This window comes from Rhododendron vialii, chromosome 7a, assembly GCF_030253575.1.
Source record: "Rhododendron vialii isolate Sample 1 chromosome 7a, ASM3025357v1".
Taxonomy (NCBI): Eukaryota; Viridiplantae; Streptophyta; class Magnoliopsida; order Ericales; family Ericaceae; genus Rhododendron; species Rhododendron vialii.
The window spans coordinates 33919746-33980693 of record NC_080563.1 but is presented as its reverse complement, the minus strand read 5'-3'; the positions used below and the strand labels follow the sequence as shown (position 1 = coordinate 33980693).

General features: G+C 37.5%; 5 protein-coding genes and 1 pseudogene across 16 annotated transcripts in view; 5 read left to right on the top strand and 1 right to left on the bottom strand.

Annotated features, from left to right (window-relative positions):
* Positions 1 to 8444: 8444 nt before the first annotated feature.
* LOC131334682 (uncharacterized) lies at positions 8445 to 12612 on the bottom strand. The gene is made up of 3 exons (XM_058369837.1): positions 12329 to 12612; positions 12104 to 12194; positions 8445 to 8855 (listed from the first exon to the last, which is right to left on the bottom strand). Exons 1-3 carry the CDS (start codon positions 12402 to 12404, stop codon positions 8720 to 8722), a joined length of 303 nt encoding a protein of 100 aa, XP_058225820.1. The 5' UTR covers positions 12405 to 12612; the 3' UTR covers positions 8445 to 8719.
* Positions 12613 to 13760: 1148 nt separating this feature from the next.
* LOC131334678 (serine/arginine-rich splicing factor SR30-like) lies at positions 13761 to 25385 on the top strand. 11 transcript variants are annotated; one of them, XM_058369822.1, is made up of 15 exons: positions 13761 to 13849; positions 15050 to 15140; positions 19226 to 19291; positions 19454 to 19528; positions 19656 to 19761; positions 20019 to 20065; positions 20475 to 20532; positions 21856 to 21905; positions 22050 to 22106; positions 22315 to 22415; positions 22496 to 22600; positions 24319 to 24352; positions 24746 to 24835; positions 24920 to 25009; positions 25147 to 25385. In XM_058369822.1, the coding sequence occupies exons 2-15, from the start codon at positions 15054 to 15056 to the stop codon at positions 25159 to 25161; spliced, it is 981 nt and encodes a 326-aa protein (XP_058225805.1). In that variant the 5' UTR covers positions 13761 to 13849; positions 15050 to 15053; the 3' UTR covers positions 25162 to 25385. The 11 variants fall into 11 exon arrangements, 9 of the variants coding, with proteins under 9 accessions (XP_058225805.1, XP_058225808.1, XP_058225811.1 ...); XM_058369824.1 differs by lacking the exon at positions 13761 to 13849 and adding an exon at positions 14165 to 14523; XR_009202237.1 differs by lacking the exons at positions 24746 to 24835; positions 25147 to 25385 and adding an exon at positions 23703 to 23791 and having other exon boundaries at positions 24920 to 25004.
* Positions 25386 to 28678: 3293 nt separating this feature from the next.
* On the top strand, positions 28679 to 30331 carry LOC131334677 (acetylajmalan esterase-like). The gene is made up of 5 exons (XM_058369820.1): positions 28679 to 28993; positions 29071 to 29280; positions 29363 to 29515; positions 29619 to 29888; positions 29994 to 30331. The coding sequence occupies exons 1-5, from the start codon at positions 28714 to 28716 to the stop codon at positions 30209 to 30211; spliced, it is 1131 nt and encodes a 376-aa protein (XP_058225803.1). The 5' UTR covers positions 28679 to 28713; the 3' UTR covers positions 30212 to 30331.
* Positions 30332 to 35055: 4724 nt separating this feature from the next.
* On the top strand, positions 35056 to 37160 carry LOC131333483 (acetylajmalan esterase-like). Its single transcript, XM_058368024.1, has 5 exons — positions 35056 to 35401; positions 35768 to 35965; positions 36068 to 36216; positions 36319 to 36592; positions 36689 to 37160. Exons 1-5 carry the CDS (start codon positions 35122 to 35124, stop codon positions 36901 to 36903), a joined length of 1116 nt encoding a protein of 371 aa, XP_058224007.1. The 5' UTR covers positions 35056 to 35121; the 3' UTR covers positions 36904 to 37160.
* A 1701-nt stretch (positions 37161 to 38861) lies between these two features.
* LOC131332937 (GDSL esterase/lipase At5g03980-like) lies at positions 38862 to 42000 on the top strand (annotated as a pseudogene).
* Positions 42001 to 53373: 11373 nt separating this feature from the next.
* The window catches only part of LOC131333121 (acetylajmalan esterase-like), a 24984-nt gene continuing 17409 nt past the window's right edge, over positions 53374 to 60948 (top strand). Inside the window, exons 1-5 of one of the 2 annotated variants that reach the window (XM_058367468.1) lie at positions 53374 to 53821; positions 53949 to 54149; positions 54282 to 54430; positions 54547 to 54823; positions 54978 to 55386. In XM_058367468.1, the coding sequence (XP_058223451.1) occupies positions 53542 to 53821; positions 53949 to 54149; positions 54282 to 54430; positions 54547 to 54823; positions 54978 to 55192 (1122 nt within the window). In that variant the 5' untranslated portion in view covers positions 53374 to 53541 and the 3' untranslated portion in view covers positions 55193 to 55386. Of the gene's footprint in view, positions 53822 to 53948; positions 54150 to 54281; positions 54431 to 54546; positions 54824 to 54977; positions 55387 to 60948 lie in introns of those variants that run through there. The other variant, XM_058367470.1, reaches the window with a different exon arrangement.

Here is a 60948-nt window from a genome sequence, read left to right as displayed (position 1 = left end):
AACGCTTTGATGGATGATTCTTTTAAGTGGCAGGGTGTCTTATGCTCTTTTTACTAGGTTAGGGTTCAAGCCCCACTAGTCCCATTACTTGTCGATCGATTAGTAGTAAAATGTGATTGAGAATAAATTCTTTACATCGCCGGAATAAATATTTGTTTTCTCCAAATCAATTATATCGCGCTACGTTGCAAAACAGTGGTCCAAATCAATAGAACATGGCGACGTGGCACAATATAATTGATTTGGAGGAAACAAATGTTTATACCGACGGTGTAAAGAATTTAATCTCAATGTGATTTGTCTTATCGAATTAATTGGGCCATCCTTTAACAAGGATATTGGGCTGGACATGGTTAAATTTGGTGAACTGTTCCCTATTACGATGGGTCATAAGCCAGCGGGTCTTGGGGTTGGAGGAAGCCCATGGACCGAGCCTCGATCTTTGTAGCCTTAGTTTCTTGTCAAAAAGATCGTTAAAATGAAGGGGTCTGTGTGAATTTTTTTTTTATAGATGAAGGGGTTAGAGTGCACGATTTTTAGGGGTAGAATCGTCATTTCTTTTTATTCCGCTAACAGAGTTAGTCAATTTTTAATTTTATTTAGTTGATGGGGTCTCTATGGGCGGTTTTAAACGTTAGGGGATCTCTGTGAAAAAAGACATAATTGAGGGAATTTCCGTATATTTTCACCATATTTTTTTGCATATATTTTTTTTGAGGGGGTTTCGTGTAATTTTTTTTTAAATTTAAAGGAAATTGATTGCTACACTCCTCTTTTTTCCACATACACTCCTTTTTTTTGTCTTTATTTGGTATGAATTTACTCTATTGCCCCTTAATGTGTGAAAAAGTGAACTTGTGAAAGGGTAAAAAGGTAAATTCATATGAATAAGGACAAAAAAGGGAGTGTATGTGGTAAAAAGGAGAGTATAGAAGTCAATTTCTAATTTAAATCGTACTCCCTATTGATCACATAAATCTAAGAGCGCCTTTTGAACGTTACAAACTTTTGTGCTAACCCAAAAATGAAATTTTGCGTCCGTCCTCAAAGCGAGTGAAAGGAACTGCAAAATCTTTCAAGGCATCCAAAGACCTCTTTATGATACTTCAATTAAGGACTCACAATTTTCCCTTGTAAAACCGTCCCCTCTAAACTCTTTGATCTGTAGAACTTGGAAAAATTTCACACGACGCATTTTCTATATCTAGTTACATAATTTTGATTTATTTGAAAGGTTTCCCTTGCATGACTTTTGTATTTATTGCTCCTTTTAAGGGAATTCGAATTCACATAAAAAAAATGAACCATCTATAACTAGATACACTCCGAAACATGGTTTTAAAAAGAGAAAATCTTCTTTACGAAGGTGCTGTAAACAAGTTACAGCACTTAATTGTGACCGTCCAAAAGTGTTTTGGACGGTCAAGATGTTAATGAAACTTTTCCGGGGAAGATTTAATTGTGACTGGTCATAATTGAAAATGAATCTTAACTATTGATTGCGCGAATAGACGGCTGAGATTGTGTCGGCCGCTCCGTGAACAGAACAAGTTACATGTTCACGGAGCCTCCATGAAAAAGACTCTCTCTTTTAAAAAACGGCCGTTACATAACGGATTTATGAAGGCCCGTTTCATGACTGCGGTCTCTGATTTCCGTCACACATTAATCGATACTCTCGATATCCGCAATCCTTACGCCGACCGCGACCGCGTTTTAAAACCATGCTCCGAAATGTCTTCTAACGGACAAGAGAGAGAATACAGAAAATAGAAATAATAGAAAATTCACGTGCTTGAATCTTATCCTGATCATCCCTGACGGATTCAATATTACATTTGACAGCAAACGTTGCGACCACATAACCCATCTCATTGCAACGCTTAACTTGTTTACAAACACTACATGCACCAAGCAAGCTCCACTTTGTCTCAGATTGACGACCTGTGGCTGTGGGAAACTACTTTCCGAGGCAATCTCCCCACATGGCCATTTGTGCTTGCGTCTCGAGCGTTTTAAACAGACAAACAACAAAAAGAATGGGTCCAGCAACGACTACAAAGAGAATCCATTGGTACCATTTGATGGGTGTTGATTTGGTTTCCGACCCGTTCGGACTCGGTGCGGGAGACGAAGCGCTCGAGCTTCCCACACGGCTCAGAGATTTTCCACCCGATTTTCCTCCTTTAAGCAATCGGAACCCTTCTCGCAACTTGCGTGAATAAAATGGCGCGAAACCCTCCTCCTTTCCGTCGCTACGAATTGTGTTGAGTGCTCTGTTTTCTTCGTCTGTAGGCGGAGCCGGACTTTCCTGGATCTCGGCGTCTTCATTGCCAGCATTAGAGAAGGCTTTTCTGTCCGCGTTTGTGAGTGTTAAGGAAATGAATCCCACATTGCTTGGGAGTGGAATGAGTGATCACTTAATAACATCTGGGACCTCTCCACTCATTGCCAATTGGTTTTGAGATGGATATAAAGTTTCCACATGGTATCAGAGCAGGGCCTATTCCACCCCATATTTTATAAAATTCACAATCCACACCCCGCGATGACAGACCTCAAACGCGGCTGCACGTGAGGGGGGATGTTAAGGAAATGAATCCCACATTGCTTAGGAGTGGAATGGATAATCACTTAATAACATCTGGAACCTCTCCACTCATTGCCAATTGATTTTAAGATGGATATAAAGTTTCCATAGTGAGGATTTGGAGAGAAATGAGGAGGGCAAGAAGGCAGAGTGTCGGTGAAACCATGGTTTTGGCCATGTTCTTTGTGTCTCTCGGACGAGAGAGACAGAGTTCTGCGGCGGTAATAGAAATGCGTGACTCTGTTTCTTGATGTATGAGAGCCTCAACGTTGTACAAGATCGGGGCAAACGAGAAGGTAGTAATAGGCCGCAGAGTCCTATAATTAGTCTTGTTCGACGACAGAATATTTACCATCCATACATTAAGTGCAAGTTGGCACAAGGTTGACTCACAAATGATGATTTCAGCTGTACATTCCAATTCTGTGCTTTGTAGACAGTTTTTACATGTTTTGAAACAACTTTTCTTGACGTGGTAGATATACAACTCACTAAAGGGCTAAAAATAGGTTGCGTTTTCCGCCCAAGAGAGAGAGTTTTCTGGCAAGGAGAGATACAACAGGCAGAGCCAGATCAGAATTGCGCGCCTAAACATGCCCATTTTGAGAAGGAAATGCTTGAAATTTGATTCATTTACCGAACATGGAAAATGTGCAGGTGCAGTTGTTTTCCATCCCTGAAATGGGAAATAACCGGAAATTCTATCTTCAACGTACACCTTTTGCGGTACAAACTCTCGTTTTTGCCCAAAAAGAAAGCTAGCTTATAGGGAAAAATGTTTTACTCAAAATGGACGCACCCACGGGCTTGATGTCCCGTGATAATTTTTTGGCCATCTTGTGAACTTGGGGTTTGTTTTCGATTGGTATGGCTTCTATTTCTCTTTCACTCTAATGATTATAGATGAATACCAGTCGCCCGTAGCCGTGTGCTCAACTCGACAGAACTTTGGTCAGAGGAAGCAAGAAACTTTCTTAATCTATTATATAGGTAAGTATTTGATGCATGTCATAGACATTGCTTCATTTCCTTGCAGTGATGAACTCGTGGAAAATAAAATAAGCAAGCAACGACTTGTCATGCTTGAAGTTTGAAGCACAATGGAAGCCTGTGTGCAGTATCGATTTCGTTATTCAAATTTGTGCTCAACTCAATGACATTTCCACCTTTCTTTGTCTCAAATTATGGACAAGAAATAAAACCGCCTTTGGTTTTCTTTTCTGCTGCACTTTTCTGTGTTCTCCTTTGGGTACAATATGTGATCTCAGTGCAAGACAGTCTCACTAGGCTGCTCGATATTGTCAATAGGAGAAGGGAATTGGTCATGACGTTAACTCAGGCATCATGTCCCATCTGTTTTGCGCTCTCGGTTCCTTTGGAGCCCCAGTTCCTTGTCAAAAAGACCGTTAAGATGAAGAAGTCTGTGAGGAAGTGTGGACGATTTTTAGGGGTAAAATTGTCATTTCTCCTTATTCCGCTAACAAAGTTAGTCAATTTTTAATTTCATATAGTTGAAGGGGTTTTTATGAGCAGTTTTAAACGTTAGAGGGTCTTTGTGAAAAAAAAGACACAGTTGAGAGGGTCTTCGTATACTTTCGCCTTTTTTTTTTATATTTAATTACACACACCTGTAAGATTTTGCCAATAAATTTAATAGCTTCCCTAAGATTGTATATGCATCTATAAAAAAAAAAACTAACACTAAGTTTTATATTTCACTTTTGAAAATGTATATGGATGCACTTGAATGTACATTCATCTCTAATAACATTTATATGACCACGTTTTTGAATTGCATATATTGTTTGAAAACATTACTATGACAATTTGTTTGACAATACTTTTGTAGTTAAATCGTATCGACAGAAATTAAGAATGCCTTTTGAATGTCACAAACTTTTGTGCAAATCCCAACGATGAAATTCTGCGTCCGTCCTCAAAGCAGGTGGGAGGAACTATAAAATCTTTCAAGGCATCCAAAGACCTCCCTATGATACTTCAATTAAGGGCTCACAATTTTCCCTTGTGAAACCGTCTCCTCTAAACTCTCTGATTTGTATCTCTTGGAAAATTTCACACGAAGTGTTTGCTATGTCTAGTTACATAATTTTGATTTATTTGGAAGGTATCCCTTCCGCGACTTTCGTATTTTTTGCTCTCCATCAAGGGAATTCGAATTCACATTAAAATAAAAAAATGAACCATCTTACAATCCGAAATATCTTACAATCCGAAATGTCTTGTTAAGGACAAGATCGAGAATACAGAAAATACTATAAATTGAAGAAAACTCATGTGCTTGAATCTTATCCTCATCCCTGACGGATCAATACATTTGACAGCAAACGTTGCGGCCGCATAACCCCTTCCATTGCGTCGCCCAACTTCTTAGCAGAACGGTACACCAAGCTCCGCTTTGTCTCGGATTGACGACCCTGCCTACTTCCCGAGGAAATTTCGCCACATGGCCAATTGCGCTTCCGTCTCAAGCATTTTGAACAGAGCAACGACATAAAGAATGGGTACAAGAAGGATTGCCATGGCAATCGCCGCAATCCAGTCATACCATTTCATGGATTCCGATTTGGTTTCTGAACCATTAGGACTTGGCGAGGGAGACGAAGTGCTCGAGCTTCCCACGCGGCTCAGAGATTTTCCTCCCGATTTTCCTCCTTTAAGCAACCGAAACCCTTCTCGCAACTTGCGTGAATAAAATGGCGCAAAACCTTCCTCCTTTTCGTCTCCACGAATCGTGTTGGGTGCTGCTCCGTTTCTTTCGTCTGTAGGCGGAGCCGGACTTTCCTGGACCTCAGTGTCTTCGTTACCTGCATTAGAGAAGGCTTTTCCGTCCGCATTTGCGAGAGTTTGAAGAGAAATGAGGAGGGCAAGGAGGCAGAGAGTTGGTGAAACCATGATTTTGGCCATGTTCTCTGTGTCTTGGACGAGAGAGACAGAGTTCTGGGACGGTAATAGAAATGCGTGACTCTGTTTCTTGATGTATGAGAGCCTTAACGTTGTACAAGATCAGGGCAACGAGAAGGTAGTTATAGGCCGTAGAGTTCTATAATTGGCTGTACTCGACGATTGAATATTTACCATCCATTCAGACAGTGCAAGTTGGCACAAGGTTGACTCCCAAATGATGATTTCAGCTGTACATTCCAATTCTGTGCTTTGTAGACAAATTTTTCACATGTTTTAAACCAACTTTTCTGGATGTGGAAGAGATACAACTCACTGAAGGGCTAAAAATGGGTTGCGTTTCCTGCCCGAGAGAGAGAGTTTTCTGGCCAAGGGAGATACAACAGGCAGAGCCAGATCAGAATTGCCTAAAGCATGCCCATTTTGAGATGGGAATGCATGAAATTCGATTCAATTTACAAAACATGGAAAAATGTGCTGGTGCATTTGTTTTCCATCCCTGAAAAAGGGAAATAGCCGGAAATTCTATCTTCAACGTACACCTTTTGCGGTACAAACTCTCATTTTTTGGTCAAAAAAAGAAAGCTAGCTTAGAGGGGAAAATGTTTTACTCAAAATGGACGCACCCATTCATGGGCTTGACGTCCCGTGGGAATATTTGGGCTGAAGTAAGCATATGTTCCGTTTGGGCCATCTTGTGAACTTGGGGTTTGTTTTCGATTGGTGAGGCTTTTCTCTCTCTCTCTCTCTCTCTCTCTCTCTCTCTCTCTCTCTCTCACTTGATGATCATAGATGTATACTACTGTTAGGCGGCTTGCGTTGCACGTAGCCGTGTGCTCAATTTGATAGAACTTTGGTCAGGGGAAGCTATTCTTAATCTATTATAGATAAGTATTGATGCATGTCATAGACGTTGCTTCATTTCCTTATAGTGATGAACTCGTGGAAAATAAAATAAGCAAGCAAGGACTTGCCATGCTTTGAAGCACAATTGAAACCTGCGTATAGTATCGATTTCCTTATTCAAATTTGTGCTCAACTCAATGACATTTACACCTTTCTTTGCCTCAAATTATGCACAAGAAATAAAACTGCCTTTGGTTTTCTTTTCTGTTGCACTTTAATTTCTGTGTTCTCTCTGGGTACAATATGTGATCTCAGTGCAGGACAGTCTCACTAAGTTGCTCAATATTGTTAATAGGAGAAGGAAATTGGTCAGGATGTTAACTAAGACATCATGTCCCATCTGTTTTGCACTCTCAGTTCCATTGTCCTAGACTCCTAGTAGCTTGCAAAAAATAACACAAAATCAAGAAACCGCGAATGAACATAACATGTAGCGTTCATATCTAAGTTCTATGTATCTCAAAATGAATACATCTTGAAATTGGAATTCTCGTCTTATAATCAATATTTCAAAAAATAAGTTGCATTTTCCGCCCAAGGGAGATAAAACACGCAGAACCAGATCGGAATTGCCTAAGCTAGCATGCCTATTTTGAGAGACCCATGCCAATACGAAGGCAAGTGAAGGCATGTAATTTGAATCTTTCATACTAGAAAAATATGCTGGTGCAGGTGCATTTGTTTTCCTCCTCTGAAATGCGAAACAACTACAGTTTCTATCTTCAATGTACACCTTATGTGGTACAAAACTCTCATTTTTGCTCAAAAAGTGAACGGTTTCTTCCTATATCATGTCATGCTAATTAAAGAGCCTAAATGTCTTGATTGAACAAGCTGTATCCGGTGCTAGGCACAAAATTGTATGAAGTCTTCATGACATATGCTGTATTAAATATTTCTTTACTAGATGCCCGGGCACCATCGATGATGTATGTGCAAATCTTGCTATGCAAAAGATGGGAAGAGGAAAATCTTCAATCGAGATTCATCCATAATGAAATCTAGAATGTGAAAGTAGAAAACAAGAGGAATAGAAATTTGGGGTGGCCTGTTTTTTTTTTTTTTTTTCCTGCTTGGCAGTTTCTCTAGGTAGTTAACCGGATAGTTTGGGATATAAAAGTGAGCGAACCTCAAAACTGACGCTCACACCAAAGAGGTGTTCCCTTTACAATAATGTGATATAACAAAACTTCCACTGAAATGGTTTTCCTCAAAATTTTTTTAATGCTTGTAGTATTTCGAACTTTTCTATACCATTTTCTTCTCACAAGTAACACTCATATTCTATACCATTTTCTTCTCACAAGTAACACTCATAATAAATTGTTAGTCCAGTGCTGACAATAAGCATATAAGAAGGCAAAAAAAATACGTATTTATGTGTACTTTCTACACATTTTAATACACATTCACACAATGTTCATTGTCAGCCTATTGAGTTGATTTTAAAATTTTTCTAATAAAAATTAGGAATTAGGAAAGATTAAAAATTAGGAATTAGGAAAGATTGCTATGTACGAGACTTTCGTGCACTACACATGCTGTCTGTACATTACCTCCAATACAAGAATTCAATTACTCTCGTAAATTGCAAAAAAAAAATGTATAATTCAAACGGAAGTGTTTTAATTGGTACGGAAAAATTCAAAAAACTGTACGCGAAAGCGTTCTGTTCATTGATTCTTTGATTAGAAAGAAAGATTCAATTACTCTCGTAAATTGCCAAAAAACTGTATAATTCAAACGGAAGTGTTTTAATTGGTACGGAAAATTTCAAAAAACTGTATGCGAAAGCGTTCTGTTCATTGATTCTTTGATTAGAAAGAAAGTTAACACGAGTACTTGTAGTAAACTATCAAAGAAGAACATAAGTAGTTGTATCGGTACACTAGTCGGACATATATCTGCATCCACACCCATATCCTCCGACAGCGAGGAAAACAGAAATCCATGTAACACTCAAGTTGTAGAAAAGAACAGGTATAGAGTTGCTTTTCAGCAACAGCTGCCTATCAAGAATCAGTAGTAACTTAAACCCTTATTTCTCTAATACAAAACTCGCTCGAGCTCATTGAATTCTTTCCTGTAAGCTAAACACAAAACTTGCCTATCTGGTAAGTTGTAAGCTTTCAGAAATGCAGATTACATTGATGATTGAACCCTATGGTAGAATAATTTTGAACCGAGTAATATGAAGGTGTATTTGACAGTCAACAGAAGCATATGCAGAAACATATCCACAACCAAAAATCAATAATGGGTCAAATAACTCCGATAGATATTTTGGACATCTAAAAATTCTCAATCCTTGTGGGAGTAGGCATCCATTGGGAGGAACTTTGCATAACGATCAGCCTTTGAGTCAGATTTTTGGTCATAGTACTCAACTGCTGCAGCTCCTGCTAATGCAGCCAACGTAAGAGCCTGTGCATGCAACCTGAATACATGTCAATGGTCAGAAGGGTTTGCAAGCAATATACAAGTTTCAGCAGAACAGAGGAGAAGGAACAGGAAGCAACGAAGTTGAAATCACCAAAAACAGACAACATGGAACTAAGCTTTATGTCCCATTCAACTAGGGTCGGCTATATGAAACGATTTTTCATCATTTTGCATTATCAACAGCTGTAGTAAAGTACGGTATTTTTTTCACCATGAAATCACATGATCAATTAAGCCCTTCCACTCCCATTGAAAGTAACAAGATTTCTTCTTTCACAGTTGCGTTTGCTGAGCTCAGTTACATCTAAATGTAATCAAACCACCCTCAGCCTATTCTCCCATAACTTATCTTCAACTGGTGTTAGCCCTACCAATTTACTAATATATTCATTTGTAACACTTTCTCTCCTAGTCTTACCATAGATCTCCACATTCCACCATAATATCTAAATTTCAAGTGCACTAGTCTTACTTGTGCGCAGTCTCTTACCTGCCGAACAATCATATCCATGTAACAAAGTTGGCCTTAGTCGCTCTACAAAAATTTCTTCAGATTTTTACATAAAAGTCGATTGCATAGTGAAGAAATCAGCAACATCCATCTAGTAAATTCATTTTGCATGAGGGCCTCCGGCAAATAGAGTTCTACACGTTTAGGATGTGTCCTGCTTTCTAATATTTGTCACTATATCTTCAGTTAACTAAAAAAATCTCCCTTGAAATTAATTTACTAGAAAGAAATACAAAACATAAGCAAGCATGACAAATCAACTTATATGCATAATGAAAGTCTCATTTATTGAAGGGAGTGGAAATTTCAATCGGTTGATGTAATCCCTAAATTTTCCTATGCTTAGAAGGTCAAAGAAATCAATGATCAAAGGGCGAGGCCATCTTGGTGTTATGGGTCATTTACATGAGCTGCTGTCTATTATTTCCAAGTACACAGTAAAAAGGGTCACAAAGGGATAACCAACAAAGGGCGAAAGATATGTTATGGGCTCAGAATGGCCCCCAAGGGCGGCGGCAGCCTGCTGTCCCAAGGCAAAATGCCACCTTCCTGAGCCCAAAAACTTGACCTGAATCATTCACCTAAAAGATCTCAACGCGTACTTTGGCCTTGCAAAATTCAAGTCGATCGAACATTGAACATTGATAACCTAGTGAATGAATCACTCTTTTTTTTTTGGCTTAATTTTTTGGACATTGATAACAACACTGTAAATAGATGATTCGTTCACTAGGTGATGTAGGACAAGAAGGGAGGTTTTTTCGTGTTGAATGTAAGAAATAGGGTTAGGTCTTAACAAAATACGGTTAACACAATCAAGATATGGCCGCGAACGGTACCTGTGAACAGTAAAAAGCTGATAATAACAGAAAAACAAGAAGAAAAGAGAAGTAAACAAGAAGAAAGCTCTAGAAATCACTCATAGTTATTGAGGCATAACATCCTCATACATAGACTACAGACTTCCTAATTCAAAAAAGGAAACTACTTTTACATTTTGTTTGCTTTGAAGTTTTGAGATATTTTTTTTGATGTAATGAGTGGAGAGGGATAGATAGAGAAACTAATTGAGAATCGTGTAGAGGGTAAATTTTTTGATGAAAACTTCAAAAAGAACAAAGTGTTACACTTTTACCTTCTAAAATAAAATCAATCTAATAACTTGACTCAGAAGACATCATGAAAGTACCCAATAAATAACTTGACTCAGAAGACGACTGATGGGCGACCCCTACCGCCCATGTCCATAAATTCTCCAAATTACCAAAATACCCCAATTCGTAAAATTGTTTGGTGGCATTCTTATCCAATAATAACATAAATAAGACTCTACTACAATTATTTTTTGACTATTCATGCTTGCTTAGGTCGCATCTTGGGATTATGTGAGTTTCCATATATTGCTGCTTCATTAAATTTACTTTTCCTTGAGCCTCTCACTTCTGCATCACTAGGTTATCAATGTTCGATCGACTTGAAATATTGCAAGGCCATTGTATGCGTTGAGATCTTTTAAGTGAACGATTCGGATCAAGTTTTTGGGGCTCAGGTGGGTGGCATTTTGCCCCGGGCAGCAGCCTGCCACCCTTCAAGGGGCAGCGGGCCCCCCGCTTTGGACTCGGCGTCCTGCTGTGCATTAAGCACAACAAGGCCTGCTATGAGTGAAAACTGTGCCGTTTAGCTTCACCAGTTCCTCCCCAGTTATCTAACGTTTGGATCCCTTATGTAATGAGACAAAACCTGATCACTCAAAGCTTTTGGTATTTAATGTTTGGTATTTTGTTTCACTCAGATAAACACTTCAAGCATTTAAGGCCTAAAATTCAAGACTTGCTGTTTCAAGACCTCATTTAACGAACTTGCAAGTTAGCCCAAGTGGATGGGTGCTTGTTCCACATTCATCTAGTGTGAGGTCAAACTCTTGTAATCACCGCTAATGCACAAACAATATTGTATGAAGTTCTTGGCTTTTCTAAAAAAAAGACCTCACTTAACAAAACACCTACAATCAAATTCAAACTTGATACAGACAAATAATACCACCAAGAAATAAATAACTACTACGCAATTAAGCAATTGAAGGATACATGGGATCACTTTTGGATGGAACTCGAAATTAAGCCTTCGTAGGATTTCAATTTATTGTGCGAATGATGATTTAAGTTTTTCTCTAAAACATTTATGTTGTGTGTGAGTGTATGATAGTTATTTTGAAGGAGGATTTGCAAAGTAGTTATTCATATCATACTGGTATAATATGTTCAGAACTAGTTTGAGACATTTATTGTGCACATAATATGTATCATAGCAATGTTACATATCTCTCTCTCTCTCTCTCTCAATCTATATCAAGCATTTTTTTGTGAAATTTCGAATAGGTCCATACCGTAACATGAACTGAATCATAAAGTATGAGAAATCTTGGGAGAGAATCCAATAGGTGAAATTTTCTGCATATTCTGAACAGAGCAATTGGTACTTTGTTACATTACAAATTAAATTCTCTTTGTCATAATGTATTGCAACATTAGTTATTCCAATCTCCAAAATTTCCAGTATTTACTTATATTTCCTATCGATTGGACCTTTGCCCCTACTAGCTTTCCTTGAGAAACTAAAAACAAAAACTGAAAATTGACACCGAAACATCAATGAAACAACACTAATCGAATACCAAAAGGAATTATATGCGAAACCCAATTTGGACAACTGACAAAAGTTAAGAGGCATACCTAGCGTGGATGAGTTTGACGCTGGTTTTCATGGCGGGTTGAGACCAATTGTAGGCAATTGAACCCGTTATACCGCTTAGCCACAAACACCCTATTTTCACATAACCACAAGCAAAATCAGATCCAAATCAACCCCTTAATCATACGACAAACATTTTCAGAGGCACCATCAATTGCAAATACACAGAAAATAAAGGAAAGGGATGATGGGGGTGAATTACTTACCGACGGCTCGAAGCTTGTGCTCGACGACCCATTCTCTGATGGATTCGAGGCTAGTCTTGGCTTTAGAATCAGCCATGTTTTTCGTCAAAGGAGAGAATCTAGAGAGAGAGAGAGAGAGAGAGAGAGAGAGAGAGAGAGAGAGATGTTGGGTGGGTTTACAAGGGAGAGGGTGGGCGGGGGGTTTTATACGAAGTTTGGTCGGCGTGGAATGGAAAATACAAAACCGGACTTTGCGACCACGGGAAAACGGTGGGCGCGCACGTTTTGAGCTCAACCTCAAAAGACAAGTAACATGAGAGAGGATATGTGACCCCTACTTGTTTCTGTTCCTCACAAACAACGTGGTCTTTTCAACAATATCAAAGGGTAAATTGTCTGCTGCACCAATGGACTCCTGTTTCAGTAAATATAATTCCTGGTCAGGATTTGAGTCCCGCCATGAATTTTTAGGTTATGAATAACTTCTGAAATTCCTTATGAACTACTTCCTCCGTTCCATTTTGTTTCGCCTGTTTCCTTTTTTGGACGTTCTAAAAAATTGTTTATATCTCACAATCTATAATATTTTATATATTCAATATTAGTATATGAAAGAAAATTGCTTATAGGTCACATGGTGCTCCATTGGCACGATGGGAAATACTTAAAAGCAGTTCATCGTTTGTATCTTGTAAGATTTTTCTGATTAAATTTTTCTTCGGTATTTTTGTACTTTTTGCAACTTTTTGTTGAGTTTTTCGTCGTTGTTTTTGGATTAATTAGTCGTCTCGACGAAAGGAACGAGAAAAGTATAAAAATATGGATCAATATTGAAAAAATTCATATGTGATAACACTTTAAACAAAAAAGACAACTGTTTGATTTTTTTTTTGGTCTTTAGTGAATTTTTTTTTTACTTTTTAAATTCCTCTTGTCGAGATATATAATTAATCTAAAAAATTGTGATGCCAATAAAAAAAAACTCAGGAAGAAAAAAACGAACAAAACATATAAAACCAAAAAGATAAAAAATTACAAGAACTCAGTTTAAGAAATAAATTTAAATACTAGCATGACAAAAGTGAGTGGAAATACATTAAAAAGTATAAAATGCGCATTGGCAACCTGTATTTTTCATCTTTTTCTCTTAACTTATCGACAGTCTAGTGGGCTCTAAGTAAAAAGACCCAAATATCAATAAAAGGCTAGATGTGAATTTTCTTGTCCAGAAATAGTTTCAATATATGCAAAATACGTGAAACCTATTTTTCCATTTAGTTTATTTCCGATTGGTTCGATTTTATCGGTTTTTCACTTTAATGAAAATGAAAGGAACAGAGGCCTCATGGGGGGCCGGGCCAATACTTATTGGGCTGGGCCTCTACGTGGGCCAAATATAGGGCTTTACCCATTTTATATGTATGGCTATATATAAAGAGCACGATAGAATACTGTCTCACGTACCAACAGAACGGAAGAGTCCCAAGCTTTTGAACTTTCTCGAAGCCTCTTGACAAACTCTCTTCTCTCTTCTCTACCTGGGTAAGCTATTTTGTTTTGTCATCACTGAAATCAATCACCATAATTTTTTTCCCGACTTAAATCTATATCAGCTCTTATTTTATCGACTTTCGTGGATTCTTCCCACGGATAATCGTCGCTGCGTTGAATTTCTGTGGTTTATTGGTGCGGATTTCGAATGGAGGGATTTGATGGTCACTTGTAACGAAATTCTACGAGGTTTAATTATTTGTATCTTGTGAAACTAATCTGGAGGAAAGAATTTAGAAGTGGACGGGATTTGGTTATATATATATATATATGTATATATATATTATTATTATTATTGGATCATAGTATGTTTGATAAAGAGGTTTCCGGGCCCGCTCATGCGTATTTTGACTAGTCCTGTGACAATAAACCCATTGTTCACTAGCGAGGCCCAACTTGATGTGAGAGCGAAATGCATTACTTTACACTGCGGCACTGCCTAAGGATTTCGAATCACTATTACATGGTTCTTCGTAAATTTTTAGCTCTCAAAACTTGATATTTAAATCAGTAGATAAACTCTCAAAACCTAAGTTTGAGCTATTCTGTGAAGCAATATCATTTGGTGTCTGTAACCGGACCAAAGAGAGACTGGAAACTTTGGTTTGAGATCATGGGGGTTTGCAAAGACAACAGGATTATGTTTGGGTTGTTTGACTCTGATGGTAAATTTTCACCTCTAATAGGTTTCTTAGCGCTTATGTTGTTTAGTTACATCTTTGAAATCATTATGGCATAGTTGGTTTTTCGATTGGACACTTGTATGGAAACTCTGTTTATTTTGAGTTCTTTAATGGGTAATTTTCAGCAGTTGATTTTGATAACAGTTTTTGGTCAATCAATGATATTCTGTGATGGTTCACTAGATATTTTTGGTATTGAGGCAGATTTTGTGTTATTACATCCCCAAGTTTTAATTTTTGAGCCAAATGTAGGGTTTACTCTTTTAATTTAATATTTGATGCTTGCTCTCTTTTTGTCATGCAGTCCAATGCCTATGAAGTTCTAACTGGAAAATGTTTATTTTTCGAGCATGTTCTGCTTTTTTCATACTGTAGATAGGCTGTTGGTGTATGTTCGTATCATATTTTTTGTCAATCCATCCGTATTCGTAGTACTTTAGATAGGCTGTTGGTGCATGTTCCTATCATGTTTTTTGTCAACATTCTAAATTTTTGTTATGGTTTCAAGGACAATGAGTCACCGTGCGAGCCGGATGCTCTATGTTGGCAATCTTCCTGGTGATATTCGCGAAAGAGAAGTAGAAGATCTATTTTACAAGGTTCTTTTCAAACTTAGCCTATACTGGAAAAAGTAGTTTCTTGAACTATTTGATTCAAATACAGCTTGCTTATGATTGTGTTTAGATCAATTATATATCCTGTTCATGATGGAGGTTTTGCATTGTGAGTTCAGTTCATTATTTCTTGTCAGGGACTGATTTATTGCAGCTAGGCTGGTATAAAATCACTTAGCCAAAGGAAAACTGGTACAGCAAGATGCCCAATGGTAGTGAAATTCAGAAAGTAAACTCTTGGAGGATTTCCGGCAGCAAGATCAAAGAGATTAGAGAAAGATAATAGTAAGATTCGAAGGCGGAACAAGGATAGATGGGTTTATAGGGCAAAGATACCCAAGAAGAACCACAATGTTATATTTTTTGGAAATGTTCAACAAAAACTGCATATAGGGACTCGTAGAAGAATATTTATACTACGGTTATAGTGGCCCTAGCATCCTAGCCCTTGATTGCAAAAATACCCTTCAATCCTAGCCTTCCAAGATAATTAAAACTCACATGACAGTCACATGACTATTTAAAAAGACTAGGAGCTTAACTTATGTCTATAGGACTAACATACGACATAAAACAACCCAAAACCCTAAAAGATAAACTAAAAATAAATCTAATCAAGACTCAAATAAAGTGAACTAGTGGGCCCACTTGGCCTTGGTAAGAGTGACGTATGCTCTGCATCAAAAACAAATTCATATTTATTGTTTCATTATTTCATTCTGTAGTTGAAATCGGCTTATATGCATTTGGATTTAGACTTCTCATCTTTTATGTTCCACGGGAGTGCATATGGTTGCGCGCGCACACACGTAGACGTACATGAATGGCGAGACTTCAGTACTGAAATTTTACATTTAGGATGGATGGATATTCTATCTATTTTGTGATCTGTATATATATCAACGTACATTCTTCTATGAAATTTACTTACAGTTAATTGGCACAGCAATTTTAAATGCTCCACACAAACCAACACACACTTTTGGTGCACAAAGTTGTCAAATTTTTGTTTCCATTAATGCCTCAAGAGATTTTTAACTCCCTGTATAAGTTCATTGTAAATCTTTGCATGCTCAGTGGTGCAGGAGCAACACCATTAGCAGCCAAACAGAAATTTTAAAATGCATCATGGACTACTACACTGGTTCTGGTAGGGAGAGGAAAGAGTAGCATCTGGCCAAATAAAAGGTTCAAAGAATGTCCATTGTTCCTCACTTCCACGGATCTAAAATGGGGATGGGCAGCTGGCAGGTAATTCTGCTGGTGGGAGGTGGGAGAAGTAGGTGGGTGGCCTTGATGGGACTGGGAGAGAGGGAGGGATTGGGGCTAGGAGCCTAGGAGGTGTTCGCGTAGAAAAACCAACTGAGATGGTTTTCTCTAAGAATGAAAGGATCTACACCAGTAACAATGAAAGACATGCTCCGCGTTGAGGGAACTGCTGGGAGAAGAGAAATGCCAGAAGGCCCAAAACTAATGTTGGTTGAACAAGGGATGTATACATGGGTTGGTTGTGTGGGTTTTAGTTGATTTCGTTAAAAACTGGTTGGGACAACCCTTTGCTTTTTTGTAAGATGGTCTTATTAAAAGAACCACACCACAAACAGCAGGCCAAGGGTTTAACCTTTGAGAGCCAAACCAACAAACAAAACAGAAGCAAACTGTGCTAATACAGAGCCAGAATAGGCTGTTAAAAAGGCAAACAAAAGGAAAACCAGCCAACTACCCCCTCAGGACCTATACCAACTTCAACTCTGTAGGAACTCTGTGCATGCCCCAGACCTCATTGAATCTTATGTTCTCTTCTATGCAAGGGACCTTCTTTTATGCTCTGAATTATGGCATATCCTCGTTCACTTTTGTCATGATGGAATAATGAATATGCTTTGGTAAAACCTTAATGCTTGCTTGACTAATGCCAAATAATCTTAAGTCTGAACCTCTACCACTTCACATCTTATCTATGTTCACTGTAGACATTTTGAGAATCTTTTTTTTTTTTTTTTGCTGTTTATCAAAATTTGGAAAGATAACTTGGAATAGGCATGGTGCTGAATGGAAGAGAAGTACTGGAAAGTGACATGTATCGTCAGGAGAAGGGGACATAGGAGCCCTTCTTGATAAGCTTTGCTTTGTCGGAAGACTTTTTGTTTTCCACATCCTTTTGAGTATTGTGACAGTAGCTTGACCTTGGATGTAGCCTCGCATTCATTCTTTCTAAATCACTTGTTACTGTTACCCAATCTTGGGTAGAACTCAACTCCAAAAGCTAGCTATTGAAGTGCGGTTGCCCTCATACTTAAATAGTTGATATTACTTTGGTATCTGGGAGGTGTGGGATTTTGCTTCACACTCTTCCTCCCGCCGCGCAGCGTGTGCACTTTGCAGCACCTACCGGCTGCCGCTTCCAAGCCAAAGACGCGCACCCTACCCATCTCTGATTCTCTAGTACCTAGTTGTGAGACTATGTTCCATGATCTTGGGTAGAACTCAACCCCACAAGCTAGCTATTGAAGTGAGGGTGCCTCACACTTATATACTTCATATTACTTTGGTACCCAGGAGATATGGGACTTCCCTTCATAGTTACAACGTCTAGGATGGTATCATTAAAACATTATTGTACCTTAGCATGGGTATGTCAAGAGGTCAAAGATTTTTTGTCAAGCCTTATATGGAATAGTGACTGATTCATTACAGTGTGCATCATCGGCCAAATTGAGGAGTTATTCAACCATCGGTTAGAATTAGTGTTCTAAATAGCGCTAGTCGGGCAGTGACCCACTGCCAAGCGCCGAGCCCGCCTAGGTGCCACCGGGAGATTTGGCGGTTTTGCTTTAAATATTTTTTTTTAGAAATATACATACAAAAAAACACACAAACAGTCATCACCACAGTCCACACATACAAAAAAAACACACACACAGAGTCAACACCGAGAGATAGAGGACTGGCTTTTAGGGCTGATTGACTGGGTACTCTGGAATGTAATATATGATACAAAAATTACACCACAGCCCCTTAATTTTTAAAAAATAGTAAATTACAATGCCTAGCTCCACTCAGTTGCGCCGAGCTCCGCCAAGTCTCCCTGGCCGCCTAATAAAATGCCTAGAGGTGTAATTGCGGCGGCAGGTCGCTATTTACACCCTAAAATTACCACTGCCGTGCGAGACCTAAAACAGAGGACACTTGGCAGATTCTTAAGCCTGTCAAGAATGATGGAGCTCTTAAGAACGCATGGCAAAGGAACAAGAAATGCAGAAGCAGTTTGGATCAATAAAAAGGTGGTTGAATCACAGATGTTGGAGAAGAAGACACCTGGATGGCTGGATCAAGTAACTACCTAATTCAGACACACAAATTCAAGACAAGTAATTGCCCAAGTTTGAATCAAGGAGGAAAGTTGTCCAAATTTGAATTTGCAAGGGCAAGGGAAAGGGAAAGTAGTAGGCCTATAAATATAAGACTTTGAAGTCAGAAAAGATCCCCAATCAATCGCCCAAAGGCTTCTACTTTTATGGTCATTTACTTTTTCTGTCTTTACATTCCAGTTCTAGGAGTAGGAGTATTGTAACCACTGACGACTGTAAAATTATTTGTTATCTTCGACTGTACTCTTTGAAGTTTAATAAAAGATCCCTTTTGTTATTCTTCTCTCTTTCATAGTTTGCTTCCAAAGAAGTCCTAAAAATGGCAAGGAACCAAACTTTACTTTCATACATCCACATTCCAGCATTCCATTCCACAAACTCTGTGGATCTCGACCGAGTAGAATTTTAGATAAACAGTCACCATCTAGCGCCCGGCGGCCGCCTTTTAGAACACTGGTTAGAATGGTTTGTTTTTAAGCATGATGGTTTTAATGATAAGACGAACATCATCCTTAACTGAAGCGGACAATGGTTGAGTGACTGGTGCCTGGTGGGAACATAATTGCTGATTTGAGAAGGGAGGATGGGCAAATTTAGTTATATAGTTATGCTTCTTCTTCTTCCCTCTTTGAGGACCTTTTTTTAGGGTGGAGAGGTTGGCCAAGTCTTCGTTAACTTTTTTGCATTGGTTCTTTTCAGTACGGACACATCGTTGAAATTGATCTGAAAATCCCTCCAAGACCTCCTGGTTATGCCTTTGTTGAGGTGAGTGCAAATTTTGAAAGCTACAAGCCAACAACTACACTAGAACATATATATAGTAGAATTTTCTCATAGATGAGTGAGTTGTTTTATTATTATTCAGTTTCATTCTGTTCCACTTTTTTATTTTCTTCTGAAAAATGGTTTTGGTTATATGCAATTCAGTTTGAAGATTATCGTGATGCTGAAGATGCCATTCGTGGTCGGGATGGCTATGATTTTGATGGGCATAGATTGCGTGTAAGTTATCCATCTATTTTAGTTCATCAACTCTCTCCAATTGCGTTGCTATTACAAATATTAGTGTCGCTTCGTTTTTCAGGGTTTTGTGATCTGTTTCAGCTTTCAATTTGTTCTCTATCTATAGGTTGAATATGCACATGGTGGGCGAGGGTCATCATCAGTGGATCGTTACAGCAGTTATCGCAGCAGTAGTGGTCATGGTGGAGTTTCGAGGCGTTCTGACTACTGTGGTTTGTATTCTCTTTCTATCTCTCTCTGATTCTCACACACAATGAAACATGGACCTGCCCTTTTGGGTGAAGCACCCGGGTTGACAGTACACGACACGAGATGTGTACAGGTGCGAATATGTGTAGGGCTAAGACCCTTTTTGGCCTGGATGGCGCAGAAAGGGAGAAGAGAAATAAATATTGATGAATACCTCTATCTTGTTCTAAATCATGGAATTGCATGCAATTAGAAACTCATTGTAATTCTTTCTTTGCAGTTTTGGTTACTGGATTACCTTCTTCTGCTTCATGGCAAGACCTGAAGGTGAGAATGAGTTTTCTTTTCCTTTAGTCTTCCTTTGCACAATCCACTGTGGTTGAAAGAAATGAGACTATACTGAGACCTTGTTCCAATAGGAACTTTTAGGACTTTTTTCAATTTTGTCCTTATTTGAATTTTTTCCGCGTTTGTTAGTTTTACGCCTCACGTTTTTACTTTTCCGATTCGTCTTGCGTTTGTCAGTTTTACGCCTCACTTTTTTAATTTTCCGATCCGTCTCGGAAAAGAAAAAAAGTGAGTTGTAAAGCTAACAAACGCGAAAAAAATTCAAATAAGGACAAAACTAAAAAAAGTGTTAATGGAATGGGGTCTGAGCAAAATGGAAATGGAAAAATCCACCTACATGCAAAACAACATGACATTGTTCTTATGATAATGTGTGCTCAATATGTAGGATCACATGCGCCGAGCTGGGGATGTCTGTTTCTCCCAAGTTTTCCGTGATCGTGATGGTAAGTTAATTACACTTATTACCTTATGTATATCATTATGGAAGTTGTCTACTTAATTTTATTATTACGCTCTGGCTATAAATGTTTCTTTGGATCGTTCTCGTTCATACCAAAAACGGAAGACCCAACGAGGGTTCCAAATATAGACCGTTGGGTAAAGGGATTTTGGACCTCTCATGTATCGGGCGATTTTATGGGCTGGTATCTATCTTAGCCATATCGCCAGTACTGATACACAATGTTTTGAAATTCAGAAACCAGAATAAACCACAAAAATAGACCGGGTGGATGGGTCACTGGTTCAAATGCGGGTAAACCGGAATTGAACCGTGACGTCATAGTTACATATTTTAAAATGATATTAATAATTTTGGATTTTGAAAGAATTTCCGGTGGGTTAAAATCTAGTCTAAATGGGCAAGCATGAAAAAGCAATGTGGTTTTTGAAATTTTTTTCCCAGACACAGTAATCTCATTGGAAAAGCAAGCAAGAAGTTCATCTCACTTGTTCTATAAAAGGGCAAGGCTCTAAGGAAACAGTCAGCAGACAAATCCCACATCGTAATGGATGGGTTCGATGTGGGCAGGTGGAGGTGGCAGAGGGTTTACTGGTTTAGGTTGGGTGGGCTTGGTCTCATTGGTAGATGAGCCAATGGGTTTAAGTTGTGACAAAGATGAGTTGGGTTCTGGAGGTCATGGAGATGACTGATGGTTTTGTGTGGAGGCGGCGGTGGATTTTGTGGCGGTGATGGTGGAGGGCAAGAGGTTTGGAGCAAGACAATGGTAAAGAGAAGGTCAACATTTTTGGGATTATTTTGGTGATGTCAGATTATTTGGGTTGGTAACTGATGCCTAAGTTTTAGGCATTTTCGCAAAGGGAGGAAGTGTAGCGTGATTATTTAGAATTAAATTGATTTCAATGAATTTGAGGGGGTGTTGCTGAAATTTACCCATAGTGTTTTGTTGTTTTGATTGATTCTATTTCTGGGCAATTAATTGTAGTGAGTTTGATCTTACGTAAATATGAACTTTTAGTATTGTGTTAAAGGAATGACACTGGATGTATGGTAATTTGGAGGATTGATGGCCTTAGGTGCTAGACAAGCACCAAGAACTGCCACGATTCTTTTTCAGTTTTATCTCCTTCAAAAGTGGTTTGGGTCTAACAGTAGTCTGGAGGAGCATGATATTTGACAATTTGCTTGTTTGTTGGCATACTGATTGAGATTGTTGCCTCTTTCTTCAGTGGGTGAGTTCATTTCATCAGATCCACATCTTCTGTAATAGGATGTTATTGATGGTTAAATTAATTGTGTTCTGTAGGCATGAGAGGAATTGTGGACTACACAAGCTATGATGACATGAGATATGCGGTGAGTTGAATTTATTCCACAGAATCCAACGGTACCAGAAATTGGAGTTTCTACATTGGCATTTTTTGCTTCTGTTTTCTTTGGGTTGATGACGAATTTGTTTCAACAATTGCCTTACTATTTTTCTGAAACATCCCTCTGCAGATCAGGAAACTTGATGATTCTCTGTTCCGTAACCAATTTGATCGGGCTTATATTCGGGTAGGCAAAGAAGGATCCCTTAACAGTCTTGAGACCTTGTTTCCATGCTTACAGTTGTTTGTTTGTTATTGGCAAAGCAGTGTACAAGACAGCCACCTAGTTCTGAAGGCAGCTGCACAATATGCTCTGGCAATACGACTGTTATGTTTTTCTTTTCTTATATAAGTGGTGTATAAGTGTCCCATTTCTACTTTTTTGTGAACTCTAGGTTATGGAATGTGATTCAAGACGTAGCTACTCAAGGAGTCCCAGTCATGCAAGAAGCAGAAGTCCCAGTCGCAGCTATAGCTATAGTAGCAGGAGTAGAAGGTTTGCTTCATTCTTTTGGTTATTAGACTTGTAATATGGTTTTATTGCTGGCACGGATGACTAAGATTTAAGTTACGCAGCAACTCTCCAAGGGTCAAAAATTCTTATGGGTCTAAATATAGATCTCGTTCGAGGTCTGTTTCATCACAGCCCCTTTCTGAGTCATCTCCTCGCTCTATGTCAAGGTATGCTTTTTTTCTCTTTCATCAGGGAGATGTGTGGACATTTATTCGATTGAGGTTCTAATGTTAAGTATAAAACACCATTGACTACTTATGACAGTAGTTTGTGTTATATGTATTTTACTTACCAAGGCTGCTGGTAATTTTAGCTTTAGTATCCACTCATTTCTCAGATGACCTAGCTGGTTTTATCTGAAATTCTGAATATCTTTCCTCGTCCTCACATCTTATCTTGGTTATGAAATGGATCTGAATGCTGGAGACTCCAGTTAATCTGCATTTCAGGATATGCTTATAATACTGCTAAATGCCATAGTAGTTTTTTGTACTTCCTGGGTTGTGAGCTCCTTGTTCTGAGTTCGATTGGTCCTTGTCTTGCAGATTTTAGATGCCTCTCCAACTAGTTTTTAGTTCTTGATGACCAAAATTATATTTTTGTACTGATCCTTTTCTTTGGGGTGGAGGAGAGGTCCAGAATCAAGGTGGTTATTTATTCTCCGAAATCATTTACTTAACTGTATTGACTATCAATACACAGAGGACTGTGTTTTATGACTCTATGAGCACATTAAGTAAACTATGGGAAGTCATTTGGAAGAAGAAAAGGGAAGGAAGTTATTGAGAGAAGGATGGGTTGTGGAGGTAATAGAAGCCATTGATGAGCACCTTTCGGCATCCATGGCATCAATGGAAAAAAAAACCAATTTGTGTGTTTATAATTTGCACTGAAAATTGAATGCACGTCTGTTCTTTGTTGTTCTTGTGGTGCAACACTTTTCTCTCTTTAAAACATCAAGGAATCATATCTTTCCTTGGATGTTTGTATATACCTGCTTTGATGTTGGATTTTAAAAACAAAAGTTTTTGCTCTCTAAAGTTTATTTTTAAAACTTTTTTTGTTCTGCTATATTCTGAAGAGGGTTTTATGAGGATTTTTGTGCCGTACCCTGTTTAATATCCCATGCAATTCATATTTCCTCTCGTCTCTGCATGGTACTTTTTTTAATCTAGGGGTGGAAGGGGGTTAAGTGAGGAAGGTTACCAGTTTGCCTGGTTATGATGATTGATGCCAATGATTATGAAGGTTGCCTTGTTTGTTTTCTAGATCCAGCATTTGGCGGTGATCTGGAATTGCGTGTTAGGGGCTTGGTGGGATATGGTGCTCAAATTACTGCAACTCATTTGGTTGTGGAGGTATGCAAAATTGTCAAGGAGAACCTCTGGCAATAATTCCTTTCAATGGTACACTTAAGTTTAATGCGTCCAATGGATGCTATTTGACTTGGAAGTGGGATTTCAGTGAAGTATGAAGGGTACCACCAACCACAAAATAGGGTATACACAAATTCAAACCCTTTGAAAAAATTATATGTGGTAGGGGATGCACTCTGGATCCCTAAATGGAATGCAGTGATACAAATGGGACCGCTACTCTTGTCTTGTCCCTTGAATTATGTGTTATGGTGCTTCAGTCAAGGTCTTTCACCCCTTGATTTCACCTGTTTAATTGTTGTTTTATGGTGAAAATAATTCTCCAATTGGTGAGGCTGAATTTTTGTTGGGTCCAAAACTCTCCGTTGGATAAAGATTGTTGGCAATATTTGTTTGCATTGTTTGATTTTGTGGTAACTCAAGCGTGGAACTTCCATTCTACTTTTGGATCAAAGGTCTTAAAGAAAGGCTGTGGATATTGAATTGCATTGTTTTGGGAACTTTTGCAGATCTCGATCAATATCTAGATCTCCGCTACAATCGGTTAGTGAAATTTTAATCTTCTTTAAGTTTTTTTTTTTTTTTTTCCTCATTTGGCGTACCCTTGTCTTCTCCTCCAACAAAAGTACTACTGTACCTTTTTTTGTTTATATTTTCTATTCTGGACATCGATAAAAATCTGCTTTTTTATATTTTATTATTTGTAGCTGATTTTATAAATGTCTAAAAAAACTGATTGAGATCTTTGATTCCAATAAACTCTAATGAAAATGCATTGTTTGTTGATCTGACTAAAGAGCACGACTTCTGCAAGTGGATAAATAAAGTGGGACGGGAGGGGGGTACATAAAATGAACACGTAAAAAGGAAGGGATAACATGAAGCTGTTTATGATCTTCCTTCACGCATTATGTTTGTGGAATTGGTTTCCTGCAGCCTCCTCGTAAGAAATGGGTGAGTACAAGTTCCAGGCGCGGTCCCAGCAGGAGCCGGAGCAGGAGCATTTCTCGTTCCATTTCACCATCGGTATTTCTCTTTTCTTTCCAGATCCTACTTGTGTAAACATGAAGCTGTTTATGATCTTCCTTTTATGGAATTGGTTTCCTGCAGCCTCCTCGTAAGAAACGGGTGAGTACAAGTTCCATGCGCGGTCCCAGCAGGAGACGGAGCAGGAGCAGTTCTCGTTCCATTTCACCATCGGTATTTCTCTTTTCCTTCTAGATCCTACCTTCTTCTTTTTTCCTTTTTTTTTTTTCCTCCCTGGTTAGATTTGTTAGAAACTTCATTGTTTTTGGTTGAATTGGTTCATAACTTGCTACCCTAATTGTTTCTTGCAGCTACGATCTGATTGAAACAGAATTGGTTGGCTTGAGTAGTTTGTCGCGAGAATATGTCTGAAGTAAGACCATTTTGTTCAATAGACACTAGTGCGTACTACTTGTGTGAGAACCTTGTTGCCTACTTTATACTTTGGATTTGGAGCTGTGTGCACTAGCTAGTAGCTGTGTATACTTGGATATACTGCTGTATGATTATTGCCTGGGAGCATTAGCTAATTTATTCTATGTTTCAACTATATTTTCGATGCTGTTGTACTAAGTCATTGCGTGGTTCAAACTTTATTTGATATTTTACCACGGCTTGATTTCTGAAATTGATTTTCACGCCTCTGTTCTTATTCTTTGCTCAATGCCCAGCATCCGAAAGGGCGTTATGATTTACCTTCTTTTCTCCTTTAAAGTCAAGTATAGCTTCTAGTGGTCGATATGGTTGATAACGGACCAAGTGGTCTTTTCCAAAGGACGGTTGCGAGTTTTGAGTCTTGAGTTTGAGCTGATGGAATGGTGTTTACCCCTTTCCAGTGATCTATTTCATGATATCTTCCATGTAGACTAAGGGTGAAGCTCCCCTCCTTACCCCAATCCTCCGTAGCTTAATCCTCTTTGTCCCTCCGAATTTGCACCTTTTAGCTCCATGGCGGGCTTATCAGAATAATCTGAATTGTTCACTTTGAAAGTCTCTTCGAGAAGTATGTTTGAAAAAAACAGTTTAATTGAATGTATAGAAGTATATAACCAAGTTGTCTTTTGCTTTCCGCATGTAGTCATAAACTTAAATTGTCTACGTTAAATGGTTTGTTCATATGCATATGAATGCTTGATCAAATTAATTTCTTGTGAACCCTCTCCTCGACGAGGCTTACAAGATGAATTGTTCGGATGCAAATTTAGGGCTGCAAACGAGCCGAGCCGAGCCGAGTTTTAGAGTGTTCGAGCTCGGCTCGGCAAAAATTTAGTTGGCTCGAGCTCGGCTCGAGCTCGTGACGAGCTGCAAGACTCGAGCTCGAGCTCGGCTCGTTCGGCTCGTTTATGAAACAAATATATATATAAATATATATATAAATAAATAAATATAAATATGTAAAAAAAAAAAATATATAAATATATACTCCCTCCGTCCCTTTTTTTTGTGTCCAGTATTCCATTTTGGGCTGTCCCTTAATAAGTGTCCATTTTGTAAAGTTAGGGGGGTAAAAGTTGGTGTATTGTCTATTTTGTCCCTAAAAGTAGATTTTATTTTGAAAAGTTAGTGAGTAAAAGTGTAATGATGATGGGTAAGTAGGGAAAGTGAAGGAAAAAGTTGATGTGAAAGGTGTAATGATGATGTCTTTTTAATAAGTTGAAGTTACGAAGCAGGACACTTAAAAAGGGACGGAGGGAGTATATAAATATATTATATAATCGAGCTCGCGAGCCAATTCGAGCCGAGTTTCGACTAGCTCGAGCTCGGCTCGTTTTTGTCTTGAACCGAGCCGAGCCGAGCCGTTATCGAGCCGAGCTCCGAGCCGCTCGCGAGCGGCTCGGATCGTTTGCAGCCCTAGATGCAATGCATTTTAAAGTGTCAAATGCGACATTTTTTCATTCTCTAACTAAGCGCGAGCGGCTCGGATCGTTTGCAGCCCTAGATGCAATGCATTTTAAAGTGTCAAATGCGACATTTTTTCATTCTCTAACTAACAAGTCCATTTTAAACCCTTTTTGTCATATAACATGAGGATGACATTTCTATTTCTTTGGAATTTTAGCACCCTTTGTTTTGGTGTTCCAGGGCTTTTTGTTTCTGGTGTTTCCATATTCTTCCGTGTTTTTCAAGGTCAGAATAGGGTGCTTGCGTTTCTTGTGTAGGTTTTGGTGGTGTTCTCTTTTGGTCCTTCTGGTAAATTGGACTTTTCGCTTCAATTTTGTCAGGGTTCTGTGTCGCAGCGGTGGGTTTTTGAGTTTGGACGTCGAGGATCGCTAGGTGTATTTGGGTTGTTAAGTTAGGCTTCTTTTGATTTTGCCTGTTTTGGTTGGCATCTGCCTTCCTTTTCTAGGTCTCGGGTGACGTATGCCTGTGTGCCCTCGATACTTTTAATCTTTGTAAGCATTTATAAAGATTAATAAATTTCTTTTACTAAGTAAAAAAACCAAATTTTAAAGTGCTCTTATAATATGATACTACCTGGAACTCAACTCATGAACAAATGCCCTCTTTACCACCAGAGATTCTTTGTACTGAGAAATTGGTGTACCTTTGTACCAAGATATTTTATTTATTTTTAAGTCTTCATTTTTTTTTTTGATCGTCAAACTTGAACTTCAATTTGAAATCGAATCGAATCGTTATATAAACAAACTAGTTGAGCTTCAACAATCCTTGCCTAGTTCACGATGCGGCTCATAACAATATGTTTCATGGAGGCTGCTCGTATGGTCAGTCTTTCGAGCTTTGCTGCATATCTACCAACCAAGAAGTTAGTTTCTTTGAGGAGTTTTTGCTCTGTTTTCAAAACTAAGCTCAACATCTTCAAACCATAAACAAATCCAAAAGCAAATCAACAAGAAAGCAAATCCAATTGACTTGAAGTTCTGCCACCGGACACACGCAATGAATTTGTTTTATTTCCCCGGGCAAGGAAAATAGAGGACGCTGATCCAACACAGCTGCACGGGAGCCATGCCATGCCATAGTTTTTTTAGTCCGTCGAGACTGACACACACCATCGTTTCACAAACATGCATAATTCCTGGTTTCAGTGGCGGCGTTCACAGTTTCATTCACCGAAACAGATGACAAGTCGTATATGACCGGTATTTTGATGTGGCAACCTCTCAAATCCTTGCACACAGGGACATCTGTTGGATCTGATACCAGTATCGGGTTTGCCAGCAGCATGAAAAGGGCCCCAATCCTCTCTCTGTCGGGTTGGTGGCTCGAAGAGATTGAAGTCAAGTGCTCTCTTTCCCACGGTTGTTAACGATTGGAAACAGGATTTTGTGCTTCCTGGAAATTTTGACAGGATAAAATCATAAAATTGATGGGAAGAAGTAGAAGCCACTTAGCCACTCCTGGCGGTCTGATCAGATGACGAGACCGTGAGGCCGACTTGAGCCATGCCCCTATGACTGCTTTTCAACTCTTCTGTGTGTGGTAAGAAACAGACTCATGGAGGAAAGGTAGAAAGAAAAATATAAGAAAACTTTTTTGTATTCTGTAAAATGAATGAAACAAATAAGCAAATTAACCTTATTGAAAAAATTCCATGAGAGAGAGAGAGAGAGAGAGAGAGAGAGAGAGAGAGAGAGAGAGAGAGAGAGAGAGAGAGAGAGAGAGAGTTTATTTCAAGTAACAACTTAATTACCATAAACATATAATGATTGCTATATATGGATTCAGATTCCCAGATAGACCAGATAAAAAAAAGAAAAATTCCTTGATAGATTAGTTCAAAAAATTAAAAAAAATTAAAAAAAGCCCTTGATAGACAGATCAAGGCTTACCCCATCTATAAATTAATTACAAACATTTCACAGCCAAAGGTCATAATTTCTTGACCGAGCAATTGTTTCTTCTTTCCTTAAGCAATGGTCTCCACTCAGCTTGTTTCCTCTCCACTTCTGCTCACACTAGCCTACTCCTTTCTTTTTCTTCTTCAACCCAATCCGAGCAATGCTAGCTCGCTCAAAAAATGTAACTTTCTTAAGATTTATCAGTTTGGTGACTCGATTTCTGATACTGGCAATTTAATTCGACAGAAGCCAATCGGGGCAGCCACTGTGTACGCTAGGCTTCCCTATGGCGAAACTTTTTTCAAGCATCCAACTGGTCGTTGCTCAAATGGTCGGCTCATGATTGACTTCATTGGTATGTAGTATGATATCTTTCGTCAATTTGAAGGCGTTTGGGTCACTGAACTGCATTGTGTCTTGTGAATTTCGCAGCTCATGCGTCCGGCCTTCCGTTTCTTAGTCCCTACGAGAAAAAAGATGGGGACTTCAAACAAGGGGTAAACTTTGCTGTTGCTGGCGCCACTGCCTTACCAATGGAGGTTCTAGCCAAAATGAATATCGCAAACCCAGATACCAACAGCTCACTCAAAGTGCAACTGGATTGGATGTTTGGATATTTCAATACCTGCATCAAAGAGAGAGGTTAGTTGTTGAATGTTCGGTCAAATTCAATAAATTAAAGTTTTGAATTGCGTTTATTCAATTTTTATTTATTGAAGAACAGATTGCTCAGAGAAGCTAAAAACCTCTCTTTTTATTGTTGGAGAGATTGGAGGGGATGATTACAACTATGCATTTCTCGAAGGAAAAACTATTGAGGAGGTAACAACCATGGTACCTGAAGTTGTCGGAGCTATAATTACTGCTGTTAAGGCAAGTTTTTCTAGAAGCTGGATTAAGTTGTCTTAGATTCAGTTAAACAACTTTCTTTTAATTACCATGAAATCTAATCATGATCTACGTATCTGGGTTGCAGAGAGTTATAAGTTATGGAGCTATTAGGGTGGTAGTCCCAGGCAATTTTCCGAGAGGTTGTTCTCCCCTCTATCTAACAGCATTTCAAACCAGTAACTCAACTGCCTACGATGAACATCATTGCTTGAAAGAACTCAATAGCTTCTCAAATTACCACAATAAACAGTTACAGGAAGGCATCCAAGAATTGAAAAGAGAGTATCCTAATGTAGTCATTGTGTATGCTGATTACAACCAGGCCTTCCAATGGCTTTTGAATAATGCGCAATATCTTGGTGAGTCTATTTTTTCCTTTCTACACGAAAAAAGACATCAGTACTATAGATTAATTGACTACTAACGCAATTTCTCTCTCTCTCTCTCTCTCTCTCTCTCTCTAGGTTTTGACAGCAAATCTACGCTCAAGGCTTGTTGTGGGACTGGTGGTGATTACAATTTCAATCCAACTAGAATGTGTGGAGCTCCTGGGGTTCAGGTTTGTCAGCATCCCAAGAAATACATAAGTTGGGATGGAATTCATATGACAGATGAAGCAAATAAGAGGATGGCTGGATGGCTCATTGATGACATCTTGCCCAAGCTCCGGTGTTTTGTTTAAGTTGATCAATACTACGTACGTGGTTGTTTAATTTGGTTTACATTTACGAAAATAATTCTGGCACTCCAATACTTTCTTGTAAATACTCTCTAAAATTTATCTGAGCATGTTTACAGGAAATTGGAGTACAACAATCATTAAACACACGATTGAAGTCAATAGATGTTTTCCTATGTTTTTTTCCCCTTTTCCTTTGACGCAGTCAGAACAATTTTTTTTATTGCAATAAACTAGTGCATTGAAATATGTAATCGTTTATTTTATAGATGTTTTATTTACAGCTTGAGGCGCCCTTATTGACATTTTGTCCCCACCCCCATGTGAAACTTCCTAAAACGGTGCATATTTGCTTTGGTATGAATAAAATGTAGTTTGACTATATTCAATGAATGTGAAATGAAATCAATAAATTTAAGTTTAAGTTAAGAAATTGAAAGAAAAATAAAGAAAACTCATAATCAATTTTTTATTAATAACCTATGGATCTGAAAAAGAGTTCAATCAGTGTGTTTACACCCACTTTTTGACATTTTGGAAAGAACCAATGATTAATTGTCACGTGGCAAGTGGGCCTGGGATCATGGTCAACAAAAATTCAAAATCAAGTGGACCCGCTTTGTTCATCAACGAGAAAGTCAAAGTCAATCAAATCCAAATACGAAAAGGATCAATGGTTGATGAACCAATCATAATATGACAAGGGTACTAGATTTACTCTACCGTAATATTCAGCAACAAACTCTTATTTTCAGGGTAGTTGAGATTTTTCAGGTCTGATTGCATTTGCAGATATATTCTCAGAGAATATTTCGTACAATCCCTTGGCTTTTAAGTATTAAAAAAGACTAAATATACGAGGATCAATCGTACATGACACTTAATAAAACACTTACATTTCAGTTGAATATGATTGGTGGAATAAGCAAAAATAGGGAATAATCCCTAAAAAATAGTTTTTGACATATTCAAAGGGTCATGTGACAACCATCCTAGTGAAGAAACAAAGAAAAAAAAAGAAAAAACCCCTCTAAGAGAAGAACACCCACACACATATAGGAAAATTCGAACTCCTAATCTTCTAGTGAGATGCAAGAGTTTGAGCCGACTCAGCCACCCGTAATAGGTTATTTGCATGTCTAATTTATTGGGGAGGTTATGGAACTCAGTAAAGGTAGAATTAGAATTTGATGCAAGCTTCAGTTGTACTATCATTTTCTGTACGTATGTTGTACGTCTGTTAGTTGGGTTGTCGAGATCAGTTCCTTTTGTCATTTGATTTTAATTAGAATTTGATGCAAGCTTCTGTTGTACTATCATTTTCTGTATGTCTGTTGTACGTCTGTTAGTCGGGTTGTCGAGATCAGTTCCTTTTGTCATTTGATTTTAGGAACATAATTAGATTTTATTTTGCATCATACAATAATTAATGCAGTACTACAACATGAAAAACCTATAGCGATGATTTAGTTTCCTCGTTAAAAACTTGATTTCCTCGCAAAATGTATTTAGGAACATAATTAGATTTTATTCTGCATCATACAATAATTAATATAATAAACATTCTGTTTTTAAGTACATTCGTATTAGATGTGAACACATTACAAACTTATGGTTCTTTTTATACCCTTGTATGGCACGGGTTTTGTGCTAGTCTTAGTTGTTGCTTCGGAGAGCTTCAACATGACACCTGGCAAAACCAAACCCAAAAACGAATCTCCACAATCAAGTGATTTTGAAGAAGAAGATCGAAGAAGAGGATGACGTTCATGAGCTCAGTTGGATCAGGACTCTTGCATCTCATTAGGAGGTCAGAAGTTCGAATCTTTCCACTTGCGTGTGGGTATTTTTTTCTTTACATTTGTTGGAGTTATTTCTCCTCTTAATGAGGCTTGTAGTTGAGTTGAGCTTATAGTGATTGTAGTGCCTTTGATGGACTTATTTATTCCGTTGGTTTAATTGTTGGGCTTGGTTATCTCATGAATTCTCACACAATGTATACAGTATCCCGTGATTTTTACTTTATACATGATGTAATGATCTCTCCTACCAATTGCCGCAAAAGAAAAAGAAAAGGAAAGCAAATTATAAAGTATTAGTCAACTCGTAATACACAACACCCAGCTAGCTAATTGTAAATTTTAAATGTAAGTCAACACGCGTTACATATGATTTAGGTTTGATATATTCTTTTCAAGGTTAAATACTGGGTAATTTTTCAAAGAAAAATAACACTTTCTTCCTCCTATTATTCAATTGGGCAGGGTCTCCCTAATTTATTCAATTGGGTAGAGACTACCGTACGTTTCTCATTAGTCTTTTTAAACCTGTTTCTTATGTACGATGTTCACAATTTTTTTTGTTTTTTAAACAACAAGAAAAGAATTTTTTTTAATCTTTCAAATGGTACAAAGATTAATAATAAAAGGACACGAAGCAAAAGCATCACCACAAGGGAGAGCATTCCAACTGATTTGGCACCCAAATCCTTGACAATCATATGCTACTCTGAAGTTGTCACACAACGCTAATCCAATCAAAGGAGTGATCTTTTTTTTAATCGGCAAAGAAAAATTTCATTCATCATGCATAAAGAAGAAAAAGATGAAATCATTTTACAATAGGGAAGAAAATACACGTGGAAAACAAATACATTAGTCAACTCGTAATACACAACACACGTGGCTAGCTAATTGAAAATTTTAAATGTCAGTCAAAACAGGAATTATATAATTTCAGGGTGAAATACTGACTAATTTCAAAGAAAATAACAACTTTCTTCCACCCAATAATTTAATTGGGGAAGAAAGTGTCTTCAACTTTGAACTTGCACTTGAAGGGAAAACTTGGTGCAAGGAGCATAGGGCACATTCCACTCGGCTGCCACTCCATTTGCGTCCTTTTAGTTATTTGGTTGGTGTTAGATAGCAATATTGCATGTGTTTTTGACTAAGTACCCAAAATTGTCCAACATAATTTTTCGTTTCTATTATTTTCTTTCTACGCGTTGTATGGGTTAATTGCAACTATATATAATGTTTTGCTTTTTTTGGCCGATTTAGGGGTTTTGGTGAGGCTGATTTGGTGTTTGTTTTAGGGGATATTTGGGGTTATCGTGAGGCTGATTTAGGGGTTATATGGGGCTGATTTAGGTGTTATTTGGGGGCCGGGTTTTTGTGAGGCTTATTTGGAGTTTGATTTAAGGGTTACTTATGGTGCTTATTTTGGGACTGTTAATTGATAGAAGAGATCATTTACATGAGATATGAAGTATAGAAGACAAATTCGGGACACTACATCAATTGTGAGAGTTTACGAGACAACCAAGCCCAACAACTCTACCAATATAAGAAATAAGTCTATTTATAGGGTAGAAACAAAGAAAGAAAGAAAAGTCCTCTAAGGGAGGAACACCTACGCACATGTGGAGAGACTCGAACTCTTGACCTTTTAGTGAGAACTAAGAGCCCTGGCCAACTGAGCTAACCTCAGTTTTGGCCTAATTTGAGAACAATGAGAGCGGCATTGGGCTGTTTGGGTGGTGTTGGTTGTAACGTAGGTTGAAAATCTGCAAGTAGCAGTAGTAGTAGTAGTAGGAGGCTAAGGAGGGAATTGTGCACTCTATGATCCGGGGCTTTGTCAATGCTTTTCTCTTTCTTAATGTACGATTTTAATTTTTTATTCGCAAAGAAAATTTGTAGGAAATCACACAAGGAAAAATGCGTTTGGACCCATTCGAGGTCCTTAAAAAATCTAGAAAAATATTCATAAATTTTTGAATATTATTTTATGAGACCCTATAAAAAATCAGCTCTAATGAACATCGGTAAGTATTACCTTTTGAATTCATAGGGGTGATCTGAGCAGTTTTGCCCTACGATTTCAAAAGTAATACTTACCGATATCCGTTGGAGCTGATTTTTTACAAGACCCCATAAAATAATATTCAAAAATTTATGAATATTTTTCTAGATTTTTGGAGGACCCAAAATGGGTCCAAATGCGTTTTTCCTTACATAGTTCCTTCTTTTGACATTCCGAGCATCGTTATCATTTTTTATTTTTATTTTTAATTTTATGTTGGGTGTCCCGAGCCGGCTTATATGCATCTCAGATTAATTCCTATAGCCCCTCTTACAGCCGTACGTGTTAGCAAGAATAATTGAACCTAAAACCTTAAGATAAAACAAAGATTTAGGCCCCGTTCCAGAAATCTTCTTAAAAAATAAATAGCTTATTTCACATTTTCAACCTAAAAAATAAAGTAAATGAAAAATAATTTTTCAAATTTTTTTGCATCGTATAAAAAATCTCATCGAGATCTTCCGAATAAGATCCATATTGCATATTTTTAAATTTCAATAAGTTCATAATTTTTTAACTTGAAATTACCTTATTAAAAAATAATGACTTTTTCTTGGTTCCGGAAAGGAGCCTAAGTCTCAGGGCTAAATCCATTTTGCCAACCCCTCGAGGTTACCATCGTTCTTTTTTCTTGGTAAACTCTTAGAAATTCTCTTCTGTCCTTTTGTTTTGACATTCAGAGCATCATTCCCTTCTCTTTTTCTTGGTAAACGATTCTGCTACGAGCTTTTGGCTTTTTGGGATTTTTTTTTTGTATTGTTTATATTTTAATTTTTTTCGTATTTGCTCGTTTTACGAATTATTGATTCGTCTCAACGAAATGAATTGAAATACTTTTTTTTTTTTTTACTTTTATCCTAATATTACGAAGCCATAACTTAAAAAAATGGATTTACTCTATACAATACACATAATTCTGATTTTCTGAGAGAGTAATCCAGGCCCACTCCTCTATAAATTGCAAACCATTCCCAGGCGCACTCACCATATCGCAACCAAAGTTCATACTTTCTCTACCAAACACTTATTAGTTCTTCTTTCCTTAAGCAATGGCCTCCTCAAACCTTGTTTCCTCTCCAGTTCTGCTCGCACTCGCCGCCTTCTGTCTTCTTTTTCTTCAACCCCATCCGAGCAATGCCAATTCACTCACTACTTGTCACTTCGATAAAATTTATCAGTTTGGCGACTCGGCTTCAGACACTGGGAATCTAATTCGGGAAAAGCCAATCGGTGCTGCCACAGCTTTTGCTAGGCTTCCCTACGGTGAAACTTTTTTCAAGCATGCGACCGGTCGAACCTCGAACGGCCGGCTCATGATCGACTTCATTGGTATGTAATACGATACAGTAAGGAACACACACACTAGAAAGATAAGTTTCGTGTAAACCCGAAAGTAAAATTCACGCTTTATTTTTCATGCTAGGAAGTTTGGAAATTTCCAACACTTCCTCATCTCTATTATCCCTTCCAGTTTCCCTTTTCTTTTCCCTCGGTGTGCTCATTGTCGAGTTTATCCTTGATAATATTTTTTCTGTTTCAAAAAAATCATCCCTTCTAGTTTCATTATAACTTTGGAGGGAATATATATATCTGAAGTTCATTTTTTTATGGCATTTTCAGAGAACACACACACCCCCCCCAAGTATCACGACCTCTAGATATAATTATGTACCATGTTTGGGTTTTTGTCATCAGCTAGTGCATCCGGCCTTCCCTTTCTTAATCCATACCTGAAGAAAGATGCAAACTTCAGAAATGGAGTAAACTTTGCTGTTGCCGGCTCCACTGCCCTACCAGTAGACTTTCTCACCAAAGAGAATATCATAGTCGAGATTACTAACAGCTCACTCCATGTGCAACTTGATTGGATGTCCAAACATTTCACAAAGGGAGGTAGGCTAGTGAATTAACCTACGTTTTGTCAGATTATGTAAGTAATTAAATATGTTAAAATTTGAATTTTTTATTATCTGATTAGAGTTAAATCAATAACAGATTGCTTGGAGAAGCCGAACAACACTCTTTTCATCATTGGAGAGATTGGAGGTAATGATTACAACTATGCATTGGCAAGTGGAAAAACATTACAGGAGGTAAACGCCATGGTACCGGAAGTCGTCAATTCCGTCGTCATAGGTGTTAAAGTAAGCAGCTTTCCTATAAGGTTGATTTAGTTTTTTTTTTTTTTCTCAACATCAAGTTAGACTACTTTTTTTAATTACCTTGACATGTTACATGGGTTGCAGCGTGTCATTAGCGTTGGAGCTACTAGGGTGGTAGTCCCGGGCTTTTTTCCTATTGGTTGTTTCCCACTTTATCTAACAGCATTTCAAACCAATGACTCAACTGCCTATGACAAGGATAAATGCTTGAAAGAACTGAACAGCTTCTCAAAATACCACAATGGAAAGTTACAAGAAGCCATTCAAGAATTGGAAAGAGAGTATCCTCATGTAGTTATTGTTTATGGAGATTGCTACCATGCCTTTGAATGGCTTTACAATCATGCCGTACATCTAGGTGAGCCTACTTACCCTTGCAACAACAAGAACACATCAGAAGCATCGATTTTTCATTCATTATGACTGATAAAGTATCTATTGTTTTTACTTCCAGGATTTGACGGTGCATCTACACAGAAGGCTTGTTGTGGGATTGGTGGGGATTACAATTTCAATATTACCATGGTGTGTAGTGCAGAGACTCCAGTCTGTCCGAATCCTAATCAATTCATAAGTTGGGATGGAATTCACATGATAGAAGCTGCAAATAAGAGGATGGCTGAATGGTTCATTGATGACATGTTGCCCAAGCTCCACTGCTATAACTAAGTTGGTCTTACTCCAACTTCGCTATCATTTAACAAAGTATACAGTAATACACCATTTTTAAGTAGGTCTAAATTCAATATCTCTAATAAAAACTCATGATTAAAATTAATACATGTTTTTGCTCGTTTTTTTTTCATTGTACATTGAATTCAAAACAATTTTCTTTTGCAATGCAATAGTGTATATATAAAATGATGTTATCTTTTACATTATTAATGTCATCAAGAACTTGATTGATGGATGATTTGTTGTCCAAATTATGCTGGGGTGAATCACCGAAAATTCTCTCTGTTAATTATTACTTATCATTACACGCAGTGAGAAACCTCGTTGGAACTGATAAGTAACAGTTAATGTCATGAATATATTGAGTTTTAGATCAGAGCAACATCACTAGGAGAGTCTACATACTCTTTAAAAAAGAAAAAGACAGGAAAGAATGATTAAAAATAATTGCTAGGGAATTTTAATTAAAATTCAAAACCATCCTGAATGACAAATAAAGAGAAAGCAAAAGTTAGTCTAGTACGAGCGTAGCTTGTCTGCCAATTTTTTGGGGATATACCTCTCTAGACCATGATGACTTTTACTTTCACTTGTTGTACGTTGTGATGGAGTTAACAAGTTTAATTTAGCAAAAACATATATTGAAAACTTGACAAATGGTACATCGAGGGAAACAAAAGGGAAATTAAAACTCTCGCATGATATTGATACATGATGCAAAGAGTTAGACCCAAAGAAAAAATAACACCCAACAAAAAGTTGAATGATGAAATAGAGTAACACTAGGCATAGAACAAGAAAATGTAGAAAAACGCCAAGAGGACTGATCCACCTCTGTTTAGATAAATAATCTTCACCCAAATCAGACCAGAGCCGGGCCTGGCCTGGCCAACAGCAAGCCAGACCACGATATCAGCAGCAACAGAAGAAAAGCCTGAACTCTCTAAGCTTTCAAAGCTACCAAAGAAACCAATATGTCATTTTACCACCAAAAATATCAGTAACAGCTAGCATCAATTGGTGCAGCTAGCAATCTTCATTAGAATCATCTTATTCCCAGAACATTAGCGTAGCAGCACGTATACCAGTAAACTCAAAGCAAGCTAAGCAGCAGGACCATCTCATCGGTTGTAGACGAAGTCTAGAGCATCAAGGATATCTCCATAGCAGCTGAATGAGAATACGAGCAGAAGAATCACTTTATACATCTTTAGGCCAGAATGAGAAGGCCGAATAAGTAATAAGCAAACCAAACTCCACAGATCATGACTCAAACTAAGACAAAAGACACCCTCCCAATAGGACACCCACAATGTGGAATAGACTAAATATTCACTCTAAAACAAGACCTCTCGCAGGACAAAGCAAAGAAGCTCATAAATAGCTCTCACCAGATCAAGACTGAAAACAAGACAATAGACATCCACCCAAAACATAACAAGGTGAAACAGATTGAATATTCTCTCTAACTCGCAATCTCTCCCGGTTACAAGACACAACATCCCAGACTCAAACCTCTCACCTTAACCCAAAATCACCTCAAACTCGCACCCTCACCCTTCACACACTTTTATAACCAGAATCATCCCACACTCAACTCACATTCACACTGACACCAACCTCTCCCAGCAGCACCTTTTCCATCCACATATGACATACCCAGATGTGGCACCACACACACACACTCAGTTTCACAGACACACACATCCACACTCCAGCGGTACCATCTTAAGCTTCTGATTCAGCAAAGCTAGGATCACCAATACCCCACAGTCTTTGAACCACAGAAACTTCAAATTTCTCAGACTTTGTCTCTTGGATTAACATGACATCCGGACCTCTATCTTTGATAAGCTTATTTAGAAATCTGTTATTTAAAAAGTTGCTTCCCAGACCCCTTCTATTTCAAAGCTTCATATTCACCAGTGCTCCACAAAAGTTGGAGGTTTAGCATGCAGACTTGTTTTCGAAGCCTAGCAAAACTTGGAAACGTAATCGAGAAATGGAATTGGATTGTTGCTGCTGTGTTTTTTGCCTGCCTTTGGTGCTGCCTTTTAACTCAAGTTCTATGGGCTGAAGTCTGTTGCTTCAGTTGTATTTTGACCCACTCTCTGGCAGTATCACTACCTGGCTTGCTGCTGCTGTTCAAGAATTGCTCTACTGCTGGTATCTCTATGGTTTGCTCCGCTGATCTGCTGATGTTTGGCTTCCAGTTCATGCTTCCACTGTACTTTGGTTTACGCCTAAGCTTGATGTGTTTGGCCGTGGCTAGCCTTAAGCTTTTCTGCCATTGTTGTTTTTTTTCGAAGTTTTCTCCATTGTTTGGGTTGGCTTCTCGCCAGTCCTTTTCCTTGGTTTATGGTTCAGCCTATGATTGTCCAATTGTCCTTGGTATAGGTGCCAACCTAGTTGGGTTTTGTGCTCTTGGTGGTTGTGATGCCATCCTTCCCATATTCCTTGTAATACTTGTATGTACTTTTTTCATTCGTGGATTAATAAAATCTTTCTTCGCGTAGCAAACAAAAAGTATATCAACAGCAGAACTGGAAACGAAATTTCTGCTGTTATATGTTCTTCCATGTTTCTGAAACTTGTTTAGAGCTTTTTAAAAATTAAAGCTATATTGGGGCCGGCATAATGGTAGAAACTTATGTTATCAAAAGTCTTAATTGTTGTAGTGAGATGACATTAGCAAATCCAAAGCTTGAATACTTTATCTTCATGAGTGTAAATCAAACAGTAAACCCTCCTTCGGCACATCGGTTCCACTCTGTAGATGATATCATAGCTAGCTAGAACGTGTAAGAGCCAAGAGGACTGTTGCGGCCGTCGAATATAGGGACTTTGAGAATGACAAATGGTGTTTTCCTTAGTCTTGTGAGTCTTAAAATGGTCTTAGATTTGTGGTACTAATTTGTTTACCTGTAAATTCTTTTGTATTTGCTAAGAAGAAGACTCACGGGAAAAAAAAGGTAGGGAAAGGGTAAATAACGGTTTGTATTCTGTGAAGCGTAGAAAAAAAGAAGAAAATGAACTGTATTGAAAAAACACCGAGTCGGAGAGAGTTAAGAATATGATTTTTTTTTTTTTTGTGTATTTAAGAAATTCGATTAACCATATACTATGAAAGCACGAATACTTCTAGATGTGAGTCATATCCGAATCTGATATCGATACTCCTCCAATATTCCCGGATAGGTATCCAAGAAGTATCCACAATTTCAAAAATATTTCTTTTATAGGGATTCAGATACTTTGTGGATACTTTACGATGAGTAATTATTCCATACCCCTCGGGTGCCACGTTGCGGTATGTTAGGATTGTCACACACACACGCAAGATATACGAGTATAAACAGTAAAAAAAATCAATTACAGAGATATATGTGGTTTTCCAAAACTGGGTACGTCAACAGGAGTGAGAACGTCTACTGTTCTTTATTATCACAATATATAATAGGGTTTACAACATAGAGTATTTATAGCTACTTTATTCTAACCCTAACCGGGTTTGGCTTGTATCCCAAAAATACCCTTATACGATATCGTACTATACGCCCCCCGCATCCCCCAATTACGGAATGCCTGGGCCAAAGGCCCAATCTACTTTCAATGGATCATCGGCGATGGGCCAGATGCCGTCGCTCTGCTACACTTCACTCATTCCGCTCCGACATCTGGCCTTCTTTCTAGAACCACAATTCTAACATGGTACCCCAAACTCTTCTTCATCATAGTTTTGTGTGGGCTCCACATACTTTGTAGTGGAGAAAGAATTTGGGACACCATGTGACCGGTGCCTTAGGGGCATTGATTTATTTTCCCTTTTAAGGCAAGTGTCCGAACTTTTATATAATATTGTGACACTTCTTGCATAGGGAGTAGTATAGTAAAACTGTTTTTATTTTTTATTTTTATCACTCTACTTCCATCGATCACTGCCTCTAGATACAATTGTCTGTCACATGTTCATGTTTTTATTTATGAAATTATATTTCCCTATTGTTCTCGTTGTTTTCTTTCTATTTATTTTGTTTCAATTTTACTACAGCTCAAGCATCCAGCCTTCCCTTTCTTAATCCGTACTTGAATAAAGATGCAAACTTCACACATGGAGTAAACTTCGTTGTTGCCGGTGCCACTGCCTTACCGGCGAAGGTTCTTGCTAAAAAGAATATCGATCGCAGACCCGGTTACCAACAGCTCACTGCCCGTGCAACTTGATTGGATGTCTAAACATTTCAATTCAACCTGCATCATAGAGAGAGGTTAGTTAGTACTATTAGTGAATGTTATTTGAAAAATGAAAAAAATGAAAAAATATTAAACTATTTGAAGTGCACGAATCAAATTGACTTTCACAAAATAACAGATTGCTTGGAGAAGCAAAAGACCTCTCTTTTTCTGCTCGGAGAGATTGGAGTTAACGATTATAACTACCCATCCACTGAACGAAAAACTACACAGGAGATAGAAAATTTGGTACCTAAAGTCATTGCAGCCATATGCAGTTAGGGTAAGTTTTTCTGGCAGCTCGTTTTAATTAGTTTTCTTCAGCATAAAGTAATAGAAACTAATTTCTTGCTATTAACTTGAAATTTAACCATGATCGTTGTGCATGAGTTGCAGCGAGTGATCAATGCTTATGGAGCTGTTAGGGTGGTTGTCCCGGGCATTTTTCCAAATGGTTGTTTCCCCCTCTATCTTACATTATATCAAACAAATGACTCAAGTGCCTATGATAAGCATGGGTGCTTGAAAGAATTCAACAGCTTGGCAGTCTACCACAATACAAAGTTACAAGAAGCCATCCAAGAGTTGAAAATAGAGTATCCTGATGTCATTATTGTTTATGGTGATTACTACCAAGCCTTCTTATGGCTTTTCGATCATGCTGTACATCTAGGTGAGCCAATTTAGCCTTGCAACAACAACAATCAATTCACCCATTAAACATGACTAATAATGTATTTATCTTTTTTCCGTCTAGAATTTGACGGCGAGACTATGCTGAAGGATTGTTGTGGGATTGGCGGAGATTACAATTTTAATTTGACCAACATGTTAGTTCGGAGGTTCCAGTCTGTCTGAATCCTAATCGATTCATAAGTTGGGATGAAATTCATTTAACAGAGACAACATATAAGAGGATAGCTGAATGGCTCATCAATGACATATTGCCCAAGCTCCAGTGTTTCAACTGAGTTGGTCTTACTCCAGCTTCGCTAGCATTTGAGAAAGTAAACAGTACTAGCATGCAATACGTAGCTTTTAAGTTGGTTTAAATTCAGAGATTAAATTTCTTCCGCTGGCAGCGGATATTATGGGTTTTCCAACCCCATCACTTTGGGCTTCACGATGCGTTAATTGTCGATCTGAACCGTCCATCTTGTAGGGCCCGCATAGTAGTATTCTCTTTCAAAAATTAACATCATCGGACATCGATAGGTGTATCTTGGTTGCTTATCAAAAATAAATAAATTTAGTTTTGGTTTATAATGGACAGTTCAACTTCAGACCGTCCATTTTATAAACTAAAATTTAACTTTTGATTGATCTATTGATATCCAATCAAACTAATTATTTGCGTGAATATATTACACTGTGAGCCCTATAAGATGAATGGTTCGAATTATAAAAATAAACGCATGATAAGGTCCACAATGAATGGCAGTGGAAAACCCACTGTTTCCACCGTCGGTGGAAAGAATTTAATCTCTTAAATTTAATATATCTTTAATAAAGACTCATGATTAAAGGTTAATAGTTGTTTTCGCTAGTTTTATTCCTTGTGCAATAAATTCAGAATAATTTTCTTCTGCTAGTGTATTAATAAATGAAAACGTTTATGTCGTACATGGCATCAAGAATTTGTTTAATTGATGGTCTGTGGTCCAAAATTATCCTCGGACTAGATTACACCTATCTATTAATTATTGCTTATATGAGTTCCAATCTAAGTCACATAGTGTGTGTGCGTGTGAGCGAGAGTGTGATCGCGGGTATGAACGCGTCTTTGAAGAACGAATATGACTTCATGAAATCACTAGAATCTTTAATGGGACTTGAGAAAAGAAAAGCAAAGAGAAAAAAAAATGATTAAAAGATAGTACTCCTATCTCATAATTGATGAAACTTTCACTTCTTTTCACCTCTCCGAAAATTGTGGATATATTTTTGTTTACAGTTCTTTCTACGTAGACCTTCAGGAATTAAAAATAAATAAAAATTTTACTATGTTGAAACCACTTGACATTTTTCAACAATTATTGGTTAGCGGAAACAATTAACGACTTGTCAACAACAACAAAATCTCCTTGACTTATTCCCTACCAAAAACACTCCCTAGTCTTTTGAGTCAATAGCCTTCGGTTCACTTCCGTAACCCAAATGAGAGTTGAGAGCTGCCTCAAATCCGGTGAAACATGGCCGAGCGGACGAAGGCCTATGCTACAGTATCAAAGAGATCTGATGGTAGAACCGTAGAACCAAGCATAACAAACATATAAATTGTAAAACATATAAAAACAAAAGGTTAGAGGCTCGGATGCTGAAATTATCATCCACTTTGGGATGAGGGAGTAAAAGCAAAGTGAATGGTGATTCATTAAATCATCTTGAATGAAAATTAAAGAGTAAGCAAAAGTTAGTCGATCGATTAGGAACGTAATAGATTAACAAATTTTTTTTAAAACAATGCAAAAAGATTTAATTTATTAATCAAATGTGAGGATTCCAATTGATTAAAAGGAGCTAAAGCACTAGGCATCGCAACGATTGAGCAACTAACATCCCAACGAGATTGACACCCTATCCCTCGACAATCACACGGCACTTCAGCCCCTGGCGAAGACAAGAAGTCAACTAAAGGGAAAAGCAGTAAAACATACAAATGTCCCCAAAACTATATAAAAGGAATACAATCCTCCCTAATACAAACCCAAAATTGCCCTCAATTGTTAAATGATCCTGATCAGTGAGAAATCTGCAACAGAAGCAGCAACCAGCAAACATGTATGTGTAGACCAACAAAATTGCAGAAACAGCAGCATCCAGCAACAGAAGCAGAAACAGGCCCGGACATCCGGTTATCAACAAAAATTTGTTGTTCATGCCTCTTTAGCCCATGCATATATGGTGCTCTTTGGCTAATACCTTTTTCACATGTTGTACCTTGTGTTTTGAATTAAATAAGTTTTTTCGCTGATAAAAAAACAAAATGTAGAATCAATTGTAATATTTATACCTACAAAACAGAAAAGGAATTGAAAAGTGCCATCTTTTTGTTAGCTTATGTAATTAAGTTTGACATCGAAACGTAGACTAACATGTCTCCCATTGCTCATCATCTGAACGCGGTTAGGCTTAGTATCTATCTGAATATCTAGTATCTAGCTACGACCAACTGGCCGGCAAGTCATTATCAAGGCAAAAGCTAATATATCGATCCCCCTATCAAGAAGGGATATATACCGTATCGATCCCCAAATCTGACGGCGCAGATCAAGCCACTGATGCAGTTTTGACCGGTCAAATAGGTCATCCCAAAGAGTCATCCCACTGCACTAATTAAGAGGCATAGCATAACCATAAAACAGTGAAAGAAGCAAAAACAAACCATTTACCGTTGAAGGATTTCAAGGAAAAGCACAGTTTCATAGTTGTATTTTCTTGATATAGGCATGGGTAATCAATAATTTTTTATTTTTTTGATAAACACATGTTCGGGTCAGCTTGTGCATGCTCATCTCGATAAATATTCTTGTTAAAGTTACTTTCAAATTTGAGCTCCTTTGGATTTTTTAAGTGAGAGTTGTGGTTTCCATCTATGATAATGGTAAACGACTGAACTCTCAAAACTTGACTACTTTCATTCGATTTTTTTTCCCTTCAAGTTGTATAATACTAGGGATCGAGAGTCGGCACTACTTTAGTAATTGCTAGTATGTTTGTATATATAATTATATATAGAGGCTAGCCCTCTCAAGGGATCCAAAAATTCCCAGAAACCCTGTCTTGCCTGTCTGTTTTGACATTTGGAGCATCATTCTCTTGTTCTTTCTTTCTTTTTATAATACGAAAAAAGAGGAAATTTATGCATATCTATCTGATTATATCTATGGCCAAGCTAGTGGCCTAGTCAATAGTCATTATCATTGATTTCAAAATTATGAATGACCACAATAGTCTTTTTTTTTATTTTTAATTTCTAGCGGGTATCCTTAAAATCGCGTTTTGATTACATTGAGCGGCTCGGATCATCGAAATTCGATCGAAAACTTTAGAGTGTTTTTTTAGGTGTCCCCGAAACCGCCCCGATGTGTGTGTATATATTCCTGGAATAGTCATTATCATTGATTTCAAAATTATGAATGACCACATGCATGTTCATATATTTCTAGTCTCCACTTGCGAGGGATAACTGTTGACTTCACTTCATGTTTTAAAATCGTTGCATAGTAGTTTTTTTTTTTTTTTGGTAAATCGTTGAATAATAGCTTCATTGTCAATAGAAACGAAACACGTCATTTTCAATAGAGCTGTGCTATCCACACAGATTTCTGTGCACAAATTGTGCACAGATTTTGTTATGGGGCCCATCACGGGTCTCATACAAATCATCCAAGCCGTTCATTAAATGTAAAATATTTTTTCAAGGGTCTCCGTAAAAAATAAGCTCAATCCAATACCTATATGTGCTTCATCCAACCATCTAACTTTTCATTCAGATTTACGGATAATGAAAAGTTATACGATTGGATCGAGTATCTATAGGTATCGGATTGAGATTATTTTTTACGGGGACCCTTGAAAAAATATTTTACATTTAATGAACGGTTCGTATGATTTGTGTGGGACCCGTGGTGGGCCCCACAACAAAATCTGTGCACAATCTGTGCACAAATTGTATGTGTGTGCAGACTTTCTGTTTTCAATATGTCACTAAGCGATCGGTCAACCATTGATCACCATTAAGTTACACAATATATTCTTTACATGTTTCATGCCCGAAAAAGCTATTTCTACTATTGCGATCTCGACGGGCAAAAGTAAATAGACTAAAAAAAGGATAAATCTATGCCATCCCCAAAAAATAGGTGTTTCATCAATCCTAGATGTGTACATATAGTATTCGAACTAGGCCTGTCAATGGGCCGGATCCGATTCGGATCGAACAGATCCGAATCCGATCCGGATCCGAAAAGACCCAAATTCGATCCGTATCCGATAAGACTCGAATCCGATAGTGGTAATCCGGATTCGAAAATCCGAATCCGATCCGAAAACTTTTTTTTACTTCAAAAATTTTAGCAAAAAAAAATATTTTCCGAAATTTTTTTAAAAATAAAAAAATAAAAAATACAACTTCGTAAACATTTTTTTTTAAAATTAAAAATTTACTGTTTTTTTTAAAAAAATTTTAAAAAATAAAGTTCGGATTCGGATTGATAACGGATTTAATCCGAATCCGATCCGATCCGTATTTGAATTACCGAATTCGGATTGACATTATCGGATCCGGATAAGATTTTTCGGATCGGATCCGGTCAATTGACAGGCCTAATTCGAACCCTCACATACCAAGTTATATCGAAGATTTCAAACTGGATTGATGGCCTGCATATGATTGGATTGGTTTTCTTCTTTCAATGATGCTTGCCATTTTCTTCTCAATGTATCCTTTATCGAGTTTCTAATAAAATTTGTTTTGCCTATAAAAAAAAGATTTCAAACTCTAGAATATACCTAATTTTCTACAAATTAATACATAAATAATTCAAAAAAAATTACAAGGAAAAGCACAGTTTCATAGTTGTATTTTCTTGATATAGGCATGGGTAATCAATAATTTTTATTTTTTTGATAAACACATGTTCGGGTCAGCTTGTGCATGCTCATCTCGACAAATATTCTTGTTAAAGTTACTTTCAAATTTGAGCTCTTTTGGATTTTTTAAGTGAGATTTGTGGTTTCCATCTATGATAATGGTAAACGACTGAACTCTTAAAAACTTGACTACTTTCATTCGATTTTTTTTCCCCTTCAAGTTGTATAATGCTAGGGATCGAGAGTCTGCACTACTTTAGTAATTGCTAGTATGTTTGTATATATAATTATATATAGAGGCTAGCCCTCACTACAAGAAAAAACACCATTCCCGACTAACTATTTAGTCGGCAAATGTGGCCTATTTAGTCGGCAAATGGTTTTCCCGACTAAAAATTTTAGTCGGCAACTTAGTCGGGGAATGAGAGTCGGGAAAGGTTTTTGCCGACTACATAAGATTTAGTTGGCTAATGTATGGTTTTAGCGACTAAAAAACTTAGTCATGGTTTCTATTTTAGTTGGTAAAGTTAACTTTTGCCGACTAAAATATTTAGTCGGCAATAGTAATTGCATTGCGGTGTCAAATGTAATTATGAAAAAATCAAGGGGTGTCACCAAAGTGGAAAACGTAATTTCCATTTCTGAGGTGTATTTGCCTTAGTCAATTCTTTTAATACAACATGGCTCCTCCGGGTCTCGAACCGGAGACCTCCTGCCTTCAATTCATTCCCAACCATCCACTCCACCACAGTTGTACTTCTGCTTACATTTGGTAATAAAAATAGTTATAGTCTTTGGTTTCTTCTATTTTACCTTTAACTTTTAAATTTACTTTCTTTTTTTCTTTGATAAGATTTTAAATTTACTTTTTTTTTTATCTTTCTTTAAATTTACTTTCTTAAAAAAAAAAAAAAAAACTCCTTATAGCAGTTCTTAATATTTTTTTAGGACTTACACACACTAAAAGAGAAATATTTCAATCATACGTTCACATACAGAACCTATTTTCTCCAATGCGCAAATTAAAACATTATTTGATCGAGTTGCAAATTTTTTAGGTATTTTTTTCCCGGTTAGAACCATTTTATCTTTGTTTTTATTAATATGATTTAAAAGATCATTCTTACTGAAATTATAGTTCATTAATTTTTATTAGACAATTGATTACACAAAAATACTATTTATTCTAATGAGTTCATGTCTCAATAAAGGGTTTTTTTTTTTTCTATAAAGGGATTTTTTCTAAATCTGATCGAGCTGCAAATTTATGAGAACAAATTATTCACCAAGTGTAACAAAATGAACAGTCTCGATCGTAATAATTTTCTCTTGATCGTGTGGCTTCCGTAACATTATTTGGATAGACACTTGATCAGACAACAAAATTCTTTTAATTTAAGAATTTGTGTGCCGATAAACAGCTTTCCTTAACCCGATCGAGCCAAAAATTTACGGAAATCTTATGATTAAGAAGGAAAAAAAATTGAACTATTTCGATCGGGAAGATTTCATCATGTGATCAATGTCGTCGGAACAAATATTTCCTTCTCTGAAATGTTGTTTAAAAGAAAGGAAAAATTGATATTCGCCAACCAGATGTAAATTTAGTCGGCAAATATTTACTATTCCCTACTAAATTATTTTGTCGGGAAATGTTTCCATTTATTAATTTGTTAAATTTGGAAAAAAATTGATATTCGCCGACTAAATGTAATATTAGTCGGCAAATATTAATATTCCCCTACTAAATTATTTTGTCGGGAAATGTTTTCCATTTATTAATTTGTTAAATTTGGAAAAAAATTGATATTCGCCGACTAAATGTAATATTAGTCGGCAAATATCAATATTCCCCTACTAAATTATTTTGTCGGGAAATGTTTTTCATGTATTAAAATTTTAAATTTGGGAAAAAATTGATATTCGCCGACTAAATATAATTTTAGTCGGAAATTATTAATATTCCCTACTAAATTATTTAGTCGGAAAATGTTTTTCATTTATTAACTTTTTAAATTTGGGAAAAAATTGATATTCGCCGACTAAATATAATTATTAGTTGGCAAACATTATTATTTCCCGACTAAATTTTGTTTTAGTCGGCAAACATTATTATTTCGCTACTAAATAATTTTAGTCGGCAATTGTTCAATAATTGGCGACTAAAATAATTTTCGTCGGCAATTGTAGTCGGCAATTGTGTAATTTCTTGTAGTGCCTCTCAAGGGATCCCAAAATTCCCAGAAACCCTGTCTTGCCTGTCTGTTTTGACATTTGGAACATCATTCTCTTGTTCTTTCTTTCTTTTTATAATACGAAAAAAGAGGAAATTTATGTAATATGTAGTTCAGTATCTATCTGATTATATCTATGGCCAAGCTAGTGGCCTAGTCAATAGTCATTATCATTGATTTCAAAATTATGAATGACCACATGCATGTTCATATATTTCTAGTCTCCACTTGCGAGGGATAACTGTTGACTTTATTTCATGTTTTAAAATCGTTGCATAGTAGTTTTTTTTTTTTTGGGTAAATCGTTGAATAATAGCTTCGTTGTCAATAGAAACGAAACACGTCATTTTCAATATGTCACTTAGGGATCGGTCAACCATTGATCACCCATTAAGTTACACAATATATTCTTTACATGTTACATGCCCGAAAAAGCTATTTCTACTATTGCGATCTCGACGGACAAAAGTAAATAGACTAAAAAAAGGATAAATCTATGCCATCCCCAAAAAATAGGCGTTTCATCAATCCTGGATGTGTACATATAGTATTCGAACTAGGTCTGTCAATGGGCCGGATTCGATCCAGATTCAATAGATCCGAATCCGATAAGACTCGAATCCGATAGTGGTAATTCGGATCCGAAAATCCGAATCCGATCCGAAAACTTTTTTTACTTCAAAAATTTTAGCAAAAAAAAATATTTTCCGAAAAAAATTTTAAAAAAAATAAAAATAAAAATACAACTTCGTAAACATTTTTTTTCAAAATTAAAAATTTACTGTTTTTAAAAAAAAAATTTAAAAAATTTAAAAAATAAAGTTCGAATTCGGATTGATAACGGATTTAATCCGATCCAATCCGTATTTGAATTGCCGGATTCGGATTTCGGATTGACATCATCGGATCCGAATCCGGATCGGATTTTTCGGATCGGATCGGGTCCATTGACAGGCCTAATTCGAACCCTCCCATACCAAGTTATATCGAAGATTTCAAACTGGATTGATGGCCTGCATATGATTGGATTGGTTTTCTCCTTTCAATGATGCTTGCCATTTACCTCTCAATGTATCATTTATCGAGTTTCTAATAAAATTTATTTTGCCTATAAAAAAAAAGATTTCAAACTCTAGAATATATCTAATTTTCTACAAATTAATACATAAATAATTCAAAAATAATTACAAAAAGTTTCGTCACCTTTGGTGTTGAAATTTAATTTTGTCGCCTAATGGTCACTTTTGGCGAGGAATTTTTTCGTCATCAAAAAGAATAATTGGTGACTAAATTTTTGTTGTCACCCGTGTGCTTTACCCTGATCAATGATATCACTATGAGTGACAAAATCGAAAATGGGTGACAAATATTTATCACAATGGTGACGAAATATTTCGTCGCCAAAAAACACAATAGAATAGATGAGGAAAAAAATTTCGTCACCAGGTGATTTTTTTTCTCACATTCATAAACCCATCCATGCATAGCTCAGTTGCATGCATAAGATAATTAAAATACACTAATTGGTTCAAGTAGTACTTTGTAAAAGCAAAATCAAAATCAAAACCCATCCTTCCTTTTTCACCAGCCAAAATCCACTGACCCATAAATATATACCATCCAACCAAATCCAAAGTTTCACTCCATACCTGAAGCGTTGCATAGACAAAAAAATTCGTCACCAAAATGTTACATAGACAAAAAAATTCATCACCAAAAACTACCATAAACATTTAGCGACAATCTATAGGTGACGAAACATGGTGACAAAATATTACGTCGCTAATACTTTTGGTGACGAAATCGGATTACTCAGCGGCAAAAATCGATTCATCACCAAAAGTCGTTTTTCTTGTAGCTCCAAGACGTGCTTAACTGAGCTTGACTAGAGGGTTAGGGTTTTATCCCTTTCTCCTCTATCTCTAGGAGTGGCGTCTCCTCTTCCTCCCCTAGGGTTAGGGTAGTATCCCTTTTTCCCCCGGTTTTCCTTCGTTTCCTCCTCTCTCCCTCGTCTCCATCTTCTCCTGCCCTTCTTTTCCTTTTCTTTTCTTTGGCTGTTGCTTTGGGGGTGGGGCTGCCGCCTCTGAGCCCCACCCCCGCCTGTCTCACCTCGCCGACCACCCATTTTCCCCCTCGTCGTTCTAGACTCTGCCCTCAACTAGATCCATCCGTTCTTCGCCGTTTCTAGACCCTCCCTACCTCCATCCACTGCCCCACCTCCTCTCCTTTCCACTATGAGTACTCCTCGCCTATCCTCCTCTAGTTTTGTTCCTCCACGCCTTCTTCCACCGCCTTTCCTCTTGCCGCCTCACCCTCTCCTCCTCCGGCTCAGGTTTGGGTTTGTTTTTGATGGAGAGGTGAACTTAGGTGGCTTCTTCAACCCACCCCCCCCAATGTAATAAGACTCCTGTGACAATAGGCGACTGGCCATGGAGCCTAGATTCTATCCCGGGGAAGCGGCTGAACTGACAATAGTCGTGATTTTATCTTCCATCTAACATGCACACACAATACTTATCCCTCAACAATTCCATGCACACAGCCACGCCTGCTTCCCTTTTCTTTTCTTTTTTTCCCTTTTTCTTAAACTTTGTCTTCACCTCACTTAAAATATCATATTAAAAGTAATTTGATTCTACGGAAATATAGAATAGGTTTTTAGGGGCGTTACATGTCTCTCCACCTTAAAAAATTTCATCCTCGAAATTTGCCATCTGCGTAACCTCAAAAATTTAGACATCCTACTAACCTCAAAATGTTAGGCATTCTAATAACCTCAAAAATCACGACTAGGCATCCTAATAGCCTCAAAAGATAACCTAAAAAATACAACTAGGCATCCTAATAACCTCAAAAATCACGACTAAGCTTCCCCTGCGAACTCTGATATAGTTTTATTTTCTATAACCTCAAAAATCACATGCCCAACAAGTCCCATGTAAGACTTATTCCCTAAACTCTGATACCAACTATGACAACCAGAATTTTTACATTGCCTCAAAATAAATACATATCCAATAATTAAAAGTCCTCGAGACAAATATACATGGTGGGGCTAAAAACCTCCAAAATGATACATATTTCTAAACAATCTCTAAAATTGAATCTTTAAATACTCCAACTCAGGTCCCCACTAACTTGCTCTACACCTGTAAAATATTAAACGCTCGGGTAGTACTATGTGCAATACGAGGACAATAAACATGGCTAGCATTAAGAATATGCTCAATAAACAAGGATAGTAAAAACTTTTTTACAGGTATGCCGTAAAAAATAGTTTGAGGCACTCAATCACATGCGTCCAAAAGTGTTTTGACCGATCTGAATTGAAAATCAATTTTGATAGGTAAGAAGTAATTCTTACTTGTCAAAATTGAAAAGCGTATCTCAATCATTGATTACCGAAATGGACGGCCAAGATTGCGCTCCGCCGTAAATAATAAGTTTCTCTCATGAACTTGTAATGAAATGTTAAACTCTATCGTTTCACTCATTGGTTGACCGAGTGTCGGAAAGTAATGCTTGAGTAAGAAGTTGTGCACTCACTTCCGAGCAAGCTTAAGTGCCCATTTTAACGCTAGTCATGTTTATTGTCCTCGTACTGTATGTATAAAAAAAATTAATCCATAGCTATCATGAAAGAGAGGATTCCCTTGTCGTGAGCCCCTGGTGGTTGATTAATACTTGACAAAAGATACATCGATGCGGCCAAACTCTAAGAAAAATGAAGAGACTTAAAACAAAGAGAAGTCCAAAAGAAAAGAAAAACTAAGCATACAACAAGAAATTGAATGAAGCGGCCACAAAAGGCAGGTAGAATAATACAAAATATTCCATGATAAGGTCAACCCATCTTGGTGGAAACCCATGGGAAATTAGAAGAGCTTATTTAAGGAAGGACCATTCCAAATTTCCAATTATAGAATCCAAAATTATACTTGAACTAGATTACACGCTAAACCAATCTATCGATTATAGCTTATTATACAGTCCCAACGCTATGAGAGTACGTACGTATAATCTGGCTTAACCTTATTAACCCCCACTCTTGTATACAATATTGGCCAAAAAAAAGTTCTATTTTTAATTAAACAAGTAACCAGAAGTAGACTAACATATTTATTGTGTCATACATGACGTGTGTTCAATAATTTTTTATAGACTTCTATTATTAGGCAAGTAACCGGCCAGAAGACTTATTATTTAAAAATAATGCAAACGGAAAATCCGAAAGTTTTACCTCTGCTCTTGTTATTTTGGGTAATAAAATGCTAGTAAAAAGCTATAAAAATGCCTTCTAATCCCATGTATCCTAGCCGTACCCGTATCCTATTTTTTCAGGTTTTCTCGTTTTAGATGTTCTCGTATCGCTGTATACTTATTGTATTGTGTCCGAATCCCGTATAGATGTCCATGCTTCATAGACTATATACAGTACAAAGATTGTGATTCCCTGACACAGAGTAATCTAGGCCTACCCCTTCTATAAATTGCAAGCCATTCTCACTATATTGCAAAGATATACTGTACTTTTCTCTAGCAAACACTTATTTCTTCTTTCCCCTAAGCAATGGCCTTCTCCCACCTTGCTTCTTCCCTAGTTCTTCTCACACTCACCTCCTCTAGTCTTCTTTTTCTTCAACCCCATCCGAGTAATGCCAACTCACTCATTGATTGTCACTTCAATAGCATTTACAATTTTGGCGACTCACTTTCAGATACAGGTAATCTAATTCGGGAAAAGCCAATCGGTCCTACTACTGCTTATGCTAAGCTTCCCTACGGTGAAACTTTTTTCAAGCACGCGACGGGTCGCTGCTCGAACGGTCGGCTCATGATCGACTTCATCGGTATGCTATACGATGTGGCAACAGTATACAGTAAATAGCCACTAGAAAAGTTACAGATTGTTGTTAATCTCTTTTGTCATTTTTTAATATTTTGTCACTAAACTTTCATTTTGTTTCATAATTTCAGCTCAAGCATCTGGCCTTCCCTTTCTTAATCCGTACTTGGAAAAAGATGCAGACTTCAAACACGGAGTGAACTTCGCTGTTGCCGGTGCCGCCGCCTTAACAACAGAGGATTTAGCAAAACTGAACGTCATTGACCTGCTTACCAACAGTTCACTCGAAGTGCAGCTCGATTGGATGTCTAAACATTGCATCATAGAGAGAGGTTAGTTAATGAATTAATGTTTAGTGAAAATTAAATGAATTTTCTTAATCTCTAGAACCACCAGGTAAGAAAGACAGATTCTGCAGAAGTTTTAAACTGTACCTGTCCAATTGCATTTAACAAAATAAACAGATTGCGCGGAGAAGCAAAACACCTCGCTTTTTCTGCTCGGAGAGATCGGAGGAAACGATTATAACTTTGCATTTCTTGAAGGACAAACTATACAGGATGCACAAAATTTGGTACCTGAAGTTGTTGCGGCCATAATCAGTGGTGTTAGGGTAAGTTTTCCAAGCAGATCGATCGTTCTAATTTTTATCAAGATCATCAAGTACTAGAAACTACTTTCTTGTGATTAACATGAAATTTAACCATGATCTTTCAATACGAGTTGCAGCGGGTGATCGTTAGCTACGGAGCTGTTAAGGTGGTAGTCCCGGGCATTTTTCCAAATGGTTGTTTCCCCCTCTATCTAACATTATTCCAAACAAATGACTCAAGTGCATACGATAAGCATCGGTGCTTGAAAGATATCAACGCCTTCGCATACTACCACAACGAAAAGTTACAAGAAGCCATCCAAGAGTTGAAAAAAGAGTATCCTGATGTAGTCATTGTTTACGGTGATTACTACCGTGCCTTCTTGTGGCTTTTCGATCATGCTGTAGAACTTGGTGAGCCTTTTTTTTTTTGTTTTCTCAGCAAAAGAAATTTATTAACTTGGTGAGCCTATTTACCCTTGCAACAAGAAGAACACAGTAATTGTATCGATTTACTCATTAATCACGGCTAAAAATGTACTCTTTTTTTTTTTTTTTTTCCATTTAGGATTTGACGGTGAGACTACGCAGAAGGCTTGTTGTGGGATTGGTGGGGATTACAACTTCACTCTGACCAACATGTGTAGTTCGGAGGTTCCGGTTTGCCCAGATCCTAAACGATTCATAAGTTGGGATGGAATTCATTTAACCGAAGCAGCATATAAGAGGATGGCTGAATGGCTCATTGACGACGTGGTGCCCAAGCTCCAGTGCTGTAACTAACTAAGATGGTCTTACTCTGCTTCGCTACCATTTGAGAAAGTAAACAGTAATTATTACGTCACTATCATTCAACATCTTTGACAAGGACTAGTTAAAGATGGATTAAAATCGATGCATGTTTTCGTTCTTCCCATTGCACGTTGAGTTGAAAACAATACTTTCTTTTACATGTCATTAAGAATTTGTTTGGTGAATGGTCTGTTGTCTAAAATTATACTTGGGCTACCTAGATTACACGCTAAACCTATCTATTAATTGTAGCTTATATTAGTCCCAACGCGATGAGACTGATAAGTAATTACGCACTCCCTCCGTTCCGTCTTGAGAGTCCACTACCAAAAGTCTTGCCATTTTTTAAATAAAAAAATCAACTACTTCCATGTATAATTTTTTTTGAATTTTTTCGCACCAAATTAAAATACTAATCGAGATCTTTAATACGGTGCAAAAAAATTTGAAAAATTATACACGGAAGTATGAGACTCTCAATATGGAACAGAAGAAGTAACTTCTTGTGCCGAAAATGAAAATGAAATTACATTCTTTCTGGACGGACAAAAGAAATTAAGGAAGAATATATTATATCGGTCTTACTATTGTCAGCCCACTGGGCTAGACAAGGAAAAAACGTATTTCTGTGCCATTTTTATACCATTTAATACACATTCACATACTTACTATTGTTTGGATTGATTTTAGAATTTTCCATACTATATTGTTTATTGGTTGACTTACTAGTTAAATAAAATCAACCGTCAGTAGCTTTCAATAGAAAGTATATTTCACACGCATGATTATGCTATCGGGTTATCATTTTAATCACGTGATCACAACTACTACCAATTTATCCACAATATTACTTCATGTTTCTTTAGTGTTGATGGGTCCCAAAAATAAGGAAAAAATAATAAAAGTCAAAGAAGGATCGAAGGCAAAAAAAATAAAAAAATTTACAAGTTCAGGAGAAACTTGCAACTGCCGCTCCTATAATAGGTAATAGATGTGGCAATCTTAACTCATATTTTTTTAATCCGTCCAATTCGTCTATTTTATAACTCAATTCAACCCGTTCATATTATATAACGGGTTGAAAATGGGTTCAATATAAATTTGAATTAAAAAACAATCTGTTACCTTGTCCCGCCTCCTGTACGGCTTTACCAGACAAAACCATTTTTCGGTTTCATTATTCGATCAGCTCACCAACATACACACACACACTCACTCACTCACTCTCTCTCTCTCTCTCTCTATATCACATTTTGATTCCACTTTTTGGCCTAATGGGTTCTCTTAAACTTAATTTAAATTTGCGAATTTTGTTCTTATTTGAATTTTTTTTCGTATTTGTTAATTTCGGATCAAACTTTTTGTGGGTTATTAATTCGTCTCGACGAGAAGAATCGAAAAAGTAAAAAAAAAATTGTAACGCCCCGATTTTTGGAAATAAAATCGAAGGTATTAAATATTAATTTTTGAAAATTCTTTAGATTAAATTCAAAATCCAAAACGGATAATTCATCCTAAAGATTCATCTATTACAAACCATAGTAGGAATACTGAAATTAGTCTTTGTAGTAATAAGCTAAACAAAATAATCGAGCCGTCTTCTAGGTTTGATACGGATCCCAAGCATATTCTGGCTTGAGTCCCACCTCTAGATTCTCCTCTGCATAGAATTGCTCACTCTCTGGATTCTGTGTCTCTTCCTGATTTTCTGCAAAATCTGGCACGGAAGCCAGGCAATCCGTACCTGAGTGAAATAGTTCACCCCGTAGTATAATCCAATCCAATTACCCCTCTTACTTTACAGTTAGCAAGCAGCAGGATAATAGTAGTGCGAAAAAGTAACACAGAATTTGTTCCACATAAACAATTTATTACTATCCATTAACTTGTCGTGTAATCTAAGATCTCCTCCGCGGGATCTTTCCTCCCCAACCGCTAGCTATGCCCTGTCCCATAAGCTCACTTTCTTTTGTTGTCGCGGATTGCACTTCAGTTATGTACCTAGCGTGTATCCCTCTCATTACAACAAAAGAAAGCTTATCATGCCCGAATCATAACTAGGGTTCGCTTATCTTATATACCACTTCACAATCATCCCTAGGCTTACTTTGCCAATATCAATACATCATTCATCATTGGGCTTACTTTGCCAATCATCATTCATCAATCAACACTGGGCTTACTTTGCTAGTTTCAAACCATCACATCCAACTCATCACATCTCACAATCACGCCTGCAGGCAATCTAAAAATAAAACTTTCCAATTCATCCATTATCTAGCATCGTCTAGGTGAATTCTACTCGCATACCACCCCATGTCTCTAGGGTCCAATCTAACATTCAAATCAAGTAATAGTGTAATATACAATTAGAACAAATAATAATTAAAACAGACTACAAGCAAACAATCACACAACCTTTTATGAATGGGCCGTTACCTTTAATCTCGTATGGCCAAGATGATAATAAGAGTTAGAGCTTTTTAAAAGAATTTAAAAACATATTTTTCTAGGCTCTCATTAATTATTTCTAAGATAAAAGATTAATTAAAAACTAATTAAATACATTTATTAGATAAAAATATTAGAATATTTATTATGACCTTAATAAGAGTCCTAAAGGTCCTATACAACCAGCTGAGTGTCGAAAGTTGGTTCGGAGGGTCACGGGATTAATTTAAATAAAGACGTTAAATAAAGTGACTAAAAGTGAAGTAAATAGATAATAAATAATTTACAATTTAAAATATGTTGCGGCTAACAAAATTTCATCTTCAGAATGTAGAGAGTCTAAATAAAATTAATTGGGCATTTATAATAAAGTTTATAAGGTCGTAAAGAATTTTTTGATTGAACACGTTATAGAAATAACAATAAATAGTAAATTAAATAAAAAATATATTATTTTAACAAGATATCATCTTTGAGATGTAAGAAGTCTAGGAAAAATTAGTTTGGGTGTTAAAACGTTGTTTGGAAGGTCGCAAGGATTTTTCGTTTGTAAACTTTGATAGATAACTAATAAATAATTAAATAAATAGATAATTAAATAAAAAAAATATGATCTTAACAAGTTATGATCTTTGAGATGTGAAAAGTCTAGAAAAAATAGTTCGAGGGTCAAAAACAGTGTTCGCGATGTCGAAAAGTCGATTCAAACCAAAACAGTTCACACCGCAAGGTTGGACCAGTCAACCTTGCGGCTGGGGCCTTCACCGCAACCTTGGCCTTCACCGCAACCTTGGCTCTGGTTCTTGCGGCCCGCAGGTTGCGGCCGCAAGGTTCAGGACAACTTCGGTTTTTTTCGTTTTTCTCACGGTTTTCGATGCATGGGACTATAAGGGGCATAGGGTTAAGCTTAAAAACAATAAATATACTTAGAGGAGTGTTTGGAAGGGATTATAATACGGGGTGAACTATTTCACTCAGGTACGGATTGCCTGGCTTCCGTGCCAGATTTTGCAGAAAATCAGGAATAGACACAGAATCCCGAGAGTGAGCAATTCTATGCAGAGGAGAATCCAGAGGTGGGAGTCGAGCCAGAATATACTTGGGATCCGTATCAAACCTAGAAGACAGCTCAATTATTTTGTTTAGCTTATTACTACAAAGACTAATTTCAGTATTCCTACTATGGTTTGTAATAGATGAATCTTTAGGATGAATTATCTGTTTTGGATTTTGAATTTAATCTAAAGAATTTTTAAAAATTAATATTTAATACTTTTGATTTTATTTTCAAAAATCGGAGCGTTACAACTTGGTATCAGAGCCTTAGGTTCAACCCTCGGCCTTGGGTAGTTTGGGTAGATCACATCAGATTGAGTTTTTCACTATAAGTTTAAAATGGCACTGTTTGAAATATACCGAAACCTAACGATAAATATATTTTTCTTGCTTTTATAGATAGACCCCACGTTTGCAAACCAACTAGCCGATGAATGGAGCAGATTGCAGGACATCCTGGAAAACACCGTAGATCCGACTTTTCTTTCCGAGACCCTTACGTGCCAGCTGAGTTCCCTATTATGTACAGCCAGAATCAGCAGCTAAGGGCGAATTTGCCAAACCAGAGAGAGGTATACACGGCTCAACATTCAAGCCCATGGAGAAGGGCTAATCTCGAGAGGGAAATCCGTGACATACTAGAAAGTATACCAGGCTTTGACATCAGGAGCGAACCCTATTACTCACATTATAGGGATATGGATAACCAGCCTCCGATTCCTACCCCAGACTGGAACCATAACTCTCCCAACATTCAGGAGGAGGATGAGATGGCTCAGCTAACTGCGGAAGTAGAAAACCTAAGGGCGTTCATGACAGCCACCCCAGATTTTCCGATGGGAGATGACTATTTGGCAGGAATGTTCCCTACCCTCTATCAAATGAGACAGGCTCACCGAAGGATTTCAGCTCTCGCCGACGCCGTCACCCGCTCCACCGATGAAGACCATGAGATACGAGGCATACTAACCTATATCCTTGGAGTACAAGTGGGACCGCGAGAGAATCCCGAAGAACCCCCTGAGGAAGAGGGAGATCCTGAAGAACCCCCTGAGGAAGAAGAAGATCCTGAAGAACCCCCTGAGGAAGAAGAGGATCCCGAAGAACCCCCCGAGGAGGAAGGGCAAAACCAGGATGAAGAGATGGGCAATGATGAACAGGAATTAGAAGAAGATGCAGGAAACAACACTGACAGTGAAGATGGATTTTTGGCAGAACCGGAGATGGATGATTATGGCTGGCTCTTACCCATAGATGCACCAAGAGATATGGATGCCGAGCTGCAGTGGTGGCTGACTAGCCAACGGCTCGAGATGCAGGAGCCTCTACCTTCTCCAGTTCCTGCACCAATGGAAGAATCAGACAGTGAGTGTGAAGTCATAGATGCCGACCCTCCACCTCGTCCTAAGATGGCTCAACCCGCAGGAATTCCGTGGGTAGGACACCATTCTGACTATGATCCAAACACTTGGGTCTATATACAGCTGGAACCGCTATACCCTTGCCCATTTAAGATCATGGCACAATCAGCTTACCTAGGGCCGGTAAAGATCCAAGCCCCATGTTATAATGGATACTATCTCATCGTTGTACCTCAAGGATTTCGGAAACACTACACCGACCGCATCCATTATTCACGAGTCACAAGGTCCCTCCCCGAGCAGGAACATCGTATCATTACAGAGAATGCTGACTTCACCGATCACGTCACCTATGCAGAGATACCCATCCGCCTAGAACCTTATAATTACCCAAACCTCAACCAGCAGGAACCACTATGGCGAGTAACATGGCGTTGTTACGGGTTCATAGAGGACACCGTCGAAAAGCAGAGTTTTCTGGCAGAAAATTTTTCTATGCTTTTCGATTGATCGTTTTCTTTAGCATTTCCTAGTCATTTCACGCACAGTACATTTTTTTTTCTTTTTAGAAAAATAATTGTGGTAGTAGGAATTTTCTTGACATTTTTTTTTAGGAAAACAATTGTGGTAGTAGGTTTTATCTCGACTTTTGGTAGCTACACATCTAAGTAGTGTGTTTTGACATGAATGATGTGTTTGATTTGTTTTGTTAATAAAAGAAAAGTTTCTTATGATGTTTTGCTTTCACGTATTTAATAATTATACAAATATATATGTTCTTATAATAAAACTCCCCTTACTAAATTATAACATAACGGTATCTAGATGGAGAAAACGAGAGACAACAAAAATAACGAGCAAAACAACAGACAAAATGGA

Coding starts and splice junctions, on each gene's coding strand:
- LOC131334682 (XM_058369837.1), bottom strand. CDS start 12,404: ATGGCTGATTCTAAAGCCAAGACTAGCCTCGAATCCATCAGAGAATGG. Junction 12,195..12,328: donor GCACAAGCTTCGAGCCGTCG/GTAAGTAATTCA, acceptor ATGTGAAAATAG/GGTGTTTGTGGCTAAGCGGT. Junction 8,856..12,103: donor GTCAAACTCATCCACGCTAG/GTATGCCTCTTA, acceptor ACATGTATTCAG/GTTGCATGCACAGGCTCTTA.
- LOC131334678 (XM_058369821.1), top strand. CDS start 15,039: ATGGTTTCAAGGACAATGAGTCACCGTGCGAGCCGGATGCTCTATGTT. Junction 24,353..24,745: donor CTAGATCTCCGCTACAATCG/GTTAGTGAAATT, acceptor GGTTTCCTGCAG/CCTCCTCGTAAGAAATGGGT. Junction 24,836..24,919: donor CTCGTTCCATTTCACCATCG/GTATTTCTCTTT, acceptor GGTTTCCTGCAG/CCTCCTCGTAAGAAACGGGT.
- LOC131334677 (XM_058369820.1), top strand. CDS start 28,714: ATGGTCTCCACTCAGCTTGTTTCCTCTCCACTTCTGCTCACACTAGCC. Junction 28,994..29,070: donor GCTCATGATTGACTTCATTG/GTATGTAGTATG, acceptor TGAATTTCGCAG/CTCATGCGTCCGGCCTTCCG. Junction 29,516..29,618: donor AATTACTGCTGTTAAGGCAA/GTTTTTCTAGAA, acceptor GGTTGCAGAGAG/TTATAAGTTATGGAGCTATT.
- LOC131333483 (XM_058368024.1), top strand. CDS start 35,122: ATGGCCTCCTCAAACCTTGTTTCCTCTCCAGTTCTGCTCGCACTCGCC. Junction 36,217..36,318: donor CCGTCGTCATAGGTGTTAAA/GTAAGCAGCTTT, acceptor CATGGGTTGCAG/CGTGTCATTAGCGTTGGAGC. Junction 36,593..36,688: donor CAATCATGCCGTACATCTAG/GTGAGCCTACTT, acceptor TTTTACTTCCAG/GATTTGACGGTGCATCTACA.